The sequence below is a fragment of the Arachis hypogaea genome, chromosome 18 (genome assembly GCF_003086295.3).
Source record: "Arachis hypogaea cultivar Tifrunner chromosome 18, arahy.Tifrunner.gnm2.J5K5, whole genome shotgun sequence".
In the NCBI taxonomy this organism is placed as follows: domain Eukaryota; kingdom Viridiplantae; phylum Streptophyta; class Magnoliopsida; order Fabales; family Fabaceae; genus Arachis; species Arachis hypogaea.
The window spans coordinates 129,138,485-129,209,169 of NC_092053.1; the positions used below are offsets into that span (position 1 = coordinate 129,138,485).

Below are 70,685 nucleotides of genomic sequence, written 5' to 3' on the forward strand. Positions count from 1 at the left end.
CTAAAGGTGGGAGAGACAAAGAAAAAAATTTTTCAACAAAAAAAAAAAGAAAATATTCTTAAAAAAAACGAAAAGTCATGGTTCCCTAAGTTAAAACCGGAAACATTTGCAGTTTGAAGCACAAACTTATGCATGATGATGAATTGAATATTCTACATATGAAAACATCATTCTTCATTTATTTTTCCTCTTCTGCTTTCAGCTTTACACCAATATACCTCATACCAAAAGTAATTAAGTTAATTTCAAATCATATATCAGTTAGAAACACATCTAGATGTGATTATCCAAGCAGTCCGTTTCTAATCTTACACAGGTCTCTGTTATGAGTCAAAAGTTACAGAATCAAGCTCTAATAAAGCATTATGATTGTTGAGACCGCAATATAATTTAATTTCCATAACATACAACTTTTACCCAAACTATAGTAGCATCAAATCTTATAAAAAAAGATCACACGGTCGAGCCATGGCTTCCAAAAAAAATCACTTTAATATATGATTTGTACTTAAATATATTTAATATAAAGTATGTGATCAAAGATTCTAAAAGCATACAATGCCCCGGATGATTTATTTACCACTATAAATCTTCTTAAAAATCATTTGTATATAATAAAAGAATTCATCCAGTAAAAAACAATTTTTAATATACAATTCCTATCAATGTTTTGTGATTTTTTTTCTCTCATTTATTTTTTATTCTCATTTATCTCATCTTCATGTACCACATTCATATATAGAAATAAGGAAGAAAAAAATTATTTTAAAAGAAAAAGGAAAAGATTGGCTGAAATAAAATAAAGAGAAAGTTTTATGGGCCAACACTTTCATTAAAATCTAGCCAGTATTTAACTATTAAGAAAAGAGTATGTAATTTTATACTAATAGATGTAATCGCACATCATTAAAAATATTAATGATGACTAATTAATAACTACAAATTACAAAATGTACTGACTCCTAACACAACATTAACTTCTTAGATTTTATTTTTCATGTAAAAAAAAAGACACTTAAAACTCCATTTAAAATATATCCATATTAATTGATAGATAAATACTATATATTCAAATATATAAATTTTCGTCATGCATGAATATTATCTAGTTCGGTCCATGAATCTATTATTTAACTGATATGATCATCAATCTATACATACTCAAAAAATGTAATTCTTAGTGTGTAATTTATATCAATTCTCTTCTCCATTTTATTGTATATATATCATTATAAAATTATGCTAATAATTGTGTACTAAGTGATTATCAGATCAGAACACCAAATCACAGAATAAAAATATAACAAATAGCAAATCATTCATTAAAAGAATATGTGAGTGCAGAAACAATTTGTGTGCCAGGCAAGACTTACGTGCATGGCATATTGAAGAATATGTTAAATGAAACTCTTATATTCTCAGCTACGTACATGAGTATACCCTGCATAATTTCATACATTAAAATAACGTGAGATACTTCTTCATCATACATTGCTGTAAACAATGCCATATATATTATTTGTTAATCTTATAGTCATTTTCATATTCTGTTTCGATGAATTTCTTTCAATTTGTTCTTAGTAGCTTTGGTTACTACACAATCTCTTGTCATAGAAAATAGAGAATAACACACCTCTGACCTTTGAAATATAAAAACAAAATACATCATGTTCAATGTTTTATCCAAAAGATGTTTACCTAACCAATTCAGTTAAGGGTGTCACTTGATTGGCCTCACTCGAGGCTTATTGCTTTTTCTGACTCGCCTCATGCAATTTCTGAAACAATAGCATAGCACAAATAATATAATAATTAAAAATGAGATTATTAGTAGCATAACAACTACATCATCTCCAAGGATCAATGGCGCAAATTGAACCATAAACAGCTTAAGTAATATCATCTATGCTAAAAATAAAATCATTTAAATTGAGTACACATAAAGTTTAAAGCAGAGGAAGAAGAACCACACAAAAGACAAGAGAGAGCAATTGAAAACTTTCGACAATAGCACAAAGTTAGAATGAATACATCTCTTATTATATCTGCCTTTTTTTTTTGTATTTCTAAACTGCAATCGAGCAGCTACATCCAAGTTCATCATATCAAGGGCACACCAGAAAAATGCGATTGAACTCGTTAGTACACACTACACAGGCTAATAGAAAACCACTGTAAAATTCAAGTTCATGATCACTTCTCTAATATAATACTAATAATCAATTATTAGGCTGTGTTTGTTTTTAGAGACAGGACAGAACATGACACTGAAACGGAAACAATAGGATGAAGACACTAAAAATTATCTTTTGTGTATTGTGTTTGGATACGATGGACAAGACACTAATATAATGTCTAGTATTATGTTTGGATACACATGGACAAGACTAAAATATTATATGAAAGGACTAAAATAACCCTGTGATTCCAAATTTTCTACATCAATACAAATTAATTTAATAAAAAATGAGAGTACATAGGAGTACAGACGAAACTTGAAAAAAATATTTGAAGAGGCAAAAAATTTTAATAAAAAAATATATTAGTATTTATATTAAAATAAAATTTATAAATATAATTATTTTATTTTAAAATTTATTATTAATATGTAGGAATACATATGGTTAAGATTAACAAAAAAAATAAATTTGAGTTTGATTAATAAAAAATTTTGTTTAAGTTAATAAGCTAAATTAATTTTAAATAAAAAATTAATTTAAAAAAATCCATTTTTACATGAAAAAACAATTAGTTTTTGCATATAAAAATCTATTTTTATTTAAAAAAAAACTAATTTTTTTTATCTAAAAACTTATTTCTCTTTATAAAAAACTTATTTTTCTTTAAATTATATAAAATCAATTACAATTTATAAATTATTTTTTAGCATTTTAAAAGATCAATTTTACTTTTGCTAATATTTATCTTTCAAAGTTTCAAGATTAATTATTTTTGTTATTATTTTTATTACAAATTAAATAATATAATATAAGGTTAAAATGGTATTGAAGTAAAACGATAAAAAGAAAAGAATTATCTACCCCTAATAAAAAATTCTACAGAAAGGAGAGAGTACCTGTAAAAAAAAGAGATAGAAGAAAAACAGGAAGAAAAAGTATCTCTGAACAAAAATAAAAAGGGGGTAATAGTGGAAAAAAAAGGAAAACAAAATTTATAAAATTGTCCGTGTCCACTCTTCCAAATCCCGTGTCCATCATTGTCCTTCCTGAAAGAGTGGACACAAAAGTATAAAAAATTGTCTCGAGACAATATGTCCACTGTCCATGTCTCTACTTCCAAACACTTTTTAAATAAGTGTTGTCCATGTCTCCGTGTACTGCCCCCAAAAACAAATGCTACGTTAGTTAACAAAAAAAAAAATTTGTTTTGCACGTAATGACCTGTTTTTCAATTAGTTAACATAAAAATGTTTGTTTCACAGGCACATGAATCAGTCATACTGCTTTGGCAAACGCAGCTTCAGCCGGAGCACTTTGCCGGCAAATTTCACACCTTGAGCTTTGCAAGGGAAGTTGTTCCTTACAAAAGGAATTAAGTTTTTTCTTAAAAAAATATTTTAATAATATAATAGTTATTTTAGTTTTTTTTTTCCTTCTAGTTATTATATTTAGGGTTTATTATCACGTGCACCACGGTATCAAATTACTTTGCTGTTTATATTTAATTGATCGATTTAGAAAAGTTTTATCCTATCTTAATTTATGCAATTGTAAAACAAAACTATATCTAATATGCGGTCTTTGTTAGAAGTCCAAGGCAATCTAGTATAAGAGTTCTATTTAAAAGTTTGTTAGAAATCCTCATTTGTGCATTCAAACTCTCAATTCCTGTTTAAACAAATTACTGATTAGTGATCTAATTATAGACAACCCAAATCGGTTGATTTATGTGATTTTCAGATTTTGATCAAATATGGATTAGCAATTTGGATTCCATTGAATTGAAAAGCCTGCCAATTAAAAGGGCCCATCGAGATGCTAATGAAGTAATGATGAAACCTGAAAACCTACATATAAATAGCATAGAATAGATGGATAGATGGATCGATCTAGCAAGTTGCAACATAAACTCAAATTCAAAGTGAGCAGCTTGGGCTGACGATATGCGGATTGCGGAGAGGAAAGCATCGAGACGGCTGGAAATGGTCAGTTGTCCCACGGCAAGAACGCGGCTGTTAACAGACCTTCCGGAAGAGACAATAATCGAAATCTTGCTGAGGCTTCCGGCAAGGACGCTTGCTTCCCTAAGGAGCGTGTGCACTTCATGGAGAAACCTAATCTCCGCCCCCGACTTCACCTGCAACCACCTTCGTCGTTCATGCTTAATTGCTCCAAGTTTGACTACGCCACGAATTGCTTATTGCACTGGGGCCTACAGAAATGGCCTTAGATGCAGCAGAATCGGACTTCTCTCCGTACGCTCAATCTTGGATGATCCTTCCGAGCCTACTAAAAACGATTGCTTCACGGAACAACACTACTACGGAATCATTGGTTCTTGCAATGGATTGTTATGCTTGGCTGATGGAGATGCCTTCAAATACATGCATGCCATCTTGTGGAACCCCTGTACCGGATTCACATTCGAATCTCCGGAAATCAGCGGCGAAGTCCGCTTTTCTGGCTTTGGTTACGATCATCTCAGTGACAGTTACAAAATTTATGCAGTTACAAAGAAGCAAGGGCCATCTGGTTTTGAGTTTAGTACCAGAATTTATACATTTGGGCCAACTTCGACATGGAGAAAAATTGATGATACCCCAGTAGCCCTATTTGGTTTCCCAAGTGACAACTCTAGTCGGGCTGTTAAAAAGGAAGGGGAATTTTTTGGTAGTAGCAGATTATGCACTCTTAATTGGTGTGTTAATCATGTGGTTATTTATTTTGACTTGGCTAAAGAGACTTATGGTCATTTTCCTCTGCCTCCTCGTAGTGAAATAGGTTTTCCAAAGTGGTGCACTCACTTATGTGTCTTGAGAAACTGCCTTTCTGTTTGTTACCTGGATGGGAGAACACTCGAGTGGATTGTGTGGCAAATGAAAGAATACGGAGATGCTCAATCTTGGACTAAATTGGCAGTAATTCCGGTCCCTGAAAAAATCACTTATCCAGGTCGTTATTTTCAACCTCTTTACATCTCGGAAAGTGATGTTCTTTTGGTATTTTGTCCATCTTTCGGCATTGTTTTGTGTAACTTAAATGATGGGAGCATAGATTTTTCTGAGATTTACGGCTCCGGCGTGAGGAACAAACCTGTTTTTTCTGCATGTGTCAAGTATAGGATAACTTGTATCTACCATGAAAGCTTAGTTTCACCAAATGGTCTTCAAAGCAACTCATCCAAAATGCTGATGCACTTCATCAAATCCAAACCCAAGCCTGTTGACTCTTAAAGCCTGTTTGCCCCTTCTCTTGGTGAAGCCTTTCTAACACTACCAACTTGGTTATTAATGCTATCGAATTTATTTATCTCACTACTATGTGTATTTTCCAATTGCAATTTACTGCATTAAGATAATTTGTTTGTTCTTCTTCCTGTTCTTGTCAAATAATTCTTTTCGCACTTTAATTTGTGCCCTGATGAGAAATTGTACTCCGTTTAAGACAAAAAAAGCTGAATTAAAAAAAAAGGTTAGAAGGAATATTTGTTGTTGATATAAAAATCAGCTTTTTTTAGCTTTCCAATTTCTTCCTCAATAGTCAATATGTAGTGATTACCAATGTATAAAAAAATTTTATGACAAGGCTATTTAGAGAAAGTTTTCTTTGTTAAAATAATTAACGACTATTCATTAATGGAAAAAACAACTGACATGTGAGAAATGGAATCTTCAAGGTGCAAAAGTATCATGATGTTTTGAAGCATTATATATTGATTCGAATTCGATACCAAGATAACAATACTCATTAAATAGAGGTGAATGCTTATCATAATCTGTTTAAATACTGCATTTTAAGTTGTAGATGCTTATGTTATTATTAAATACTGGGTTGCAGTATAAAAATAATAATAATAAAAAAAAATAAGATTGCACTTGATTTCATTAAAGTTTGGACTATAAATATATGAAAGTTTAAGGATAGAAAGATGTTTTCAACGTCTGTTTTATAGTTTGATTCAACTTATCTTTTAATTTATGTTTTCATCCCTAATTTCCTATATGGAGTGAGGTGGTAATTCAAATTAAATCATAATCATAATCATAAGTTAAATCATAAAACTCGGTGGTTTGACTGCTGATGTGACATTTTCTCCTTTATCATTGAGTTTTTTAACCTTTGATTTCATGGTATTTTTAATTTTTTTTTAATTTTATTCTGTCCATATTTTCAATGCATGTTTTGCTAAAAATTGATGTTTTCAATTTTTTTGCTTTTATTTAACATATCCAAGCAGATCTAGTTTGTCAATACATGTGTTATTGAACAGTGTGGCTTTTATTTTATTCAACATATTTCCGTTCAATACATGTGTTATTGACCATTGTTGTTTTTAATTGATTTTAATGGTTTATTCGATGTAAATAAACGTAAATGAAATTCACGAATCACTCTCTATATCTGTTCTTAATTTCTTCTTCTGGCTCTCAAATCCCAAATTGGCTTTTGGGTCTTTCCGGTTCTCTATGGTTGCATGTCGTAGTTGAACAGTTCTTCTTTCTTTGGCCTGTCCGATGGTCTCCTCTTTTGTTTTGTCTCGTCTTATTCACCTCCCTACGCCGCATCTCTTGGTATGAGCCATGATTTTTGAACTTATTTTGTCGTGTGCTGAGTTTTTGTTTTCATTATTTTGTTTAGTTGTTTTTTATTTTGTTGATCTGTAATTTTCTCTGTATCATATATTTGTATTTTGTGTTTTCAATACCTGGTGATGTGTGTTTGATGATCCTGATTATGTTTTGATTTTTTTTCCCTTTTACCGTTCTCAATATTCTACCATAGCTATTTATTAGTTTCGATTTTTTTCCTTTTTATATTTTGGAATTTCTGAAGTGGATTCTATGAGTCTTGTCACGATAAATTTTAAAAGGTTAAACTTAACGCTGTTTGTATAGTTTTCTGAAGTGTTTGAGAATGTTTTAGATGGTTTCGGAACGTTCTAGAATGTCCTAGAAGGTCCCGAAATACCCTATAAGATTCTAAAAGACTCTGAAAGGTCATAAAATATTCAAACTGGGTGTGGTTGTATATAGAAGTATGAAGAGTAGTATGGAATAATCTAAAAGTATTTAGAGAAATGTGGTAGGATGGATATTTGCAATGAAAATTCTAGATTATCAATCTAGACCGTTGATTAGATTTAATTCTATCAATCCATTGAGGAGGTGGATAGCTATAAATATGGGTGAGAGTTAGAGTTTGGAAAAGTGAGTCATTTGTAACAAACACTTGAGCAATAAAGTGTTCTTTCCACCAAAACTTTCTTTCTCTTATGTTCTTAGCTTTCTTGCTAAATATTGAGGGTTAAGCTGACTTGGTCTTAACTCAAGAGGTTGAGTAAGTCTAAGTGCCGACACGATAGCGTTGGAGTGTGTCCAAGGCCATGACAATTTGGCATCAGAGTAAGGTTTGAGAGGGAGCACAAGTGGTTTATGGGTAGGGGCTTTTAGTGTAACCATAGAGCAACTTCTTAAAAGAGAAAGTTTCGATATTGGAGAATGTTCTATCCTCTATGGATGAGCGCTTCCAAAGGATAGAACACGACAAAGAGACCCTCGAGACTCACGTATTGGAAGAACTAGATATTTTCAAAGAAAGCATACTCCAAATCGAAGAAAAGCTTGAGAATTTCTTGAAACTATTTGAAGAAGTTCGAGTTTGGTTCGATGAGACAAAATCTCAACCAACCATTATAAGAGAGACGACGAAGATTAATCTCCCAAAGACAAAGGAGTTCAAGGGTGTGAGGGACGCTCGAGAGGTGGAGAACTTCCTATAACAAATGGAGAGGTACTTCGAAGGTCAATGGGTAGTCAAAGAAGCAATAAAGGTACGCATTACAGCTCTCTACCTTTCTGATAATGCTACTTTTTGGTGGAGAAAAAAATGTGAAGATGTGAAGAATGATACTTGCAACATAGTCACATGGAAAGATTCCAAAAGAAGTTGAAAAGACATTTCTTCCCTGAAAATGTGATCTATGAAGTAAGGAAGAAGTTGAGGGAGTTGAAGTACAAGAGTACGATTAACGACTACGTAAAGGAGTTCACTACTCTTACTCTTTAAATTCCCAACTCAATATTAGAGGATACATTGTTCATCTTCATTGATGGACTCTAAACTTGGATAAAGCAAAAATTACAAAGAAGGAATGTTAATGATGCCAATAAAGCCATTTTGGTTGCTGAATCGCTCACCAAGTATCATCGAGGAGACTTTAACCCAAGTCTTCTTCCAAACCTAGTTCTACTAAAGGTGGAGGAGACAAGGAGAAGAGTTTCTCTCAACTAAGAAAAAAGGGAAGTACTCTTCAAAAAAAGAGTACGAAGAAAAGAAGAAAGCTTAGCTTTCGTGCCCAAAAGAGGATGTTTCGTGTGCAATGAACCACAATAAATGAAGGACTGTCCCAAAATAGAGTCTTTGGCATCTATCGCCGAAGAAGAGAGATTGAATCACAAGTGACTGAATGTGTTGGATCTGTCAAACTCATGAATGATGTGAAGGGCAAAGAGGCAAAGTCCTGTAGAAAAGAAAGGTTTGATGCATGTCAAAGTCTTTAACAATAGAAAATCTGTTATGGCTATGATCGACACTGGTACTACACACAACTTCATCACGCCTGATAAAGTAAAGAGGTTTGAGTTGAAGATCACCAAAAGAAATGGTTGGTTCAAACCCGTGAATACCAAGGATGAATCTCTTAAGGGAGTAGCAAAAAGAGTTGAGATGACTCTTGGTTCTTGGAAGGGCCTTGTGCATTTCTCAGTAGGACCCATGGACGATTTCAAGATAGTTATCGGGATCGATTTGTAAAGGAAGGCAAATATAATACCTATGGCATACTATGACATAGTAATCGTCATGGAGAAAGGGTCTCCATGCATGTTCCCTACAGTCTCTAAAGTTAGAGGACCATCGATGTTCTCCATCATGCAACTCAAAAAAGGGTTCAAGAAGGGAGATTACATATTTGACTCTATTACAAGAGGAGTCAACATCTGAAAGAGAAGATGTTTCTCCCGAAACCAAGAAAATCTTTGAAGAAAATAAAGATGTGATGCCTCCCGAGTTGCCAAGACAACTACCACCTAGGAGGAAGGTGGATCACTAGATTGAATTGGAGTTAGGAGCGAAGCTGCTTGCCTCAGCACCTTATAGGATGGTGCCGCCAAAACTTGAGGAGTTGAAAAAGCAACTCAAGCATCTGCTAGATGCTGAATTCATCCGTCCATCAAAGACTGAATTGGCGGCCATTTTCATTGTTGAAGGAGACATTATACGCATCATCAAGAAAGGGTTACATTATGATCTATTAGTCAAGAAGTTGGTAGAGTTGGCTAAAGAAGGTAAGACCAAAATATTTTAGCTAGAAGACGATTTTTTCTTCACTAAAGGGAGAAGACTATACGCCCCTAAGTGGAAAAATCTAAGAAAAAAGTTTGTGAAAGAATGCCACAACACCAAGTGGGTTGGTCACCAAGGTCAGCGAAAGACCTTGGCACTCATTAAATCTTCCTATTATTAGCCTAAATAAGGGATGAAGTATAACATCCTACCTTTTAACGTCTCATGATCGCACTAAAAGTTCAGGCGTTACTTACCTCTATTCCTTTGTATTTAGTATTATATTTATTTAATATTGAGCCTTTGCGAAGTACAATCAGAATTTTAATTAAGAAATCGAAAAGCCTTTACTTTAAACTATATAATCACATAATATTAAATACATAGACTTATTCAAAATTTTTAAATATAAGTCCTACCCCTCTAAAAACCAAAACATTAATTATTGAGGAAAAAATCTAATAAGTATACCAAATTGATGTGTTAGATGTTCGAAAGTCTACTTTATCTAAGAAGCTTTAAACTTTTGGTTTAGTATGGCCATATGGTGCCCTCTATTTTACTTCTTTTAAGTCTTTAAATCCTATTTGCTATCACAAACTATGGATGTGTTATATTTTATTGTGGTATCATCATATCTTCTTTTGAAGTTGTACGACACTCAACTTTTATTATGTTTTAGGCATACATGGAAGTATGGAACTATTTAGCAATGAATAACTATCTCTGTATTACTGTTCAATTATCTTGTGTTAATTTTCAATTCTTAATTTAGTATGACTTTTTCTTGCATATAAGCATATGAATATCAAAAAGACAAACTCTCATTTCAATTCATTTGCACAAATGTTTAATCCATCATATTACCAATTTAAACAAATACAAATTACGAGTTTCAACTCAACATATATATTATTTAGAATTTGTCAATTACAACTCGAATTACCAAATCATTATGAAGAAAAATATATTTAATAACCTATTCTTGTTCACTCTTTTTCTGTACCCGCTATTTGTGGATTTTAATTCCAACTCAAATATTCTTTCTTCCAACTTCTTCAGTTTTTCCTCTTCCACATAATTTTTATTTTGAATTCTCGTTTGAACACCAAAACAAGCATCACTACCAGAATCTTTAAATACAGAAACAATATATTCATCAAGTCATGCATAAAAATTGCAGTGATCTATTCTAGTCTACAATAGTAATTACACAACATTAACATTGACTTTATTATCATTTAACAAAGATTTAAACACAAATTTCACAATACCATAAAATAAGAGCAATTGATACGGGTTTCGATCTGTTCTAGACATGAATAAAATCGCATGAACTCCACATTTACATATAAGGGCAACAAATCTTCTTCTATCGCGATTGGCAACACTCCAGTAGACCTAATGTTTCCACTCCAAATCTGGTCGTTGCCTCCATTTCCTTCAACTTGACCCTTGCTCATTTTTAGGATTTTGCAGACTAATCACTCACTCAAATAATGGCTCACAAAGAAGAACAAGATCTTAATGAAGAGAAACATCAGCAAACATTGTCATTTTTTTAAATCTTTTTGTATCTAACGGTACCTAACCATTCATACAATGCTTTGTGTCAGTCCTTAACAATTTCTGGGTTGCCAACGAAGTATTTAACAGACACATACATCATTAATTTAACAGCCATGTAAGCAGTTTCTAATGAAAGGGTTGTTTTGTTTCACGGAACTCAAGAACAGAGGTCAATTTGATATATTTATTGGAAAAGTATGAGGAGCTAATGGAATATTTATACAATGTGCACATGGAAGTTTAGAGAGTATTAGAGATATAATCATTAGTGTCACCTTTTTTCATCAGTTAAAGCTTTTGGGATGAGTGGTATCATGCATGGTATTAGAGCGTTAGATTTGCAAAGTCAAGAGTTCGAGCCTTGTTGAACCCCAAAATCAATTTAAGTTTTTGGGAAGATATTTATTATCGCTAGTACTCGGATGGTTATTCTAGATAGTATGAGAGATGTTCATTATTTATTTTATTAGAGGACGCTTTATCCGTCGAGATAATGGTAAAGGGTCAAGTTAGGTGTTTACTCCAAAAATAAAGTATAAAGATTTTAAATCAACTTCATAAAATTTTGGAATCGATTAACTTGATAGTAAGAAGAGATGACAAAATTGTGTTAAAATTTGAAAAAAAAATATTTATTTTTATTAACTCATTTGTATCAATTTTACAGATAAAAATCATGTCAAAAGATATAACAAGCTATAGCTTCATCAAAAAAATTTGGAGAAGATTAACTCTTCTACGAATTGAATTGATTATTTAGTTGGTCGGATTAATACTAAGAACTATTTGAGTAGATTGGTACTACTACTCAAAGTTATGTTATATGTTATCTGTAAGAAAGATGTTAAAATTATTCAATATTTGTTAGGTTTAATTATTCTGTTGGTCCTTATAGTTTCGCGAAATTTTCAATTAGGTTCTTATACTTTTTTTTCTTTTAATTGAGTCCTTACACCATTTTTTTTAAATTGGGTCCCTACACTTTTTTTTTTCCTTTTATTTAGGTCTCTATACCAATTCTTTTTTTTAGTTAGGTTCCTATAAAATTAAGGCAATTACTACTAAGAGGGACTTAATTGAAAAAAATTAATGCAGGGACCCAATTAAAAGGAAAAAAATATAGGGACTTAATTGAAAATTTCACGAAACTATAGGGACCAATAGAGTAATTAAACCTATTTGTTATTTGTGAATTTACTTGGGGGTTTTACTAGGTAGATTCCAAATTTTATCTACAGATGTAGAGGACATATGTCGACCGTCTAACAATGTACATTGCAACACATGTGGAATCTCAGTATGGCACGAATTTTGAAAAGTTTGGTGTAGGAGAGCGGGGTCTGAATCTCTATAGAGCATGCATAGGTTGGTTAGACCATCTCTAGTAGGAAACTCATTCCAATCCCTATTTATGTCCCACCTGTCATAAAATATAACTCCACATTAGTTTTTGCGTCATAAATAGTAAATAGAAACTCAAAGCATCTTTCTCTTTTCCATTAGAAGGAACTAACTTTAGTCCCTATTGTGGTCCTACTTAATTAATTAATTAAAATTAATATAGTTACTATTTTTTTACAATAATATTATTAAAATTTATAAATTTAAAAACAATTTATTATTAAAAAATATTAATATTAAAAAAAATTAATAACTTCATACATAACAATAATATGCAATATATAATTCAAGATTAAACTAATTTATAAAATTATATAAAAAAACATAATAAAAATCTATAGTTGACAAATATTATGAAATTGACATATGTGTTCAATCAAGTCTTTTTTTACGTAAACAAATTTAATTAATTCTAATTTAATATAACATTATAAATAATATTTAATATTAATTTAGTATAATTATTTATATTAATTATGATTTAAATAATTAATATAAATTATTAATTAAATAAAGATATAATTATTAATTATATTTAATTTATTAATATAAATCTTTAATTAAATAAAAATATAATTATTTAATATAATTTAATTATTAATTTAATATATATGTTATATATTTTAATTTATTTTTAATTATTTGCCATGTGTCAAAACTTGATTGGAATGCAAGAGCCCCTCTGAGAAGGGACTCCTCTTCTTGGTCCACGTGAAGGAATTGCACTCTTTTTCACTCCAACGCTTCAAAATTCTTCTGAGAGAAAAAACTCCAGTTTTATTCTACTAGCAGAAGATGGGTTGAAAATTTCTGTTCCTTCTTTTGAATTTGTTTTTCAGTGTTCTTGGATTGTCACTTTTTACATTAATAAAAAGTATTTTTGTTATTCAATTCTTAACTAAATGTAACAAATTTATTTACTTTATAACCACTCAATACATAAGTATTTTTCTAACTCTTCATTGTTTGCATAAGTATCATTGCTTTTCAAAACATTAATTTTAATGAATACATCTTAGAATTGGCTATAGAAATTCTCTCACAAAACATTGTATCTTATTCAACTTCATAAATTATGAAACAACAAATACAACTTAAAAATCTAAACAACACAATTAAGAAGATAAACATAAATAACAACCAAAACAAATATAATTAAAGAAAATTTCATACACACGCAAGTCGCTAATTTATTGACCTAAGATCTCAAATGCAAGTAATTCTCCTAACACAATCAACCCCATCAATTACAGTAACTCCACCGCAAACAACACTTTGAAATCAGTGTACTCGGATACCGATATAAAAAGGAAAAAAGAATAGTTAATTCATATATAAAGAAAAGATATCCAAAAAAATCCTAATAAATTACAAATGATCAGATATAGTTGATATAAGACCAAAGGAAAAGGACAAAATATTTACCTTAATTCTTTGGGAGAACTGCTTCTCCCAAACCACCTGTTAGAAATGCATGCATCAATTCCATAAGTAATATACTAAAAATTCTTAATTAGAACACAAACTCCACTATTTACTAATAAAGTTACAACTGAAATTGTAGGTTACTCAAATAAAAGGAAACATTTGAATTTAGAACTTCAGCAAGTAAAATGTTAACAGCATGTCTAAGTCCAACCAACTCACAACAACCCAATTCAAGAAAACTACAACACTATATCTTTAACACAAAGAAACTAAATCACACATTGTAACTAAACATTCTAGGCAAATCACATTAGCAACAACTGAATCTGATCCTAAATATTCATAGATGATGATGCCTCCTCATTATCATTCCAAGTTTTATCTATACTCCTAGAAAAGGCATCTTCAAGTTTTTACTTTGTAGATCTTGGTACATCACGGTATGGGATGCCAATCTCTTGTTGCAAACAATTTCATTCACCACACGAACAGATTTGTGCTAAGAAATAAGACAACAAAAATGAAATTTGTTTAATTTACTGAAATTTAATAAAAGACGAAATACTTAAGCAATAAAGAACCAGTTCTACAAAAACACGATATCAAGGAATAATGGTCGGAAATACAACATAGAGATGAAAACTTACAGCAGGTAATACTGAACCAAAAATATGTGAAACAGGGTCTTCAATAGAAGCCATATTTGAGGCCAAAACAATAGCACACTAATTATACATGTTTTGATAGAGAAAACAATATCATTGTTAAGCATAATACTAAAAAAGTGAACAAACACTTATTAAAAAATATCTTGGAAGTCAATAGAGAAAACTAAACTAACCGCATTCAAAGCACAATTCTCAACACGTTCAATCAGCTTTAACATAAACTCGTGTAGAAACTTTAAAAACATTATACGCAGGGCATATTGTGTCACTCTCAACGGGCTGAGGATCAACCATGAATACCAATTTTTTCCTATCAATTTGTACAAAAAATCAGATGCATCCAAGTGAAATTCTTCATTCTAACAATAGAAGAATAGAGAAGTCAGTATCTGAATATACAGAGAAAAAAAAAAGAATAGAATATCAAACCCAAGAAATCAAAGACACAGAAAGAGAACAAATTAAAGAGTAGTAACAATACACATGACGTATCTTTAAGATACAAATTAAGGAAATCATCAATTGATATCACACCAGAGAGAATTTTACAGAATTTTTTACTTTTAATCACAACATTTTTTTTACATTAAATGAATAAAGATATATCATTTAACAGGTAGAAATATAAGAGATAAGGAGTTCCAGTCTAGAGAACATGGTGGAAAAAAAAAAAGCAGAACATCAACATTATTAATTTATTGAATTAAATCCCCAATAAAAAATACAACATCAATAATTCAAAGATTAGAAACTAACTTATCATCATAAATGAAATTAAAATAAATGTCTTGTTTTCTAATAAAGTTAAGAATGTGACCTGTAAGACATAAAAGTTTTTAAAAATAAAAATATCACTAACAAAAAAAACACACACACACACAACCAACTCCTAAATACATTACCAATTCCAAGAAAAACAACTCACTCATCAGTTTTAGATTACAAATAGTAAACAACTAAATGTTAAACATATCCAACTAAAATTCAAGTGGAGTATAATAACACAGATAAGAATAAACTCCTCACTAATTTTATTTCAATATTAGTTGAAAAAAATACAGATTCTCAATATTACTTATAGCACCATATGAAATAAATGAGTTGTTATCAAAACCCATATCTGAATAGTTCACAATTTTTAGATAAATTATACGCATCAATGTAACAAATAGATAATAAATTAATCTCGTTCAGAAGTAACTCGTAAAGAAGCTAACCAAGATAAAGGAGTCATCATCTCTTAAAACCAAGATAATAAATTAATCTCGTTCAGAAGTAACTCGAGTTGTTCTTCTTCTTTCTCTGCTGCTAAATAGAAGTAAGAGATAAATAGAAATTAAAACCAAAAGAAGCAAAATTGTCTCAACACAACTCCTCATTCTAATGTATTATATTAACATAACCACCCATAAAAAAAGCAAAAACTTTAGCATATAAAATATTAGAACCACTAAATATATATCAGAAACCAATCTTTAACTTCAAAAAAAGCTAAAAGTTTTTTCTCTTTCTACAATCAACCGGTTCTTCTCATTTCACTCGTTCTAAAATATGCATTATCTCAAAAAAAAAAAACATTACTAAACCACAAAAAAAAGAACAAATTAAATATAATTTATATAAATATAAGCAAGAAGAAAAATAAGTCCGGCAAGCTTCAGCTCTATATGAGGAAATTCAAATTATTATCCTTATTAGCTTCTCTAATAAGCACCCAACCCCAATCTGGTTTAACAAAATACTATCTTAATTAGGAATATGAAAGCTAATCAAATTTAATTAAGCATAAAGCAGAGTTTGTTACACACAGAAAGCATATATATAAGAGGAAATAGGAAATGTAAAAGCATATATACTCCTACTACTGCATGTGGACAGTAGTACTCTTAATGTGAAACAGATGAAAACACATAATCGGTGGCGTTCTGAATTAAGTAATTTCCACACAGAAATTAAAATTTCACTAATTAATCAAGATCCATATTATGTATAGTTATGAGCAGTGAAATTAAGTAAATGTGATATTGGGTCAGAGAGAGGGAGAATGAAGAGGTTCGAACCAAGGATCGCTTCCCTAACTGCGATGCAATCTCAGATCAAAATCCAGCTGGATACTCAATTAATCTCTTATCAATTTCCCTCTTATCAAACAAATCCTAATAGACTATTTTGTCTTGCAATCTATATATCCATATGGAAGGTTGTAATTCTGTACCTGTGGGGTAAGTACTGAAGGCAACTCCATGTAGCATATGAACCCATTGAGACTCCAATGACATAGAACTGTGGCCCTAACTCCAACTGATCAGCAAGTTCTTGAATGTCAAGTGCTTCACTTTTGAGCGAGCGTTTGGGATTTGGATCACTTTCTCCATACCCAGCTCGGTCATATTGCAGCAGATATATGCCTAGTTCATCTATTAGTTCCTGTATATATGTATATATATATATACACGTTGAGTAACCTTATTCAGCATATGAATATCTTAATTGTATAGTACTACTATTCTGTTTAAGTTGACAGGGAATGAGTAATTGTACTTGGGGTGCGAGAAAGTTCATCTCTTTGGAGCTTCCAAAACCATGGACAATGATGATCTTGTACTTTGCCACGTCCTTAGAAACCCCTCTCTCAAGATAAGCCAGGTGCCTCCCATCTCTGAGTTTAATTCTTGGTGAAATCATAGCAAAATCATCTTGGTTTGGAGAAACAACCTTAGTCCCCTGAAACAAAAACCCAACAACATATATAATATTGAAACCATTAAGAATGAACAAATCTTATCAGTGTTTACCTGATAGAAACCTCTGCAGAGTTGTTTTGTCTGAGATTGTGATGGTTTCTTATCACTGAACAATAGTTTAAGGTGATGTCCGAATCTTTTCATCTGTTCTTGATGACTTAGTAGATCCAAGCCTATGCTTTTTATTTCTGTGTGCACATCAAATATGAATGGAATGAAAACTGAATTTGGTTCATTTGGTTTGTTTAAATCAGAGAAAATCGAACAAAAAGCAATCGGATCGTGGAATTCATGAATTGTTGCGATATGATGAAGGAAAAGGAACAAAAAGTAGACCTTTTCACGTTACTAAAAGTAGTCTGATGTGTTAAATTTTTAATTAAATGTAACAGATTTTTTTACTCTATCACTCTTAAAATATTGTTGCGTTGAATTGAGACTACGAAAGTCACAATCACACAAGCTCAACTACTATTTCTTATATTCTTTTTCAACCTTAACCATTGTGTGCGACAACAAAAGTAAATTTCAGATATAAGTTCAGTGTATAAATTTTCATGAAAATAGGTTAAAAAATTTTAATGAATTGTTACTTAAAAAAGGCACCCAGGCGAATTTGAAACTCAATTCGGTTGTGACAAAAAAAACAAACAGAAATCGCGAAAATAAAAAATAAGGTAACAGGTAATGACTTCTCAAGATACAAAATGAGGTCGGCAGCAGTTGGAATTGAAACAATATTCTAATAGTTTTTAATACACCAATGAACTTTCCCATATCAGAAAAAAAATATTGCAAAACCATACAAAAGCTTTTAGCATATTTAAACTCAAGATTAAAAATCCAAAGAATACACCCAAACTTATAACAAAGAACAAAAAGAACCTTGAAATCTTTAAATGAGAAAATATCAAAAACTGAAATTTGAAAGCATGTCATTTCACTAATTAGGCAGTATCCAATTCAAGTGACTAATCGAAGCCACTAAGTTTTTGTTAAACTGATTTGAACACACAAATACTACACCTTTATGTTATTGCAATTATTCTAGCATTTTCAGCCCGAAATAAAATCTACAAACAACAAAGAAAAACCGAGAACACAGAGTCAAACACAATTTCAGAATTTTCACACCCAGAAGAAAGGGTCCAAATCATTAACCAAAACTAAGAACAAATTATACATAAATTTGAGACCTTTTTATGAGTAAAAATTTATTTGAGAAACTTTAAAGCGTGTCATTTCCAGCACCTTAAATCAGTTAGAAAATTGAAGATATTTTGGAATTTTCACATACAAATAAAAGCCCCAAAGAACACAGTAAGATAAGGAAATATCAACACTCACACTCCACACATGTGTAGTAGTAAACTCAATTTATGTTTCTAGTCAACATCATATAAAATTTTTACTTAAAAGAAAAGTTCAAAAAGCATCTAAACCAGCATGATTAAATCTGTGCATTGAACATTTATTATCCAATTCAAATGGCTAATTAAAGTGACTAAAATTTTGCTATACAAACTTATTCAACAAAACTATCAAAATAGCTATAATAACTAACTTTTTTATCCATTATCAGAAGCCAAAGAAAAGCATGTTCTTCATTCTCCTCCCTATGATCAATTAAACTCCACATTTTGATGATTCTGAGTGCTTTCTTCCAACATTCCTTCCAGCGGATGGGATTAGAGAGGAGCTTTTCTGAATCAGTTTGACACTAAGCATAGTTGATTTGTTTCATCTATCACACAAGCAGCAATACAGACAAAACCACCCAATTTTCAGAAGGAAATCAGAAGGGAATGGATAAACAGGACCAAAAACAATTACTGTTACTGGAACGCAACATCTTATATCAAAACAAAAAACCCAATTTTCAAAACAGAATCAGAAAAGAACGCCCAAACAGGGACAAAAACAATTCCTGTTAATTGAAAAGAAACTTGAGTATCAAAGTAAACAAATATCAAAGAATCTGAAATAAGTTATAACCACTACATACCCACATCACAGGAAATTCGGACTGAACAGTGAAACACGCCACATGATGGAAGGGGACAGAGAAAGGACAAGGCCGCCATTAAAATTCCCACCTAACTTGTTGTTTCCCAAGATAAGAGAGACGCAGAGTGACATAAACCCTGGGCTGATTTCCTCTTGAGAACTACCACCGATCTTTAAATGAATCTGACAAATCAGACAAAAAAAATTTGTTCCCAGGATCCTTTTCCATGAACCCTAATCGCACAGGCAGCTATATCAAAGAGAGAGATCAAGAAATCGGTGATAGGCATAATATTGAATAAAAAGATGGAAGAAGACACGATTCGAATTCGAGGGATAGGGAGCCATTACCAATCGACAACGAAGACGCCTGAAAATATGATGATTGGACCTTTGTAGCTGCAACCGCCGTTGCCGAGGAAGTGGGATGCGATTCCTCAATTGCCTTGAAGCAAGCCGCCGGGCTAACGCTCTTCGTGAGCGTGTGAAGCCCGCAACAGAGATCTCAGTCTCTCAGCATCGCCGGAATCTCTCCGCTTAGCTCGATCGGTTAGGGTTTTCAGATAGAGGTTGACAAAAACGATGTTGAAGATACGGCGTTCGAGAGCGCGAGATATGCCTTACAGAAATGAGCATTTAGGAGACAGGGAGAGCGATAAACAGAGTGTTAATGGCCAGAGATTATCCGGAGCAAGAGAAGTGAGTTGGCTATCTATGAGAAAAAGAAGAGGAAGGTTGGATTTAGGGTTTCAAAAGAAAAAGAGAGAGGACGGCACAGGTTGAAGCGAAAGAGAGATAAAGAGGGAAAAGATAAGGGGAGAGAAGAATGTAACGTATTTACCTTACTCACCGTTTCAATTTTTTTATTCCAAGTTATTGAGAAACTGACGCGTGGCTTCAGGAGCCACGACAATTATACAAGTAGTAGATTAGAGTTGCTCTTAGGATCATTAATGGAATTAGTAGGTTTGTTTAATGTTTAGGGTTAGTTTATTAAATAAGTATTATATTAATCTTTTAAAAAATATTAAAATATTTTATTATTGGTAACTATTAGTACTTTTCGTATAATAATACACACTTGAAAAAAAATAAAATTGTGTTAACAAATTTTAAAATAATATATTTGTCATATATTTTAACCCGAAAAAAGGTTAAATCTATTGATAATAATAATAATAATGAGTGTCAATGATGTAAGCAAAAATAAATAATCAATATAAAATTAGTTAAACTATTAAATTTATATTTTTTTTAGTATTAATATGAAACTTAGAGTTCGAAAAAAAAAAACAGATATAAATTATATCGAATAAGATAGTTAATTTTTCATCATCATTTAAAATGCTATCTAATTCCAAAGAGATAAGTCTCAAATTAAAACACAAAACCATTCTCTAAGAGCAAGTTCTTTTTGGTCGAAAATCAAATTAACCCTATTCTTGGGGAGGGGGGGGGGTTGAACAATCTTTTTTTTTGAATTTTTATTCTAACATTTACCTAACACAACATTGACTTTTTATACTTTATTTTTCATGTAAAAAAAAAACACTTAAAACTCCATTTAAAATATATCCATATTAATTGATAGATAAATACTATATATTCAAATATATAAATTTTCGTCATGCATGAATATTATCTAGTTCGGTCTATGAATCAATTATTTAACTGATATGATCATCAATCTATACATACTCAAAAAATGTGATTCTTAGTGTGTAATTTATATCAATTCTCTTCTTCCTTTCATTGTATATATATCATTATAAAATTATGCTAATAATTGTGTCCTAAGTGATTATCAGATCAGAACACCAAGTCACAGAATAAAAAAATAACAAATATCAAATCATTCATTAAAAGAATATGTGAGTGCAGAAACAATTTGTGTGCCAAGCAAGACTTACGTGCTTGGCATATTGAAGAATATGTTAAATGAAACTCTTAAATTCTCAGCTACATGAGTATATCCTGCATAATTCCATACATTAAAATAAGGTGAGATACTTTTTCATCATACATTGCTGTAAACAATGCCATATATATTATTTATTAATTTTATAGTCATTTTTATACTCTGTCGATGATTTTCTTTCAATTTGCTCTTAGTAGCTTTGGCTCTTGTCATAGAAAATAGAGAATAACACACCTCTGATCTTTGAAATATAAAAACAAACCTCATCGTGTTCAATATTTTATCCAAAAAATGTTTACCTAATCAATTCAGCTGAGGGTGCCACTTGATTAGCTTCACTCGACGCTTATTGCTTTTTCTGACTCGCCTCATGCAATTTCTGAAAGAAAAAGTCTAGGGGCCAGCAACTATTTTAAATTCTGGCCAGCATGTAACCAGCAAAAAAAAGTGAGTTATTAGATGAAATTTTACAAAATGAAAATGTCTCGTGCCTAGGGACGAGCTAAAAACAGAAAAGTCTCCTCTGAGTTCAGCCAGTGTTAGCAAGCAAAAAGGGGGCTAAGATTCAACCCCCTTCTCTTAGCCACTGAAACCATCAACCATTATAAGGGAGACGACGAAGATTAATCTCCCAAAGACAAAGGAGTTCAAGGGTGTGAGGGACGCTCGAGAGGTGGAGAACTTCCTATAACAAATGGAGAGGTACTTCGAAGGTCAAGGGGTAGTCAAAGAAGCAATAAAGGTACGCATTGCAGCTCTCTACCTTTCTGATAATGCTACTTTTTGGTGGAGAAAAAAATGTGAAGATGTGAAGAATGATACTTGCAACATAGTCACATGGAAAGATTCCAAAAGAAGTTGAAAAGACATTTCTTCCCTGAAAATGTGATCTATGAAGTAAGGAAGAAGTTGAGGGAGTTGAAGCACAAGAGTACGATTAACGACTACGTAAAGGAGTTCACTACTCTTACTCTTTAAATTCCTAACTCAATATTAGAGGATACATTGTTCATCTTCATTGATGGACTCTAAACTTGGGTAAAGCAAAAATTACAAAGAAGGAATGTTAATGATGTCAATAAAGCCATTTTGGTTGCTGAATCGCTCACCAAGTATCATCGAGGAGACTTTAACCCAAGTCTTCTTCCAAACCTAGTTCTACTAAAGGTGGAGGAGACAAGGAGAAGAGTTTCTCTCAACTAAGAAAAAAGGGAAGTACTCTTCAAAAAAAGAGTACGAAGAAAAGAAGAAAGCTTAGCTTTCGTGCCCAAAAGAGGATGTTTCGTGTGCAATGAACCACAATAAATGAAGGACTGTCCCAAAATAGAGTCTTTGGCATCTATCGCCGAAGAAGAGAGATTGAATCACAAGTGACTGAATGTGTTGGATCTGTCAAACTCATGAATGCTGTGAAGGGCAAAGAGGCAAAGTCCTGTAGAAAAGAAAGGTTTGATGCATGTCAAAGTCTTTAACAATAGAAAATCTGTTATGGCTATGATCGATACTGGTACTACACACAACTTCATCACGCCTGATAAAGTAAAGAGGTTTGAGTTGAAGATCACCAAAAGAAATGGTTGGTTCAAACCCGTGAATACCAAGGATGAATCTCTTAAGGGAGTAGCAAAAAGAGTTGAGATGACTCTTGGTTCTAGAAAGGGCCTTGTGCATTTCTCAGTAGGACCCATGGATGATTTCAAGATAGTTATCGGGATCGATTTTTAAAGGAAGGCAAATATAATACCTATGGCATACTATGACATAGTATGTGTCATGGAGAAAGGGTCTCCATGCATGTTCCCTACAGTCTCTAAAGTTAGAGGACCATCGATGTTCTCCATCATGCAACTCAAAAAAGGATTCAAGAAGGGAGAGATTACATATTTGACTCTATTACAAGAGGAGTCAACATCTGAAAGAGAAGATGTTTCTCCCGAAACCAAGAAAATCTTTGAAGAAAATAAAGATGTGATGCCTCCCGAGTTGCCAAGATAACTACCACCTAGGAAGAAGGTGGATCACTAGATTGAATTGGAGTTAGGAGCGAAGCTGCTTGCCTCAGCACCTTATAGGATGGTGCCGCCAAAACTTGAGGAGTTGAAAAAGCAACTCAAGAATCTGCTAGATGCTGGATTCGTCCGTCCATCAAAGACTGAATTGGCGGCCATTTTCATTGTTGAAGGAGACATTATACGCATCATCAAGAAAGGGTTACATTATGATCTATTAGTCAAGAAGTTGGTAGAGTTGGCTAAAGAAGGTAAGACCAAAATATTTTAGCTAGAAGACGATTTTTTCTTCTCCAAAGGAAGAAGACTATACGCCCCTAAGTGGAAAAATCTAAGAAGAAAGTTTGTGAGAGAATGCCACAACACCAAGTAGGTTGGTCACCAAGGTCAACGAAGGATCTTGGCACTCATTAAATCTCCCTATTATTAATCTAAATGAGGGATGAAGTATAACGCCCTAACTTTTAACGTCTCATGATCGTACTAAAAGTTCAGACATTACTTTCCTCTACTCCTTTGTATTTAGTATTATATTATTTAATATTGAGCCTTTACGAAATACAATCGGATTTTTAATTAAGAAATCGAAAAGCCTTTACTTTAAACTACATAATCACATAATATTAAATACATAGACTTATTCAAAATTTTTTAAATATAAGTACTACCCCTCTAAAAACCAAAACATTAATTATTGAGGGAAAAATCTAATAACTATACCAAATTGATGTGTTAGATGTTCGAAAGTCTACTTTATCTAAGAAGCTTTAGACTTTTGTTTTAGTATGGCCATATGGTGCCCTCTATTTACTTCTTTTAAGTCTTTAAATCCTATTTGCTATCACAAATTATGGATGTGTTATATTTTATTGTGGTATCATCATATCTTCTTTTGAAGTTGTACGACACTCAACTTTTATGTTTTAGGCATACATGATGGAACTACTTAGCAATGAATAACTATCTCTGTGTTACTGTTCAATTATCTTGTGTTAATTTTCAATTCTTAATTTAGTATGACTTTTTCTTTCATATAAGCATATGAATATCAAAAAGACAAAATCTCATTTCAATTCATTTGCACAAATGTTTAATCCATCATATTGCCAATTTAAACAAATACAAATTACGAGTTTCAACTCAACATATATACTATTCAGAATTTGTCAATTACAACTCGAATTACCAAGTCATTATGAAGAAAAATATATTTAATAACCTATTCTTGTTCACTCTTTTTCTATACCTACTATTTTTGGATTTTAATTCCAACTCAAATATTCTTTCTTCCAACTTCTTCAATTTTCCCTCTGCCACATAATTTTGATTTTGAATTCTCCTTTGAACACCAAAACGAGCATCACTACCAGAATCTTTAAATACAGAGACAATATATTCATCAAGTCATGCATAAAAATTGCAGTGATCTTTTTCAGTCTACAATAACAATTACACAATATTAACATTGACTTTATTATCATTTAACAAAAATTTAAACACAAATTTCACAATACTATAAAATATGAGCAACGAAAGAGTAACTGATATGGGTTTTGATCTGTTTTAGACATGAAAAGAATCGCATGAACTCCACATTTACATATAGGGGCAACAAATAACAAATCTTCTTAAATCGCAATTGACAACACTCCAGTAGACCTAATGTTTCCACTCCAACTCTGGTCGTTGCCTCCATTTTCTTCAATTTGAGCCTTGCTCATTTTTAAGATTTTGCAGACTAATCACTCACTCTAATAATGGCTCACAAAGAAGAACAAGATCTTATTGAAGAGAAACATCAGCAAACATTATCATTTTTTTTAATCTTTTGTACCTAACGGTACCTAACCATTCATACAATGCTTTGTGTCAGTTCCTAACAATTTTTGGGTTGCCAACGAAGCATTTAATAGACACATCATCAATTTAACGAGCTACGTAAGCAGTTTCTAATGAAAGGGTTGCTTTGTTTTACGGAGCTAAGGGAAAAGAGTCGATTTGATCTATTCATTTTGAGATAATGGTAAAGGGTTAGGCTGGACGTTTATTCCAAAAATAAAGTATAGAGATTTTAAATCAACTTCATGGAATTTTAGAATCGATTAACTTGATAGTAGGAAGAGATGACAAAATTGTGTTAAAATTTTTAAAAAATATATTTATTTTTATTAACTCATTTGTATAAATTTTGCAGATAAAAACTATGTCAGAAGATATAATAAATTATAGTTTTATTAAAAATTATATCAGAAGATATAACAAATGTTCTAGAATGTCTTAGATGGTCCTGGAATATCCTAGAAGATTTTAGAAGATTCTGGAAGGTTATAGAGTATTCTAGAAGAGTGTGGATGTATATAGAAGTGTGAAGAATAGTATAGAATAATCTAGAAGTATTTAAAGAAATGTGGTAGGATAGATATTTGTAGTGAAGGTTCTAGATGATCAATCTGGACCATTGATTAAATTTAATTCTAACCATCCATGGAGGAGGTGGATGGCTATAAATAGGGTGAGCGTTAGAATTTAGGTGAATATGTCATTTGTAACAAACACGTTAGTAATAAAATATTCTTTCCACCAAAGCTTTCTTTCTCTTGTATTCTTAGCCATAGTTCTGAAAATTGAACCAGACCGACTGGTTCAACTGAAAACTGGTCACTAGACCGATTCGGTTATCCTCATAAATCGTCTGGCAAAAAATCAGTTGAATCAACGGTTAATCGGTGAATCATCAAAACCGGTCAATTTTTTAAAGAGTTTTCGGTTCGTAGACCCCTTCCAAACGGCAATGTTTTACATTCCTAAAAAAATAAAAAAAATGGAAACCCTAAATCACCAACGCACCCAAGCCATATTGCTCTCCTCTCTGAAACTGAAGTGAAAGTTTGAAATTGAAAGAACAAAGAACCCTAGCCTTCTAGCCCCGCAGCCACCACATCCCCGCAGCCACGCTTCGTTGTCATCGCCGAACCCATCTCCGCTGGGTAGAAGCATCGCGTGCAGAAGCTCCGTTGCAGGAACTGTGTCGCCATCGTAGGAAGCTCCGTCACCATCCTAGGAAGCTGTGTCACCGTCGTAGGAAGCTCCCTAGCCGTCGTGTGGAAGGTCTATGGGCTTTGTCATCTCTCTCTCTCTCTCACCAGTGTCGTTGTCTCCTCTGTTATCACCGTCATTCCCCTTCCTACTTGCTGTCGGTAAGCACAGTGACTTGGATTTTGATAATACTGTGTTCGCCAGTGTCGCAGCCTCCTCATCGTCTCCTCTGTATTTGCTGGTTTTACTGTTGTTAATAATTAAATTGCTGATTTAGGATTTGTCATTCTGAGTTATTAATTTTGTTAATTTTTGCTTATTTTGTTAAATTTCCTAGAAAGAATTTGTTATTGCTGAGTTGTCGATGTTTATGAAACTAGAGTTGATTATAGTGATTTTCAGATTCTGAATTGCTATTTTTGTTGATTTTGGAGTCTGATTGTCTAACAGAACTTTTGTTGCTGTCACATTCCTTTTTTTTATTTTGTTGATTGTAACGATTGTGAGTTGCTTTTTTTGTTTTTTAATTTTGTTTTTGTTGATTATAATGATTCTGAGTTATTTTTTTTATTAGAATGATTTTGGAATGATATGTTAATTTTTTTGGATTAATTCTGAGTTGTTGTTGATTATGATTTCAATTTGTGATGAAAAATGTCTTTGTTTAGTTGAAAACTCTCTTATCAAGTTATTTCTTTTAGTCTTAGAAAGCATGAAGCTAAGAGCATCTCAGCTCCATTGATAAAATATTATAGGTTGAATTTATATATTTGAAATTATATATACTTTTTAATAATTTTATTTAATATTTAATTAAACCGGTTAAATTTTGGTCGAATCAGCAAACTAGTAAACCAATAACCTTACGGGTTTATTGATCGGTTCAGTTCTCGCAACCTTGTTCTTAGCTTTCTTGCTAAATATTGAGGGTTAAATTGACTTCGTCTTAACTCAAGAGGTTGAGTAAGTCTGAGTGCCAATACGGTAGTGTTGAAGTGTGTCCAAGGCTGTGACAATTTGACATCAGAGCAAGATTCGAGAGGGAGCACAAGTGGTTTGTGCATATGGCTTCTAGTGTAACCATAGAGCATATTGAGTCTCAAAGGGGAAGGGATACTATTTCTTTTCAATGGGGAAGCAAGAAGGTGCGCTCTTCAAATGAGTCTAGAGGTAAGAACTCTCTAACTTCTTAGAAGAGAGAGTTTCGATGTTGGAGAATATTCTATCCTCTATGGATGAGTGCTTCCAAAGGATAGAACATGACAAGGAGACCCTCGAGGCTCACGTATTGGAAGAACTAGATGCTTTGAAAAAATGAATGCTCCAAATCGAAGAGAAGTTTGAGAATTCCTTGAAATTATTTGAGCAAGTTCGACTTTGGTTCTAGGAAGCAAAATCTCGACCAACCATTATAAGAGAGATGACAAAGATTGATCTCTCAAAGTCAAAGGAGTTCAAGGGCATGAGAGACGCTCGAGAGCTGGAGAACTTTCTATGGAAAATGGAAAGGTACTTTGAAGGCTAAGGGGTAGTCGAATAAGCAATAAAGGTACGCACTGCACCTTTTTGATAATGCTACTTGTGGTGGAGGAGAAAGTGCGTAGATATGGACAAGGGTACCTACAACATAGCCACAAGAGAAGATTTCAAAAGGGAGTTCAAAAGACAATTCTTCCCTGAAAATGTGGCCTATGAAGCAAGGAAGAAGTTGAGGGAGTTGAAGCACAAGAATACGATTAGCAAATACGTAAAGGAGTTCACTGCTCTCACGTGTCAAATCCCCAACTTAGCATAAGGGAATGCATTGTTCTTCTTCATTGATGGACTCTAACCTTGGGCAAAGCAAGAACTACAAAGAAGGAATGTTAAGGATGTCGATGACGCCATTGTGGTGGCTGAATCACTCACCAAGTATCATCGAGGAGACTCTAAACCCAAGTCTTCTTCCAAGCCTAATTCTACTAAAGGTGTGAGAGATAAGGAGAAAATTTTCTCAACCAAAAAAGAACAGAAGTACTCTTTTAAAAAAAGAGCATAAAGAAAAGAAGAAAGCTTTCGTACTCAAAGGAGGATGTTTCCTGTGCAAGCGACTACACCAAATAAATGACTATCCCAAGTTAGAGACTTTGGCATCTATCGCCGAATAACGAGAGGCTCAATCACAAGTGACTGAATGTGTTGGATCTATCCAACTCATGAATGCTGGGAAGGGCAAAGAGGCAAGCCCTATAGAAAAAGAAAGGCTTGATGCAGGTCAAAGCCTTTATCAATGAAAAACCCGTTATGGCTATGATCGACACTAGTGCTACACACAACTTCATCACGCCTGATGAAGCAAAGAGGCTTGGATTGAAGATCACCGAAAAGAATGGTTGGTTCAAACCCATGAATACCAAAGGTGAACCTATTAAGAGAGTAGCAAAAGGGGTTGAGATGACTCTTGGTTCTTGGATTGGCTTTGTGGATTTCTCAGTAGAACCCATGGATGATTTTAACATAGTCATCGGACTCGATTTGCAAAGGAAGGCAAATATAATACTGATAGCATACTATGACATAGTATGCGTCATGGATAAAGGGTCTCCATGCATGATCCCTATTCTCTCTAAAGTTGGAGGACCACCAATGTTCTCCACTGTGCAACTCAAGAAAGGGTTCAAGATGAGAGAGATTACATATTTGGCTCCATTACAAGAGAAGTCAGCATCTGAAAGAGAAGACGTTCCTTCCGAAATCAAGAAAATCTTTGAAGAAAATAAGGATGTGATGCCTCTCGAGTTGCCAAGACAACTACCACCTAAGAGGAAGGTGGATCACAAGATTGAATTGGAGTTAGGAGCGAAGCCTCCTGCCTCAGCACCTTATATGATGATGCCACCAAAGCTTGAGGAGTTGAAAAAGCAACTCAAGGATCTGCTAGATGCTGGATTCATCCTTCTACCGAAGACTGAATTGGCATCCATTTCCATGGTTGAAGGAGACATTATAGCTTCATCAAGAAAGGGTTACATTATCATCCATTAGCCAAGAAATTGGTGGAGTTGGCTAGAGAAGATAAGACTAAAATATTTGGTTAGAAAACGACTTTCTTTACACCAAAGAGAGAAGACTATACGCCCTAAAGTAGAAAAATTTAAGAAGAAAGTTTGTGAGAGAATGCCACGACACCAAATGGACTGGTCACCAAGGTCAGCGAAGGGTCTTAACACTCATTGAATCTTCCTATTATTAAACTCAAATGAGGGATGAAGTGGGGAGTTATGTGAAGACTTGTGTTATGTGCCAACAAGATAAGATTGAAAATAAAGTACCAAGTGAGTTGTTGGAACCTCTGCCTCTATTAGAGTGACAGTTACAGAATTTATGCAAATATAAGGAAGCAAGGTCCATCTAATTTTGAGTTTAGTACCAGAATTTATACATTTGGGCAAACTTCGTCATGGAGAAAAATTGATGATATCCCAGTAGCTCTATTTGGTGTCCCAAGTGACAACCCTGGTTTGGCTATTAATATGGAAGGGGAATTTTTTGGTAGTAGCAGATTATGCACTATTAATTGGAGTGTTATTCATGTGATTTTTTATTTTTACTTGGGTAAAGAGACATATGGTTATTTTCCTCTGCTTGATAGTAAAGTAGAATTAGATCCTTATTTTCCAAGGCGGTGCACTCACTTATGTATTTTGAGAAACCGACTTTCTGTTTGTTACAAGCATAGGAGAAAATGTGAGTGGATTGTGTGGCAGATGAAGGAATACAGAGATGCTCAATCTTCGACTAAATTGGCAGTGATTCCAATCATTAAAAATTCACTTATTCAAATCCATGTCATTGTTTACAACCTCTTTACATCTCGAAAAGTGATGTTCTTTTGGCATTTTGTCCATTTTTTGACATAGTTTTGTGTAACTTAAATGATGGGAGCGTAGATTTTCCTGTGATTGACGGCTCCAGCATGGGAAATCATCCTGTTTTTTCTCAATGTGTCGGGTATAGGATAGTTTGTATCTACCATGAAAGTTTAGTTTCACCAAATGGTCTTCAACGCAACTTATCCAAAATGCTGCTGCGCTTCATCAAACCCAAGCCCGAACCTATTGACTCTTAAAGTCTGTTTGTGCCTTCTCTTGGTGAAGCCTTTCTAACACTACCAACTTGGTTATTAATGTTATTGAATTTATTTATCTCAGTACTATGTTTATTTCTCAACTACAATTTACTTCTTTAAGATAATTTATTTGTTCTTCTTTATGTTCTTGTCAAATAATTCATAAGAAATTGTATTTGCTCTTGGTATCATTATTTCTTCTTGCAAATCATTGATTAGGCATGCCTAGGATGGATATGTAGAAATGAGCATCATTTACGGGGAAAAAAATATTTAGTATTCAGTTGCACCTTGATGATTTTCGATAACAAATCTAAACTATCTTCGCTGTACTGCTTGTGGTGATCGATTAAGTAATTTAATTAATGTCCGAAATAATATTTGTTGTTAAGACAATGATATCAAAGCAGTAGAACGATATATGGTCAGTTCCCTATCACTCGTGAATGCAATAGCTATCTTTGGTGTAGTCACGCTTCCTCTCTCAAGTCTCAAGTGCTATCATCACTAGAAGCATATCTGAAATCTCTCCAGAACCAAATCACTTCACTATTTAAATTTTATTTATTCATACTGAATTGAAATACTACTATTATCGAAAATTCTTTTTAAATATTATAATAATTAACATGTTTGTGGAAAATAGATTTTTTATATATTTTTTAATTGTTTTATTAATTATGATTTTTTATTATTTAATATTTTTTCTGATATGTTTTTAATTGATCTCACTTAAAAATATATAATGAGATATCGCACTTAAAAAAATAATTGACAAAAAAAAGTGAGATAATCTATTTTTTGTATTTGTGGAGGTTGCTAGAATAAGAGTAACGTCCGCTTAAATAACATGGGACATTATCATCGAAGGTTTTTTATGGTTTAGAAAATGTAGTTGAATTTATGGCCTTCTTTAAAACTTGATTAATAAAGTCTTAAACTAAAATTTATAACTTAGCTTCTGTTTAGTTTGCAAGATGGAATATGCAAGAAACAATTTCGTTTTGTCTTTTAAAAATGGTGAAAAAAAGAATCAGAAAAGGGAAGAGAAAGATAATACAGCCATATATCCTGCCATATATCCTGGTTCAGTTGTTCAGTGTAATGCAACCTACATCCAGTCTCCACCACAATATTGGTAGAATTTTTACTATCTTTCTAAGTATTACATATACCAATTCCCAAGGACTCAACATAATCCTATCAAGGACACACCAAGTTTCAACATAAACTTGACTTGGTTATGTAACTTCCTAAACTCAACACACTAAATGTAAAATGTTTACCCAACTTGACAATGGATACCTCTTAGGTACATAATACAAAACAGAAATACAACAAAAAAATCTGAAATCAATCTTGGCTTTTCTCTCCAAGCATCTCTCTTAGCATTTTTTCTCAATGCGTCACTTTCATGCCTTTTACCATTGAATGAAAACAAAGAAAGATACAACATTAAAACAGAATATTCAACAGTAAACTATGAAGGAGATGATGATTCACAGCCTTAACGCTATAAAATGAACCTGATTTAGTACTCTCTGATGAAGCTCTCCATCTTAGCGGAATGTTTCTTTGATGTAGAAACACTGTCCAAAACATTGAACTCTCATAGGGAAGCTCTCAATGAAACTCAAAACTTTGGTTCTCTGTCCTTATCTTCAAACTGAAAATTGATTTTTCTTTTGTATGAGATCTGTTTTCAACACCTAGGACTTACTTCACAAAGTCAACTTCTTGAATTTAGAGTTAGTTGAGGTCGTTCTTCAACACCTAGGTCTTTCTTCTTCTTTCTTTCATCAGTCCCAAAAATCAAGAATTTTTATTCAGAGACAAGTAATGCAGCTTCTTTGAAAACAGATCCTCAATGGACTTGATAAATCTAAGTCTTTAATCTTGTGCTTTGCCTTCAAGAAATAATATTATCCATTGATTTACAGCAGAGAAAAGTTGCCTCCATTTTTTTTCATATTTCCCAAAATGGTAGTAAAGAGAGAAAAAGATATCATCAAGTGATTTTTTTGCATGTAAATAGAAACAAATTATCTTTTTCTTCTGATTGTATTTTGATAAGACATTTGCTTTTCTTTCTTCTGATTTTGTGCCTAATGAGAGGTAGAGCAATTTTTTCTTCTTATATTTTTGATGATAGAATGAGAAAGTGAGTTTTTCTTTCTTCTCTGGATATTACACTGGATATTACACGAAGCAACATAGCATTCCAATTTAGGGTTGCCCCCTTTGTTCTGAGGGTCATCCTATGGTGCTGAAAACAAATTTTTTCTGTCGGTGCTGAAATTGAGTGGCATGGTGAAGGAGGGGACGCGTGGTACTGCTGCCTCCAAAGTACCGACAATTTCTGCGCAAAGGTTGATAGTGATGTATGCTGAAAAATGGGGTTAGAGGATAATAATCTTTTGTTAATGATATCAGTTATGTTATTGAACCTATTTTTGAAGACCCAATATATATTTGATCTGATTGTTTTTTGTTATGGAAATGGAACAAAAATAATGTAAACGTCACCGTTTTTCACTCACCGCACCTGCATTCCCTGATCTTACTCAATCGCGCAAGCCCTAGGTCCTCATCGATCTCCTCTCCGTCTCTCACACACACAGTCCAGGGAGGAGGGCTGCATCTCAAGTCTCAATCTCATCGAGCTCAATCTGAAGCCATCGCCTGGTGCCGCCGCCGTCGCCGTTCCTTCCGACAGCCACCGCCACATACTCGCTCACTTCGCCTTCATCGCGCAGTAGTCGTCGTAGCATTCGAAGCATCCGTCGCGCAACCTACGAAGCCTCCATTGCGTAGCAGGCATTGCAACCTTCGAAGTCACCTTCCGTGGAAGTCACTCACCATCGCAAATTCCTGGAGCCAGCTTGGAGAATCGAGCAGCCCTTTCCGTCGCGAAGTCATTCGTGGAAATTGCAACCACCGCCACCACTCCTTGCTGTCGCGCCTTGTGTTCCCGCCGGCCCCAGCCCTGTTCGACCCTTCCACCCTAGCCGCTGGCTCTGTCACAGCCAAGTCTGCATTCTTCCAGGTCTTCCACTAACCTTAGATATAAATGTAATTTGTTGTAGTAATAATTGTTGAAGCATGATTAATTTTTGGTGTTAAACGTTGCTATTGGTTATTTGAAGCATGAATCCGAGCACGGGCTGTGATAGCTGCAGATAGTTTGACTGCAGAGTTGTTTGGTGGATCCCAGAAATCAGTATTTCTCTCTCCGGTATTGCTGTGGTAGACAACGATGTGGTAGTCTTTGCTAATCTGTTCAATATAGATAAATTCAATATATTTAAACAAATATTGTTCAATAGCGTTGATTAATTCTTTGGTGCTGGTTGTAGATTAATTCTTTGCTGCTGATTGCTTAAAGCATTATTAACTATTAAGTGATGAATTGTTGAAACTGATTTCTTGAAGCATGATTAAATGATTAATATTTTGGTTCTGACTGCTTGAAGCATTGTTGAATGATTAATTATTGAATCTGATTGCTTGAAGCATGATTAAATGTTATAATAGTGCCTTAATATATATATATATATATATATATATATATATATATATATATATATATATATATATATATATATATATATATATAGCTAGGTTCTTGTTTTGTACTTAGCAGAAGCTGAGTTTGTTCTATCAGAAAAATGCATGTCTGGTGACCAAAGATGGGGTATCTATAAAAGTGAAAAAACATGCCTTTCATACAACAAGTTGGTTTTTGCATCTGAAACTATATATATTAATGTAGTAAGATATATCTTTTAAGTGATGAATTTTTTTGTGCTGATTGCTTGAAGCATTGGCCTAATTCTTATAGTTTATTGTTGAAACCTTAATAATTGATTAGTTGTTGGGAGCTAAAAGTTGCTGTTTAGGCATTGATTAGTTGTTGGATTGTATTGTAATTGGATTTTGCTTTAGAGTCATGCTCAGCATTCTTAGTTTGGCATTTGCACTCATGGTTGGCCTTTTCCATGTCTTTTCGGAGCATCTGAATTTCATTACTCACTGCTTCTTTAGTCGTCATTTCTAAGAGGTTCATATTTTACACTGTTTTAACCTATTAAAAAAAATAAAACTCAGTTTCTCGAAATTAATAAAGAGAAAAAAATTTTCAATTTCCGAAAGACATTACCCTCTCTTTTAGTAAGTGGGACATTTTGCCCATGCTCTCCCTAAATACAATTTTGTGGAAAATTTCTCCCCAAAAATTTTCATTTTTCCTTTTGGACCGAGAAATAAAATTAAAATTTTGTGGATAATAATAATAATAACAACTTGTTGGTTAATGGCTGATGAAACAAAGAGGGGTAAAAAGAAGGTAGAAACAACGACACGTGCTGGGAGCTGGTGGTTTTTTGTATAGCCAAAGATCTGGGGGGCAGTCCAAGGTTGACGGTTCCGGTGAAAACGTGAGAAGCTGCAAGGGAGTTCGCACCCTGAGAAGCACATTAGGCAGTAATCGGTAGGTATATAGGAGAGAAAATGATAGTTTGGTATGTATTTTTAAATTATTTTAATTTTCTGGGGTAACATGGTGATATTTACTCTTTTTTGGGGTGGTGAAAATCCACTAAAAGGCTAAAGGGTGAAGTTTGTTTCGAATTTGATACATGTATAAATGAAGTTGTTAGCAGAGGTGAATCGGAGCTTATGAAAGAGTATATTCTGCTGAATTTGTTGAGCTGTGTTGTTCATATTTGTGCAAGATAGTTTAATAATAAATGACGAAAGTCTAAAATTGTTAAACGTAGTTGTTTCTGGCTTTGTTTTTTGTTATAGTGATCGTGCTGATTTTAGTAATAATTACGCATGCATGATTTAGATGGTTAATTGTTCGTTGGGGAATGTTGTATACGAAGTTAGTTTGGGTAGATAAGTCTGGTTAGTAGGATTGAAATTATGAAAATTTAGCTTCTGCAAAGCAGTTTTTAATTATGGGAGTTGATAACCGAAGATATATTCTGTTTGTTTGTTTTCTTTATTTTTTTTTTAATTTTCTTTAATTTCCAGTCATTGGAAACTTCACTTTTCCTCTCTCTCACAATGGAGAGGTCAAGCTTCCATCACTCTCTAGCATGTTCACCTAACTTGTTTAATTTAATCTAATCATGTATAAACTTTAATGTAATCCCGTAATTTAAATTAGTGTTGCTACACAAGTGAATGCATAGGGACTTAATTACAAAATTAAAGCAGTGTAGAGACTTAATTGAAAGAAAAAAAAGTATAGGAGTCTAATTAAAAATTCGATGAAATTATAGGGACTAATAAAGTAATTAAACCTTTAAAAAATAACAACCTAAGCAAATAACTTAAAATTAAAAAATAATAACCTAAATAAATAATAAATTATAATTTAAAAGAATAAAATGCAAATAACTTAAAATTTAAAAAGTAACAAACTAAGCAAATAACTTAAAATGATAAAAAGAGTTTGTTGTCAATAAGTTTGCTAAGAAAAAAATCGATGAAATAAATAAATTTATCAATGAATTTATTTTTTCTAAAACAATAAACTTACCAACCATATTATAAGAGTGTCAACATTGAGAGTGTCAAAATTGAGAGTGTTAAAACTCACAAAACTAAATCCATATTATAAGATACTTGACGATTCCGAAAGTCTGTGCATATCGGTACGTTAGTTTAAATCCATATTAGTTATTATGTGAACTTAGTTTCTTCGAAAATTATAATTTATTTGTTTTTTCTTTAAATAAAGGAGTAATAATTATATAATAAGAATAAAATATAACTATAATTTAAAATTAAAAAAATACCAATCTAACTAAATAATTTATAAATAATTTTTTTAAATTAGTTCAATAATATTAAAAACTAAATATCTAATAACCTAAAAAAGCGTATTTAAAAATTCAAAAAGTAACAATCTAAGAAAATAATAATTTATAATTTATAAATAAAATTTTAAAGATTTCTAATGACGACACCTAAGCAAATAATTTTTAAACTTAATGTATGAACGTCATGTTAACATAATAAAAACTCCCTATTTGTATTACTATAAAGATAAAAGATTTGATTTTTTTATGTATATTACAAAGAATAATTATTTCCAAAACAAAAAAAATAATTATTTACGAATGAACATAATTAATTATACGATAAAGATAATACCAGTACATTTATTTTTATCAAATTGAATCCTATTAAATTATTAATTTAAATTCAATCTATTTAATTTTTAATTTTAATAACATTTCCTACATTGTTTTGTGTGAAAATTTCTTTATCAAACTAAATTCATATTTTTAATTTACATTCAGTTATTTTTTCCTCAAGCCTAACTTTCATGTGAAACAAATAAATTATCACATTTTCATCGCCAAAACTAGCAACAATCAGCTGGAGACCAACCAGATAACAAAAATATTGGAGATCCAGTAAAAAAAAGCCCACAACCTTAATTAACAACATTAATCATTAATCAATTTCATTTGACATTTCAATCAATACGTAACACAGATTTTGACAGTTTGCAGATTTTGTCCTCCTCCTTCAAGACACACAGCACACGCGCTCGTTTATCATTTGCTCACGTACGTTCAGCAGGTGAGGGAAAAAAATTGCTTCCTCACCGTAGCATTGGCCTTGTTCTGATTGGTATTGAACTGGGTAATACATTCAATTCTATTTTGGCAGCCTTGGACCAAGAAGCTATGTGTAACACCCTACCACACTAAGTTTTACGCTTAAGCCGTAAAACAGAGGTGGTGTGGTATTACGACCTCTAAAATAAAATGAGTACATACAATAGTAGAAGAATTGTAATATGCTAGGAGCATTGAAGAATAGAGGAAACAAAAATCGCGAAATAAAAGCGCAACGCTCAAGGAACGAGTTAACCTGCGCGCTAAGGAAACCATAACAATTAAACATATGATAACAGAAGTAGGAATAGAATGCCAAAGATACAAAATAACAAGCTCCTAACTCAGCCTACGAAGTCAAGACTGGCTGGAGAATATTTACATATATATATATACATACATATCCAAAACCCAAAAGTACATATACACAATCCTGCCTCTCCATAAACCTCTAAGAGGATAAAAAATGACAAATTATGCGGAGAGAAAGCTAAGTACATATATACATCACTGTACAACAAAATAACCCAGTAACCACTTTACTTCAAGGGTCCAGCGCCTAACGAGATGCCTCTCGACCTGCATCTGAAAAACAACAACATAGTATGGAATGAGAACCGAAGGTTCTCAGTATGGTAAAGGTGCCACACACATAATATATAAGGTCCTGGGAATGCCAGAAGCAATCTTAGAACGCCGACACTCAGATTATAGAGCTTAAAGTGTTAAACAGGAGCCATAAAAGGTGGTTTTCTAAAAATATTTAAAACCTAATTTAACTTAACCTTAAATCTAAGCGCCATACTATCATTCCTCCATACCTCCAACTCCATCATGCATTTTCACAAACAAATAGACGGATAAAGGCAAACACAAGAAGGTTACAATTACTGCAGATAACAAATTCACATATAGCATGGAAAGTACATATAGGCACACCCAATTAAAGCACAAGCAAGTAGTTCAAGTAATATGCATATGATGCATGCCTGTCCTATGGCTGATGAGGCTCATCTGTCGGTTATCCAGCCAACCCGACAAGTCTGAATTGTCCTTAGACAGTCCCCCGACGTGCATCCCCAAGAGTCTATGCAAAGCTTTTTCTCAAATAATCAATATTGCTCAATGGGGGTAACATTCCCGGGAATTTATATACTGCCCAGTCACATTTTCGTCGTAGGGTCAACAGAGTATCAAGTTTTCAACCTGGTACACGTGGTGGCAAGCCACGACACTTAATCCAGGGAACCTCGTATCTCAGATCATTCAAATTCATAAGCCATATAAATAATTCAATTATAATTCATCAACATCCACATCATTTTCAATCACATCTCATTCATCATCATACATCAATCATATTCAATCCTTATCCTTCATTATCACACCTCCCATTCCTTCCATCAATAGTTCCAATTCAAAACATAATTCATTCATTTCTAAATGAATCAAACTTAAAACATGCTCATTTTCTTAATAACTCAAAATCAAACTCTATAACCTTTGAATCTAAATCTTTTCAAATAATCATATAAACAAAATCTCTAATTTTTATAAAATTTCGGCAGCATCTCCTCTAAAACTCGGACTTTGCCACCCTTTTCGGGTCCAAACCTGCATTCTTTCCAATTCAACATACCCTTCCTCATCATCATAACAATCACCGCAATAAATCTACCTCAGATCAATAATTATACTCATACAATATTCAAATCCAACAACCAAAATTCAACTAAAAATCATAGTTCACAAATCCTAGGCTTTTAACACAAAATACCTCATTTTTCATTCAAAATTTCCATTCCAATTATTTTCAAACCTATTACCACCAATCCAAACTGCCAACAATAATCCTCAACAAGCTCCATATCTTTTCATCAGTCATCATTCAACCAAACCAAAATATAGCCATATAATCAACAATTCAATCACATATCCTTTCAAAGATCTAACTAGCAACCAATATCATCTTACAAACAAATTACCAAACCAAACCAAGCATATTCATCAACCCATTACTAAACATTAAATATACACCTGCATTCCAACTTATCCTATGGTCATCTAGCCTAAGTTTTCACAGAACATTATATATTAAATGCAACAAACCTAAACCATACCTTAGCCGATTCCCAAGTATTATTCCAAGACAATTTTCCTAAAAGAACACAGCCCTCAAAACCTCAACTAATCCGCTTCCTCCAAGTTTCAGTATTCACATTTTCAAGCTCCAATTATTTATTCACAACCTAATACACATTAATAACACATATATATATCTAATTTAATACTCAAAGCTCAAATCCAATGAAATTAAAATAGAATTATCGTATCATCACCTTACCCAAGCCTCACATAAGCAAGAGTAAACGTTTTTCTCAAGCTAATTGGATCCTAAAACATCAAAGAGTAAAGAAATTAAATATCTCCACTTAATTTTCCGAAAATTGGAAAAAAAGAAAGCTGAAGTGAAATAGAAGGTTACCTATGAAATTGTTCTGATAGAAATGTAGAGCTCGATGCAGTAAATGCGTTGCCGCAAACGGTGCTACGATCGGAGCTCGGATGGAGAAGTTACGGCGTTCGGAGTTCACCGTAAGGGTTTCGGTAAGTTTCATTCCTTTCTCCCCTATGCGTGCTTCAGTTTCATTCCTGGTGAAATGAAGGGGAAGAAAGGCTTGGGTTCACTTAAAAGGGCTGGTCTGGTTGGACCGACAGCCCGGTTTGGATCTGGTTCAACTGGTTCGGCCCGTTCGGTCCAATCTTGGACCGTTTTCTTCGAAATTAGTGTCAAAATTCTCGTTTCGATGAGCTCTACCCTAATTTGATATAATATTCGCATTTCTAATTCTCCTTATTAAAAACTAATTTATTGACTAATTATTTACTAATTTATCGGGGTTTACATCCTACCCACCTAACAAAGAATTTCGCCCTCAAAATTCAAATTCAGTTACCTGAAAAGAGATATGGGTAGTCCTTTCACATATCTGATTCAAGTTCTCAAGTATGTTTCTCGATACCAGCTCGACTCCAAGCTATTTTTACCAATGATACTTTCTTCCCACGTAATCGTTTAACACTGGTGTCGTCAGTTCTCACCGGAGTTATTGGAAGTGTTAGATCTTCTCTTATTTGGATTGGTTATGGTTCCAGGATATGACTTGCATCAGGAGTATGCTTTCGAAGCTGTAACACATGAAACACGTCGTGTAAATTCGAAAGATATGACGGTAAGGCAACTCTATAAGCCACTGGCCCAACTCTCTTCAGTATCTCAAACGGTCCAATATAACGAGGATTCAGTTTCTTAGTCTTAATAGCTCTTCCCACTCTAGTGGTTGGTGTAACTTTCAGAAAAACATGCTCCCCTTCCTCAAATTCCAAAGGCTTTCGCCACTAATCAGCATAACTCTTCTGGCGGCTCTGGGCTATAAGCATTCGACTACGAATCTTCTTTATCTGTTCAGTAGTTTCAGCTATCATCTCAGGCCCTAACAAACTTCTTTCTCCAGTTTCATGCCAACATAGTGGAGACTAACATTTTCTGCCATACAGAGCCTCATATGGAGCCATTTCGATGCTCGCATGATAGCTATTATTATAAGCAAACTCTATTAATGGCATATACCGATCCCAGCTCGCAGGCTGGTCCAAAACACAAGCCCTTAGCATATCCTCCAAGGTCTGAATAGTTCTCTCTGGCTGACCATCTGTCTGAGGGTGATACGCAGTACTCAAGCTTAATTGAGTCCCAAATGCACGCTGAAAAGCTCCCCAGAATCTTGATGTAAAGCGAGGATCCCTGTCAGATATAATGGTAAAAGGCACGCCATGCAACCTGACAATCTCTTTAATATACATCCGAGCTAATTCTTCCGTTGTACAACTTATTCGGATAGGAAGAAAGTGATCTGATTTTGTCAGTCGATCCACAACTACCCAAATAACGTCACAACCAGATCGGGTTCTAGGCAAACCTATCACAAAATCCATTACGATACTCTCCCATTTCCATTGTGGAATCTCCAAAGGCTGAAGGGTCCCTGATGGTCTCTAATGCTCAATCTTAACTTTCTGACACGTTAAACATTTAAATACGTGCAATGCCACATCATTCTTCATTCCTGGCCATCAGAACATCGCTTTCAGATCTTGATACATTTTGGTACTCCCTGGGTGAATTGAAAACCCACTCTTATGAGCTTCCTTCAAGATACTCTGTCACAGGTTTCCAACATCTGGCACAATAATTCGGTTCTTGAATCTCCACAAACCATCTTGATCTTCTACCACTCTCCACTATTTTCCATGTCCAACTGCTGGTAATATCTTTCATAACACTTTACTGTCTCGATGAGCCTTCAGAAGTTCTGATTTAAAATCACTTGAAATCTGCAACTGACTCAAACACAAAATTCCAGATTTTTCTCTAATTCCCAAATTAAAACCTTGAAATGCCTTTAGTAACTCTTCTTCCCATAGCATCATCCAAGCTGCATATAAAGACTTCCGACTCAAGGCGTCCGCCACAACGTTCGCTTTTCCTGGATGATAATTCAATTCAAAATCATAATCTTTCAGAAACTCCATCCACCTCCTCTGACGCATATTCAACTCTCTCTGCTCAAAAGGATACTTCAAACACTTATGGTCTGAGAAAACATAAAACTTAACGCCATAGAGGTAATGCCTCCAAATCTTTAAAGCAAACACAATAGCAGCAAGTTCCAAATCATGTGTCGGGTAGTTCATCTCATGCAGCCTTAACTGCCGTGAGGCGTATGCTACGACATTCTAGTACTGCATCAGAACGTACCCCAAACCTTTCAGAGATGCATCACAGTACACTTCAAACGGTTTGCTTGGCTCAGGCAACACTAACACAGGTGCAGTAGTCAATCTGTGCTTCAATTCTTGAAACTCTCCTCACACTCCGGAGTCCAGATAAAAGGCGTATCCTTCCTAGTCAACTTAGCTAAAGGTAAAGCAAGCTGTGAAAATCCCTTAATGAATCTGTGATAATACCCCGCCAAACCTAAGAAACTCCTTATCTCTGTCACTGAAGTTAATCGCTCCCAATTCATTACTGCTTCCACCTTAGCAGGATCCACAGCTATTCCCTACTTACTCACCACGTGACCGAGAAACTTCACTTCACTCTTCCAGAACTCACATTTAGATAACTTAGCATATAACTTCCTGTCTCTCAGAATTTACAGCACAGTTCGCAAGTGATTAGCATGTTCCTCCTCAGACTTAGAATAAACAAGAATATCATCAATGAAGACAATAACATACTTATCCAGATACGGTCGGAAAATCCTATTCATATAATCCATAAATACTGTCGGGGCATTAGTTAACCCAAAAGACATCATTGTATACTCATAATGACCATAACGCATCCTGAAAGCAGTTTTCGGAATATCCTCATCTCTAACCCTTATTTGATGATACCCGGATCGCAGATCAATCTTAGAAAACACATCGACACCCTGTAACTGATCCATTAGATCATCAATTCTAGGTAACAGATATTTATTCTTCACAGTGATCTTATTCAATTGCCGATAATCAGCACACAAGCGCATACTTCCGTCCTTCTTCTTTACCAGTAACACTGGCGCTCTCCACGGAGAAACACTTGGTCGGATAAAATGCTTACCCAACAGATCTTCCTGCTGAGCTTTCAGTTCAGCCATTTCTAAAGGTGACATCCTGTAAGGAGTAATCGAAATCGGACCGGCTCCAGGCACCAACTCAATTGCAAATTCAACCTCCCAATTAGGTGGAAATTCATTAATATCATCCGGAAACACATCTGGAAATTCACTTACAACTGGCATCTGCTCTAAACTCTGATCATCACCTGACACTCCCGCAGCTAATAACATAATACCTTGACATTCAGTCCCAGAACAGTTTACTATCATAGAGTTCAAATAGTAACTATTCACCACAACCGGCGCTTCTGACCTTTCCGGCATAAACTGTACTGACTTCTCAGAACAATCAAGAAAAATAGGATTCTTAAATAACCAATCTCCCGACTATCATAGCGCCCACCTGCCTGCAGGATACATCGTGTCCCCTGTCACCAATACTGAGCCTTACCTTGCAGTTGATAAGTTCCAAAATCAACCCATTGCTCCTCAGGAACCTGCAACGCCCTTTTCATAGCCTTGATCCAATTATCTACATCAGTGGGATTTGAGGTTCCCCTAAAAGTCGGAGGGCGAACTTTCAAAAATTTAGCAAGTGTCATAGGACTGTCCTCATCATTATTATTCCCGTGATTACCTTGATTTATCTTATTACCCAGTGCCTCGGCTGTTACCTGCATAGTTGCAGCCATATCTCCCTAGAGTAGCCATAAAGTCTACTAAAATATTCCCTATCGGGCTAGGAATAATGGTGCCTATCCTACCTCTACCTCGCCCGCGACCGCGTCCGCGAGTCGACATCTGGTCCTTATACACACTAAACAAGTGATATTAAGTTGATCAGTCTCAATATCGCAGGTCTAATGCTTTAAGTTCCAAATGCATGCTCACAAACGTTTATGCCATATATATCAATCAGATATCCTAATAGCACATAAACACAAACACAGAGAATGCACAGAAGCACAATCAGTCCGTTTCTCAGGCTCTATAGGAATGAACTGCTCTGATACCATAATGTAACACCCTACCACACTAAGCTTTACGTTTAAGCCGTAAAATAGAGGTGGTGTGGTATTACGACCTCTAAAATAAAATGAGTACATATAATAGCAGAAGAATTGTAATATGCTAGGAGCCTTGAAGAATAGAGGAAACAAAAATCGCGAAATAAAAGCGCAACGCTCAAGGAACGAGTTAACCTGCGCGCTAAGGAAACCATAACTGTTAAACATATGATAACAGAAGTAGGAATAGAATGCCAAAGATACAAAATAACAAGCTCCTAACTCAGCCTACGAAGTCAAGACTGGCTAGAGAATATTTACATATATATACATACATATCCAAAACCCAAAAGTACATATACACAATCCTGCCTCTCCATAAACCTCTAAGAGGATCAAAAAGAACAAATTATGCGGAGAGAAAGCTAAGTACATATATATACATCACTGTACAACAAAATAACCCAGTAACCACTTCGCTTCAAGGGTCCAGCGCCTAACGAGATGCCTCTCGACCTGCATCTGAAAAACAACAACATAGTATGGAATGAAAACCGGAGGTTCTCAGTATGGTAAAGGTGCCACACACATAATATATAAGGTCCTGGAAATGCCAGAGGCAATCCTAGAATGCCGACACTCAGATTATAGAGCTTAAAGTGTTAAACAGGAGCCATAAAAGGTGGTTTTCTAAAAATATTTAAAACCTAATTTAACTTAACCTTAAATCTAAGCCCCATACTATCATTCCTCCATACCTCCAACTCTATCATGCATTTTCACAGACAAATAGACGGATAAAGGTAAACACAAGAAGGTTACAATTACTGCAGATAACACATTCACATTTAGCATGGCAAGTACATATAGGCACACCTAATTAAAGCACAAGCAAGTAGTTCAAGTAATATGCATATGATGCATGCCTGTCCTATGGCTGATGAGGCTCATCTGTCGGTTATCCAGCCAACTCGACAAGTCTGAATTGTCCTTAGACTGTCCCCCGACGTGCATCCCCAAGAGTCTATGCATAGCTTTTTCTCAAATAATCAATATTGCTCAATGGGGGTAAAATTCCCGGGAATTTATATAGTGCCCGGTCACACTTACGTTGTAGGGTCAACAGAGTATCGAGTTTTCAACCTGGTACACGTAGTGGCAAGCCACGGCACTTAATCCAGGGAACCTCGTATCTCAGATCATTCAAATTCATAAGCCATATAAATAATTCAATTATAATTCATCAACATCCACATCATTTTTAATCACATCTCATTCATCATTATACATCAATCATATTCAATCCTTATCCTTCATTATCACACCTCCCATTCCGTCCATCAATAGTTCCAATTCAAAACATAATTCATTCTTTTCTAAATGAATCAAACTTAAAACATGCTCATTTTCTTAATAACTCAAAATCAAACCCTATAACCTTTGAATCTAAATCTTTTCAAATAATCATATAAACAAAATCTCTAATTTTTATAAAATTTCGACAGCATCTCCTCTAAAACTCGGACTTTGCCACCCTTTTCGGGTCCAAACCTGCATTCTTTCCAATTCAACATACCCTTCCTCATCATCATAACAATCACCGCAATAAATCTACCTCAGATCAACAATTATACTCATACAATATTCAAATCCAACAACCAAAATTCAACTAAAAACCATAGTTCACAAATCCTAGGCTTTTAACACAAAATACCTCATTTTTCATTCAAAATTTTCATTCCAATTATTTTCAAACCTATTACCACCAATCTAAATTGCCAACAATAATCCTCAACAAGCTCCATATCTTTTTATCAATCATCATTCAACCAAACCAAAATATAGCCATATAATCAATAATTCAATCACATATCCTTTCAAAGATCCAACTAGCAACCAATATAATCTTACCAAACCAAACCAAGCATATTCATCAACCCATTACTAAACATTAAATATACACCTGCATTCTAACTTATCCTATGGTCATCTAACCTAAGTTTTCACAAAACATTATATATTAAATGCAAGAAACCTAAACCATACCTTAGCCGATTCCCAAGTATTATTCCAAGACAATTTTCCTAAAAGAACACAGCCCTCAAAACCTCAACTAATCCACTTCCTCCAAGTTCCAGTATTCACAATTTCAAGCTCCAATTATTTATTCACAACCTAATACACATTTATAACACACACATATATATATATCCAATTTAATACTCAAAACTCAAATCCAATAAAATTAAAATAGAATTATCATATCATCACCTTACCCAAGCTTCACATAAGTAAGAGTGAACGTTTTCCTCAAACTAATTGGATCCTAAAACATCAAAGAGTAAAGAAATTCAATATCTCCATTTAATTTTTCAAAAATTGAAGAAAAAGAAAGCTGAAGTGAAATAGAAGGTTACCTATGAAATTGTTCTAATAGAAATGTAGAGCTCGACACGATGAACGCGTGGCCACAAACGGTGATGCGATCGGAGCTCGGATAGAGAAGTTACGGCGTTCAGAGTTCACCGTAAGGGTTTCGGTAAAGTTTCATTCCTTTCTCCCCTATGCGTGCTTCAGTTTCGTTCCTGGTGAAATGAAGGGGAAGAAAGGCTTGGGTTCAAAGAGTAGAAATAATATATTATAGGAGAAAAAAGGTATTATAAAATGAAAGATAAATTTATAAAAAAAATGAGATTTTGTTTTAGCATACATTACTTTTTACGGTGAATAAGTAGTTATAAAATACAGGAATAGGTAAAATAAAAAAGAAAGGAATAAATTTGTGCTTTTTTTAATAAATTAAAAAAATTTCACAACGTTAAATTTATTAAACAATAAAATTAATGGTGAAAATATAACTATTAGACAATAAAATTGCAAGGAAAAATTAATAGAAATATTAGATTTGATATTAAAATAAAAATATAAACAATGAATAAAAATCTAAAATTTAAAATTAAAATATTTTTTATCAAGGAATGAAATGAAGAAAAATTTTGGTAAACAACAAATCAACATTAATGTGACAATAAAATTGAATCAAATAACATATATATAAACTAATTAAATTAAATAATTAATATAATAAATTAATTATAAATATTTGGCTTAATAAAATAAGTTAAATAAATAAAAAATATATGCTATGTAATATTATAACACTTTTAAAAAGTATTAATCAAAATACATAAGACGAAAAAATTAATGCAAATTAAAAAAATATTTATTTATTCCAACGAAATCAAATAATTAATATAATTGATTAGTTATAGTTAATTTGTTCAAATAAAATATTAAACATTTGATATTTATCTCAATCAAATTAAATAAATAATTAATTATACCACTTTTAAAAAATCAATAATCAACATATATAAGATGAAAAAATGGATGCAAATTAAAATAAAATTAATTTATTTATTCTACTGAAATCAAATAATTAACGTAATTAATTAGTCATAATTAATATGGTTCAAAAAATATTAAATAATTTAATATTCATCTCAATCAAATTAATAAATATATTTAAATAAAATAAATAAAAAAATACATTCAAGAGCATGCAACTTAAACATTTGTTAATAATTTGAAATTGAGATTGTTTTAGGTGATATTAAAAGATTAATTAAATACATAAAATATAAAATTATAATATAAAATTTAAATTATAAAATTGTCTAATTTAATAAAAATTTTATAAAATTAGTTGATTTATTTAAAATTATAATATTAAAAGATTCTAAAAATTAAATCAAGAATCAAACCAAAATTTTCAATCAATTCTTACTATAAATTTGTTCTCTTTTAATGTTTGTCTAATTATATTTTTATTTTCTATTAAGTATTAAGTATATGGGTATTATAAAATTTGACATATAGATATATTTGATTTGGTCTTATTTTCGTGTATTGCACGAGTATAGAAACTTGTGATTTTGATCAATGTATTATTTAGTTTAGATTTGACATATATATATATATATATATATATATATATATATATATATATATATATATATAGTATACAAATGGGAAGCTCATATGCTGACATGGCACTCATACGTTGAGTCTGAGAGTTTATTTGCTTAGGTGTCGTCACTAGAAATTTTTAGAATTATATTTATAAATTATAAATAATTATTTGCTTAGGTTGTTATTTTCAAATTCAAAATTATTTGTTTGGGTTGTTTCACTTAGATTGTTACTTTTTAAATTTTAAATTATTTTACTGAGGTTGTTATTTTTTAAATTTTAAATTATTTTACTTTATCTACAAATTTAATTCAAATTTAAATTAAAGTCAATTAAATTTAAAAAAATTTAGTCATGAATTAACTATAAAAATATAAGTTATGAGACACATATAACACCACAATTCAAAGTACATTGATCGCTTTCTTTACATATATCCAAAATCTAAAATTACTCTACTTATTCTAATGGCTGGTATTCACAAAATTGCAGAGACCAATCCTACAATTAATAATTTGTGTGTACGTATACAAGTGATACGGTTATGGACACTACCAAGTTAAAAAAATTCTCAATTGCTATACTCAATTGAGATGGTTTGGCTCGATGAAAACGTGAGTTTCTTACTAATTTTTTTATATTATTTTAAATTTATATTATTTATATATTTAAATTTGTTTGTTTATCCCATTTAATTGTTCTTTAATTTTTTTTATCAATTATAGGGAGGAATAATACACACTCCTCAATTAAGAGAGCTTGCTGTGTCTCGATTCGTGAATTTGCTAAGAGAAGGAATATCTTACCAAATAAGATATTTTGGTGTTGGAAAAGAGTTGTGTAGAGATACTTGATCCACTTCTATTGGTAAGTTCCAACCAATATTTATTTCTAAAAACATTAGTGATGATATTTTTAATGGTATTTTTAATATTTTTTATTATTAATATATTATATGATACCCTGCATTGAAAGGAGATCTATCGGATACATTTACAATTTTTCTCAACCTAATTGATAAGACATTTCTCTTCATCGTTGAAGTTTAAATATCTGATAATCCACATTTTTCACCTTTTTATAAAGTTAAGAAGATGACTGATAATGTAGATCTCATAAATAAATTAAAAAAGGCTCACCCTATTCAAATTGTGAGTACAGTATAAGTATATTTTTTATTAAAAAATAATTTATTTTTTGCTTCCTTAGTCATTAGTAGTATCTAATTTATAAATAATAATTAATAACTAATTATAATTTTAGGATGTTGACTATACTGGTAGTTTGCTTCCAACTTCAAAAGCATTCTCAATCATTAAAGGGGAGGAAGTAGAAGGTGCTAAGGTATTTGTTCAAAAAATGAATTTTTTATTTGTTTGTTTTCTCAAAGTTAGAGTTTAATTTTATTTAAAAAATATTATTGAGATAAAATTAAAGGTGGGAGGAATGTCTTTAATTTAATATAGTATTTTGTACAGAATTTGTTGCTTGAATTCTCCAATAAAATTGTGGACAATGGTGAATCTGAAGTGTTGGAAAATGCTATTACACCACCCAAACGACTATCTTTGGAGTCGAAAGATTCGGAGGTGGAAGGAGAAACTCTAACTTACAAGAAGATCAAGATTGAGAATGAAAATTGAGAATTTAGATGTACATGTTTTAGAATTCCTTTTTAGAGTCTATCTAATAGAATAATGCCAAACATATGTTAAATTAGTTGAAACATTATTTTTTCTTGAGTTGTTATTTTTTTTTTTTTGTTCTTTTTTATTTTTATGTTTGGAATTTAGAATTTTTTTAAATATAAATTGAAGTTATTTAGTTATTACTTATGGTTTTATTTTTCAATTCGATTCATACCGTGATATTTTGTTAATTTCTGATTTAGTCTTTAATGTCATAACTCATAAAGTTATAAATTTCTCATATGAATTATTGTTGATACAATTAAGTTAGTTATTAATTTTTAATGTGTACTTATTTTTTTAAAAAAATCTAATTCTAATTTTGAATTAAAGTATTATGTTTAAAATTTTAAATTTAAATTCAAAATATACTTTTTTTTTTTAATTTTTAACTAAGCAAATGGGTTTAAGAATATTTTTTAAAAATTTATATAATTTATAAGAAAATATGCTAATTACAAAAGATTATATTAAAGTAAATAGAATTACCAATCTTATTAAAATGTAAGGTTATTTATACTATTAAAAAAATTTAATTTAACATTCCTTTATAGTTAATTCTATCTCTAATATTGTTCCAACAAAATTAAATTAATTTAATATTCTAAAAAAATTTAAATATTTTTTCTAAATTTATGTAATTTATAAGGTTATTAATTTTTAGATTGTATTTAATTTTATTTATTTTTATTGATAAATAGTAGGATTGATACTATTTATGAAGAAACTAAAAAAAATTATTTTTAAATTAACATATTCCTATATTTTTAATGAACAACGAGCATTTAATTAGGAAATTTTATTTAAAAATTTAAAATTTGCACTAGCTAATTAGGAAATTCTATTTAAAAATTTGAAATTTGAAATTCTAATACTAATTCCTAATTAAATGACTTCTTAACCGTTTCGATTTTTAAATTTAAATTTTTTTATTTGTCACATTTATAAATTTTCTCTTTACTCAATTTACATTGTTATATTTTAGATTATCTCTACATAATAGAAGTAATTTCATCTTTTTTTCTTTAAATATTTTTTCTAAATTTACGTAATTTATAAGGTTATTAATTTTTAGATTGTATTTAATTTTATTTAGTTTTATTGACAAATAATAGGATTGATATTATTTATGACGACACTAAAAAAAGTAGGATTCAAAAATTTAATTAAATCATGAAATATTAAGTTAGTTTTATATTTATAATATGAAATATTGTTGATATAATTTAGTTATTAATTTTAATATGTAATTATTTAAAATAACCTAATTATAATTTCTAATGGCTAATTTAAACACTTTGTTTAGACTTTTCAATTTAAAAAATATTTTTTTAATTCTTAAATAAGCAAATGTTTTTAAAAATATCTTTTTTATTTACATAATTTATAATAAGCAAATTTGCTAACTACAAAATATTAGATTAAATTGAATGAAATTCTTTATTTTTTTTAAATGTGAGATTATTTATACTATTTTAAAAAAATTAATATATATTTTTCTATACCTAATTTTTTTTCTATCGTACCTAAAAAATTGAACTAATTTAGTAGTTCAAAAAAAATGGAGAAATTTTTTGCTGGTGTGACACTAATACATTGAGTTTGAAAATTATTTACTTAGGTATCGTTATTAGAAATTTTTAAAACTTTATTTATAAATTATAAGTTATTTGTTTAGGTGGTTATCTTTTAAATTTTAAGTTATTTGCTGAAGTTGTTTTACTTAAATTGTTATTTTTTAAAATTTAAGTTATTTACTTAGGTTGTTAGTTTTAAATTTTTAAATACGCTTTCTTAAATTGTTATTTTTAGATATTTATATAATTTATAAGGTTATTAATTTTAAAATTATAATTAATTTTTTATTTTTATTGACAAATAATAGGATAGATACAATTTATGATAAAATTATAACAATTATCTTAAATTTCCCTCTTTTACTTTACAGCAGGTAATAATTTTAGTAAATTATTAAATATCACCCCCTTAAATAGTTAGTCTAGTTCTGCCCCTGTGACTGTGAGATTAAACTTATATTTATTTGAAAAAAGAAACTTTTGTGAAAAAATATATATTATTTTTCGTAAAATATATTTACGTAACTAAATAAATGAGAATGAAAAAAAAAAATTAAAGCTGCCATTAAAGTTAAACTAACCATTTAGTTATTTATTTATTGAGTAGAGATGCAGAGGAGTGAGGAGGTTGAATTCAAACAAGATAGTTGGTGAAATGGTTGGAAAAAAATAGAGAGAAAATGAAAACTACATGGATATAAATATATAACAAAATATAATGATTGATTTAGAATTTTTGATGGTATAGGAACAGAGAAGAAGGAGCAAATGTGCGTGGTAGGTCATGGGTATTTTGGCCAAATAAAATTCCATAAAATACAATATTTTTTATATATTATTTAGCTATTGACGAGTAATAAATTATTAGTTTATATTGTCTTCGTAATATTTTACTAAATTTGTTTATAAAAAAATTACAGAAAATCCGAGTGATAGTTCCAATGGTGTGCATTTTGAATCGGTGTTGTCGGACATTACAAATAGCAGCATCAATACAGGTTGATTGTTGGATGAATTTTTTTGAAACTTGCTTATGTGAATATACATTCACTTTATGTATTTTGATTTTTCTACCATTTATTCAATTATAAACTTTAACAGAAAATTTGTTCAAAACTAATGTCTCGAATTATCTTATTAGATAATAATCCAACACCATATCGACTAAGGTCTCTAACTACTAATCCACACTCTGTAGGTGAAAAAGAACAATGTGCCAATATTAATAGTATTAGTAATTCGGGTATCACACGTGGAGCATATGATAGCTCATGTCATCAGACAAGTCAACAACAGTTTCAACAAACATCAAACAATATCGACCAGTTACAAAGCCAGCGTATGTTAATATGCTTTTATTATTTAAAGACCAAACATTTAATTTTTCAATTGGTCTATTAAAAACAATCTTTGGTATATGCTATATAATTATTATAGATTCATTGGAGCACACAAATCGAATTAGATTGGCCTTTAGTGATGAGATTAACCTTTCATTTGTCTGGAGAGCAAAATATCATCCTTAAAGACGATGATGATCTTGAGAAAATCATGGAAAAAGAGGAAGAAAAATGTACTATGTTCTTAGCATGGATGGAGGTCAATAAAAAATTTGAATCAGGTCAAATTTTGACATATACTGAATTTTCAAATCAATTTGTTTATGATAGAGAAGCAAGGGAATGACATCCTCTATCGGGTACAGGTGATATTTATTATATGAGAATTTTGTTAGCTGTTCAGAGAGGTTGCAGAACGTATGAGTCTATTAGGACAATCAATGGAATTACATATTCTAGCTTCCAAAATGCTTGCTATTCTATGGGACTACTGTGCGATGATAGGGAATTCATTACAACTATTAATGAGGTAGCTGAACTTGCATCTGGTCATCAATTGAGAAAATTATTTACGATGCTACTGATATCTAATAGCATTAGCAACCCAGAGCGTGTTTGGAATTCAACTTGGACATTATTAGCTGATGGAATACTATATGATAGGAGAAAAGCTTTGAAAAATTAAGAAATTTTACTATGTCTTTTTTTATATCAAGATTGTATTCTCTTATTATTTGTATTTTTATTAATAATATTAATAGTTTTATTTTGGAATTACTTATTAAGTATTTCATAAAACCACCATGTGCTTTTACTAGGACTAAACATGACTGATGACGAATTGAAAAACTTCTGCCTTATTAAGATTGAGAAGATATTCAACAGCAATGCGAGATCTTTAAGAGACTATTAATCAATGTCATATCCTAAGATGTCTGATATTCGCCTTTTACGAATAAGCTAATAGAGGAGGAGTTAACATATGACACAAATGAGTTGACTCATACAAACTTATATACGGAACAAAAGATGACTCATGAGCAAATGTTAGTATTCGATGAGATACTCAATGCTGTTATTATAGACTCTGGTGGTTTTTACTTCCTTTAAGGGCATGGTAGGTGTGGTAAGACTGAAGACATTTATTTGGAATGGACTTTCTTCTGCTATTCGGTCTAGAGGAGAGATTGTTTTAAATGTCGCATCTAGTGAAATTGCGTCTTTACCCCCTACCTGGTGGCAGAATGGCTCATTCTAGATTTTCAATACCCATTACAATTACTGATGAATCTACTTGGCATGGCAGTTTGAAGGTTGAGCTGCTCATCCAAAGTAGCTTAATAATTTGGGATGAAGCTCCAATGCTCAATAAAATGTACTTTGAAGTACTTGATCGGACGCTCAGGAATTTTATGTCAGTTACCGATCAGCATAAGACACATCAACCATTTGGTGGTAAGGTTGTTGTTCTAGGAGATGATTTCAGATAGATACTTCTGGTGATTCCGAAAGGGAGTAAACACGATATATTGACATCAGCTATTAACTCATCCCATCTGTGGTCGTTTTGTAAGGTTCTGAAACTGCATACGAATATGAGGCTTCTAATGTCTTCTTCAGATCAAGATGAAGGTGAAATGAAGAAATTTGCTAATTGGATACTTGATGTTGGAAATGAAAATATTGGTTCTGTTGTTGGTGATGAATCAGAAATTAAAATTTCAGATGATCTATTGATTACAATTACTAATGACACTCTCTTTCATTTGGTAGACTTTGCATATCCAAATTTGTTGCAAAACATGTCAGATTACAGGTATTTTCAAAGTAGGACAATTCCTGCACCCACACTTGAGAGTGTCGAGAAGGTAAACGATTTTGTCTTGACAATCTTTCCAGGCATGGAAAAGGAGTATTTGAGTTCTGACACAACATGTCAAGCTGATGAGAATGAAGATGTACAACAAGAGTGGTTCACACCAGAGTTTCTAAATGACATCAAATGTTCGGGACTACCCAATCACAAGTTGAACTTGAAACCAGGAGTCACTGTAATGCTACTGCGAAACATAGACCAAACTTCAGGTTTATGCAACGGGACAAGATTAATAGTTAACGAACTTGGCAGCAACGTAATTGGAGTGACGGTAGTGACCGGTACAAATATTGGAGATAAGGTGTACATTCCAATAATGAACTTGATCCCTTCAAATTCAGGGTTGTCATTTAAGTTTCAACGGAGACAATTTCCATTAATAGTATGCTTTGCAATGACCATTAACAAGAGTCAGGGTCAATCATTATTACATGTAGGACTTTACTTGCCAAAATCAGTGTTCACCCATGGACAACTTTATGTTGCTTTGTCAAGAGTTAAGAGTCGCAGTGGTCTCAGGGTTTTAATTCTAGACGAAGACGGCAATTTAAAGTCATCAACAATAAATGTCGTGTTCAAAGAAGTTTTTAATAATATTTAGGTAAGAATAATATTATTTTCATTTTAATAGCATGTTATTATTTACACTTTTGTATAAATATTTACTATAGATATAACAAATTTATCTATAATTCTGTTTTCAGATTTGAGATGAAATGTGTAACAAGGAGCACAACATCATATGCCAATTACTTTTCTAATGAAGTTAGTAAGATACTAGGTTGTTGATAAATTTTTATTAGCCTTTTGATATAAAATTTAGTGTAAAATTGACATGTTATTATTACAGTTATATATGTTCTTATTTTTTTCATTTCTCCCTCCTTATGGTTCAAGAATATTATAGATTTTGAACTCTTCTATTTGCTTTTTACTTTGAATAAAGATAAAACAGCATATTCAGTACATTTATTATTTAATGACGATAATCGTGTTATACTAAACTCAAAAAATTTATAATTATAAAATATTATTTTTAATTTAACATATCAAATTTAAATATAAGCTCGTACATCGTACGTGTTTAATATTAGTTATAATATAAAATTTAAATTATAAAATTGTCTAATTTAATAAAAATTTTATAAAATTAGTTGATTTATTTAAAATTATAATATTAAAAGATTCTAAAAATTAAATCAAGAATCAAACCAAAATTTTCAATCAATTCTTACTATAAATTTGTTCTCTTTTAATGTTTGTCTAATTATATTTTTATTTTCTATTAAGTATTAAGTATATGGGTATTATAAAATTTGACAATAGATATATTTGATTTGGTCTTATTTTCGTGTATTGCACGAGTATAGAAACTTGTGATTTTGATCAATGTATTATTATTTAGTTTAGATTGGATTAGATTATTGGATGGGCCGTTTATGAATTTTATCTTATATTATTGAAGCCGGGCCAAAGATCCATGGAGATGCTAACCATGATACTGAAACATGTAACCTAAATATAAATAGAATGAGAAGGTAAAATCAAATTGAAACAGCAGCTAGCTATGCCGCCGACTGACCATAATGATGCGGAGAGGGAGGCGGCAAGAACGCGGCAGCTGGCAGATCTTTCGGAAGAGATGATGATGGAAATCTTGCTGAGGCTTCCGGCAAGGACGCTTGCTTCCTTAAGGAGCGTGTGCACTTCATGGAGAAACCTAATTTCCTCCCCTCCTTTCACCTGTAACCACTTTCGTCGTTCATGCTTACTTGATCCAACTTTGTCTGCGCCACGAATTGCTTATTGCACTTGGGCCTACAGAAATGACGTCAGATGTGGCAGTATCGGACTTGTCTCCGTACACTCAATCTTGGACAATCCTTCGGAGCCTACTCAAGTCGATTGCTTCACGGAACATTTCTACTACAAAATGGTTGGTTCTTGCAATGGATTGTTATGCTTGGTTGATGAACATGCCTTCAAATACATGCATGCCATCTTGTGGAACCCCTGTACCGGATTCACATTCGAATCTCCTGAAATCAGCGGCAAAGCCCGCTTTCGTGGCTTTGGTTACGATTATCTCAGTGACAGTTACAAAATTTATGCAGCTTTAAAGAAGCAAGGGCCATCTGGTTTTGAGTCTAGTACCAGAATTTATACATTTGGGCCAACTTCGTCATGGAGAAAAATTGATGATATCCCAGTAGCCCTATTGGGTGTCCCAAGTGACAACCCTAGTTGTGATGTTTATAGGGAAGGAGAATTTTTTGGTAGTAGCAGATTATGCACTATTAATTGGATTGTTAATCACGTGGTTCTTTATTTTGACTTGGCTAAAGAGACGTAAATAGATTTAGATAATTATTTTCCAAGGCTGTGCACTCACTTATGTGTCTTGAGAAACTGTCTTTCTATTTGTTACGAGCATAGGAGAAGAACACACGAGTGGATTGTGTGGCAGATGAAGGAATATGGAGATGCTCGATCTTGGACTAAATTGGCAGTGATTCCAGTCACTTATTTAAATCCATATAGTTGTTTACAACCTCTTTACATATCGGAAAGTGATGTTCTTTTGGCATTTTGTCTATTTTCTCGCATACTTTTGTGTAACTTAAATGATAGGAGCATAGAATTTCCTAAGATTGACGGCTTCGGTATGTGGGACGATCCTTCTTTTTATCGATGTATCGGGTTTAGGATGGCTTGTATCTACCATGAAAGCTTAGTTTCACCAAATGGTCTTCAAAGCAACTCCTCCAAAATGCTGCTGCGCCTCATCAAACCCAAACCCAAGCCTATTGACTCTTAAAGCTTGTTTGCGCCTTCGCTTTGTGAAGCTTTAATTTTCTAGTACTACCAACTTTGTTATTAATGTTATTGAATTTATTTATCTCAGTACTATATATGTTTATTTTTCAATTGCAATTTATTGCTTTAAGATAATTTGTTTGTTCTTCTTTCTGTTCTTGTCAAATAATTCTTTTTGCACTTTAATTTATGTACTGGTGAGAAATTATACTCGGTTTAAGACAAAAAAGCTGAATTAAAAAAAAGTTTGAAGGAATATTTTTTGTTGATGTAACAATCAGCTTTTTTTAGCTTTCTAATTTCTTCTTCAATATAATATAGTGATTATCCCACCCCATTCTTTTTAAACTCATTATAAGTAATGTATAAAAAAAATTTATAGCAAGGCTATTTAGTATTTAGAGAAAGGTCTTTTTGTTAAAATAATTAATGACTATTCATTCATGAAAAACAACGACATGTAAGAAATGGAATCTTCAAAGTGTAAAAGTATCATGAGGTTTTGAAGCATTGTAGAGAGGCTATTGATTCGAATCCGGTACCAAGGTGTAACAATACTCATTATATAGAGGTGAACGCGGATCATAATATGTTCAAATACTCAATTTCAAATTGTAGGTGCTTATATTATTGTTAAATTCTGGGTTACTGTATAAAAATAATAAAAAAAAGATAAGATTGCATTTGATTTCATTAAAGCTTGGACTATAAATATATGGAAGTTTAAGGATAAAAAGATGTTTTCAATGTCTCTTTTATAGTTTGATTCAACCTGTCTTTTAATTTATGTTTTCATTCCTAGTTTTCTATGTGGAGTGAGATGGTAATTCAAATTAAATCATAATCATCATAATCATAAGTTAAATCTTAAAACTCGATGGTTTGATTGCTGATGTGACATCCCCTCCTTTATTCTTGAGTTTTTCAAACCTTTTATTCCCTAATATTATCAATTTTTTTTATTTTATTCTATCCATATTTTCAATGCACATTTTGCTAAAAATTGATGTTTTCAATTTTTCTGCTTTTATTCAACATATCAAAGCAGATCTAGTTTGTTAATACATGTGTTACTGAACAGTGTTACTTTTATTTTATTTAACATATTCCCAGTCAATACATGTGTTATTGACCATTGTTATTTTCAATTGATTTAATGGTTTGTTTGATGTAAATAAATATAAATGAAATTCACAAATCACCCTCTGTATCTATTCTTGATTTCTTCTATTTTGCCTCTCAAATCCCAAATTAGTTTTTGCGTCTTTCTGGTTCTCTATGGTTGCATGTCGTGGTTGAACGGTTCCTCTTTTTCTGGCCTGTCCAATGGCCCCTCTTTTGTTATGTCTCGTCTTTTTCGCCTTCCTATGCCGCATCTCTTGGTATGTGCCATGGTTTTTGAACTTATTTTGTCGTGTGAGTTTTTGTTTTCATTATTTTGTTTAGTTGTTTTCTGTTTTGTTAATCTGTCATTTTCTCTATATCACATATTTGTATTTAATGTTTTCAATACCTGTGATGTGTGTTTGATGATGGTGATTATGTTTTGTTTTTTTTTTTTCTTTTATTGGTCTCCATATTCTATCATAGCTATTCATTTGTTTCGATTTTTGTCCTTTTTATATTTTGGAATTTCTATTCTGAAGTGGAGTGTACGAGTCTTGTCACGGTAAATTTTAAAAGTTTAAACTTAACGGTATTTGTATAGTTTTTTGGAGTGTTTGAGAATGGTTTAAATGATTCCAGAACGTTCTAAGATATCCTAGAAGGTTTCGAAATACCCTAAAAGATTCTAGAAGATCCTGAAAGGTCATAGAGTATTCTAGAAAAATGTAGATATATATAGAAGTATGAAGAGTAGTATGGAATAATCTAAAAGTATTTAGAGAAATTTGCTAGGATGAATATTTGCAGTGAAGGTTCTGGATAATCAATCTAGATCGTTGATTAGATTTAATTATAACTATCCATTGAGGAGGTGGATAGCTATAAATAGGAGTGAGAGTTAGAGTTTGAGTGAATGAGTCATTTGTAACAAAGTACTTGAGTAATAAAGTATTCTTTCCATCAAAACTTTCTATCTCTTGTATTCTCTTGTGTTTTTAGCTTTCTTGCTAAATATTGAGGGTTAAGCTGACTTGGTCTTAGCTCAAGAGGTTGAGTAAGTCTGAGTGTCGGTACAGTAGTGTTAGAGTGTGTCTAAGGCCGTGAGGATTTGACATCAGAGCAAGGTTTGAGAGGAAGTACAAGTGGTTTAATTTGTGGGTATGGCTTTTAGTGTAACCATGAAGCATGTTGAGTCTCAAAGGGGAAGGGATACTATTCATTCTCAATGGGAAAGCAAGAAGGTGCGCTCTTTAAGTGAGTCTAGAGGTAAAAACTCTAACTTCTTCTTAGAAGAGAAAGTTTCGATGTTAGAGAATGTTCTATCCTCTATGGATGAGCGCTTCCAAAGGATAGAACACGACAAGGAGACCCTCAAGACTCATGTATTGAAAGAACTAGATGTTTTCAAAGAAAGCATACTCCAAATCGAAGAGAAGTTTGATAAATCCTTGAAGCTATTCAAGGAAGTTCGAATTTAGTTCGAGGAGACAAAATTTCGACCAATCATCTATAAGGGAGACGACAAAGATTGATCTCCCAAAGGCAAAGGAGCTCAAAGGCATGAGGGACGTTCGAGAGGTGGAGAACTTCCTATGACAAATGGAGAGGTACTTCAAAAACCAAGGAGTGATCGAAGAAGTAATAAAGGCACGCACTGCCACTCTCTACCTTTCTGATAATGCTACTTTTTTGTGGAGAAAAAAATGCATAGATATAAAAAAGGTATTTGCAACATAGCCACATGGGAAGATTTCAAAAGGGAGTTGAAAAGACAATTCTTCCCTAAAAATGTGGTCTATGAAGCAAGGAAGAAATTGAAGGAGTTAAAGTCACAAGAGTACGATTAGCGACTACATAAAGGAATTTACTACTCTCACGCTTCAAATCCCTAACTTAGCATCAGAGTATACATTGTTCTTCTTCATTTATGGACTCTAACTTTGAGCAAAGCAAGAGCTACAAAAAAGGAATGTTAAGGATGTCGATAAAACCATTGTAGTGGCTGAATAGCTTACCGAGTATCATCAAAAAGACTCTAAACCCAAGTTTTCTTCCAGCTTATGTTTACTAAAGGTGAGAGAAACAAAAAAAGAGTTTTTCAACAAAAAAAAATTCTTCAAAATAAAAAAATACAAAAAGTCATTAACCATATATGGTCCCTAAATTAAAACTGGAAGCATTTGCAGTTTGAAGCACAAACTTATGCATGATGATGAATTGAATATTCTACATATAAAAACATCATTCATTTATTTTTCCTTCTTCTGCTTTCAGCTTTACACCAATATACCTCATACCAAAAGTAATTAAGTTAACTTCAAATCATATATAAGTTAGAAACACATTTAGATGGGATTATTCAAGCAGTCCTTTTCTAATCTTACACAGGTTTCTGTTATGAGTCAAAAGTCACAGAATCAAGCTCTAACAAAGCATTATGATTGTTGAGACTGTAATATAATTTAATTTCCATAACATACAACCTTTACCCAAACTATAGTAGTATCAAATCTTATAAAAAAAGATCACACGGTCGAGTCATGGCTTCCAAAAGAAATTGCTTTAATATATGATTTATACTTAAATATATTTAATATAAAATATGTGTTCAAAGATCTTAAGGGTGTTTGTGGTTCAAAGATTAAATTTTATTACTAGAAATGTCATTCTTAGGAATATAATGCCTAGGAATAAGATTACTTGGAATATAAGATACCTATGTTTGGTTATAAAATTTAATATTTTGGAATGTTATGTGATAATCCTAAGAATGAATAAATTTTTGTTTGGTTGAGTTTAAATTTCTTGATCATATTATGTAATATGTCAAAATTATCCTTACTCATTCAAATTAAAATATTAATGACTAAAAATTAAATATAAAACTAATTAAATATTATTATTTTTTTATCTTGGAATGTTTTTTTTTTAACTTTGAACCACACATAGGATTTTCATATTCCCTTCTTAAAATTTCTGAGAATGTTCTATAAATTCTCCAACCATACACACCCTAAAAACATACAATGACCCGGATGATTTATTTACCACTATAAATCTCCTTAAAAATCATTTGTATGTAATAAAAGAATTCATCCAGTAAGAAACAATTTTTAATATACAATTCCTATCAATGTTTTGCATTTTCTTTTTCTCTCATTTATTTTTTATTCTGATTTATCTCATCTTCATGTACCACATTCATATATAGAAATAAGGAAGAAAAAAATTATTTTTTTAAAAAAAAGGAAAAGATTGGCCAAAATAAAATAAAGGGAAAGTTTTATGGCCAACACCTTTATTAAAATTTAGACAACATTCAACTATCAAGAAAAGAGTGTATAATCTTACACTATTAGATATAATCTCACATTATTAAAAATATTAATGATGACTAATTAATAACTATAAATTATAAAATATACCGACCCCTAACACAACATTAACTTCTTATACTTTATTTTTCATGTAAAAAGAAAGACACTTAAAACTCTATTTAAAATATATCCATATTAATTGATAGATAAATACTATATATCCAAATATATAAATTTTCGTCATGCATGAATATTATTTAGTTTGGTCCATGAATCTATTATTTAACTAATATGATCATCAATCTATACATACTCAAAAAATGTAATTTTTAGTGTGTAATTTATACCAATTCTCTTCTTCCCTTCATTATATATATATATCATTATAAAATTATACTAATAATTGTGTACTAAGTGATTATCAGACCAGAACACCAAATTACAGAATAAAAATATAACAAATAGCAAATCATTCATTAAAAGAATATGTGAGTGCAGAAACAATTTGTGTGCCAGGCAAGACTTATGTGCATGGCATATTGAATAATATGCTAAATGAAACTCTTAAATTCTCAGCTATATGAGTATACCCTGCATAATTCCATACATTAAAAGAACGTGAGATACTTCTTCATCATACAGTGCTGTAAACAATGTCATATATATTATGGGGAGTTCTTTGGTGGAATTAGTTTTGGTCATAAATTTATCATGCCATGTATTAGTATTTTATTTGTATGACCAAAATAATTTTTTCTCTCTTGTAATTTTTTATGATTACTTTTATCAAAATAATTTCTTATATTATTTTTATAATTATAAAAAAATAATTTCAAAAAAATAAAACCAAAATAATTTTTTAATTATATTTATAATTATTATTTTATTATTATTTTTATTTTTCAACATAATTTTTTATAATTATTTTTACTAAAATAAGTTTTTATAATTATTTTTATTTTTTAATTATTTTTTATTATTATTATTTTTAATAATTTCCAAAAATAACACTAAAATTATTTTTTAATTATTTTTATTTTAAAAAATAATTTTTTATAATTATTTTATTACTTTTATTGCCAAAATAATTTTTTTGTAATTATTTTTTTTTGTAATTTTAAAAAACTAAAACCAAAATATATTCTCTCTTATAATTTGTTATGATTATTTTTAAAGTAACACCAAGAGAGAGAATATTATTTTAATGTTAGTTTTTTAAAATTACAAAACAAAATATTATAAAAAATTATTTTGGTAAAAATAATAATAAAAATAATTATAAACAATTATTTTTTAAAAATAAAAATAAAAATAATTAAAAAATAATTTTGGTGTTATTTTTAGAAATTATTAAAAATAATAATAATACAAAATAATTAAAAAATAAAAATAACCATAAAAACTTATTTTATTAGTGAAATAATTATAAAAAATTATTTTTTAAAAATAAAATAATAAAATAATAATTATAAATATAATTAAAAAAATTTATTTTAGTTTTTTTTAAATTATTCTTTATAATTATAAAAAATTATTTTAATAAAAATAATCATAAAAAATTATAAGAAAAATAGAATTATTTTAGTTATAGATTTATCATTGCATGTGTTAGTATTTTACTTGTAGGTCAAACTTATGTCATTTTTAGTTACCAAAACTAATGTCACCATAGAACTTGTTAATCTTATAGTCATTTTCATACTTAGTCATTTTCATACTCTGTCGATGAATTTCTTTCAATTTGCTCTTAGTAGCTTTAGTTACTACATAATCTCGTCGTAGAAAATAGAGAATAACACACCTCTGACCTTTAATTTGAAATATAAAAACAAAATACATCATGTTCAATATTTTATCCAAAAGATATTTACCTAACCAATTCAGCTGAGGGTGCCACTTGATTGGCCTCACTCGAGGCTTATTGCTTTTTCTGACTCGCCTCATGCAATTTCTGAAACAATAGCATAGCACAAATAATATAATAATTAAAAAAAGATTACTAGTAGCACAACAATTACATCATCTCCAAGGATCATCAATGGCGCACAAATTGAACAATAAACAGCTTAAGTAATATCATCTATGCTAAAAATAAAATCATGTAAATTGAGTACACATAAAAGTTTAAAATAGAGGGAGAAGAACCACACAAAAAACAAGAGAGAGTGTAAGGCCCACATCGGTTGGAAAGGGGAACGAAGCATGCCTTATAAGGGTGTGCATACCTCTCCCTAGCATGACGCGTTTTGACGAGTGAGTGTGGGGGGCTTTGGCTATCATCCCTATCGTCAAAGGCAAAACCGTGAGGCCTTGTGTGTCAAAGCGGACAATATCGTGCTAGCGGGTGGTCTGGACTGTTACAGATGGTATCAGAGTTTGACGAGTGAGTGTGGGGGCAAATACATTTGCATCCTAAAAGTACTATATGGGTTCGAACCTCTCTTAGAGAGTATGTAATGTGTGTGTGAGCAGGGTGTGTGTTTATTGGCCAAAAAAAAAATAAAAACAAGTGTTAGGATCCTACTTTATGCATCCAGCTTTGATGATAAAAGAAAAAAGTTATCTATACCTACCTACCATCTCACATATTTCCTTTCTTAGATTTGACTCCTACCAACTTATAGGAAAATGCTAATTTGACAACTACAAATTAAGCAACAATTAATAACTAGGAGAGGAAAAATCATGATTGTTCTTACCATTGTCCCTTAAAATTCAGTAATAGCACAAAATTAGAATGAATACATTTTTTATTATTTCTGCTTTTTTTTTTTTTGTACTTCTAAACTGCAATCGAGCAGCTATATCCAAGTTCATCATATCAAGGGCACACTAAAAGGATGCGATTGAACTCATTAGTACACAGCCTAATGGAAAACCAATGTAAAATTCAAGTTCATGATCTCTTTTCTAATATAATACTAATAATCAATTATTAGTTAACAAAAAAATATTTGTTTTACACATAGTGACCCGTTTTTCAATTAGTTAACATAAAAATGTTTGTTTCACAGGCACATGAATTATTCATACTGCTTTGGCACACGCAACTTCAGCCGGAGCACTTTGTCAACAAATTTCACCTTGAGCTTTGTAAGGGAAGTTGTTCCTTACAAAAGGAATCAAAGTTAAGTTTTTTCTTAAAAAAATATTTTAATAATATAATAGTTATTTTAGTTTTTTTTTTCTTCTAGTTATTATATTTAGGGTTTATTATCACGTGCACCACGGTATCAAATTACTTTGCTGTTTATATTTAATTGATCGATTTAGAAAAGTTTTATCCTATCTTAATTTATGCAATTGTAAAACAAAACTATATCTAATATGCCGTCTTTGTTAGAAGTCCAAGGCAATCTAGTATAAGAGTTCTATTTAAAAGTTGGTTACATGCACAAATGAGGATTTCTGCATTCAAACTCTCAATTTCTGTTTAAACAAATTACTGATTAGTGATCTAATTTAGGTAGGGGTGTGTATGGGCCAGGTGAAACCGGGTTTGATGTGACCCAGACCTGGCCCGAAATATATACTGAGCCTATTTGTTAGACCTGAACCCGACCCTAGACCCGATGAAATCTATACACTTTCGGGCCACGATTATACCGGGTAAAAACCGGGTGAAAACCGGGCCGTTAACATTATATTACCTTGATACCTTCTTGTAAGTTAGCATGTAAAAATATCCAAATTTCCAAGACTCCAACCATTATTTGACATGATAAATTCACTTAGAAAAATATAATAAGAACTAACTCTTCTCTAAAATTAAAGTATAACCATAATCAATACTAATATTGCCTAATAACACCAAATATTTAAATAAATACAAATAACACAAGATTATGCATTAGTCTAAAGTCTTATGCATTTTAAACATAAAACATTAACTTATAGTCTTATATATAATGACTAATAACACAAAATATTAAGGTTTACAATACTTAAATTTCACATAATAATAGCCATTATCCATCACTAATAACACAAAATATTAATTATGTATGATGACCGGGTCACCGGGCCGATTTCGGGTGACCCGAGCTATGGCTCGGACCCGACCCGAAATAATGACCGGGTCTACTTTTGAGACCCATACCCGACCCTAGACCCGATGAAATCACATCAAATTAGCCCCTAAAGTGTTCGGGACCGGGCCGGGCCGGGCCATGCACACCCCTAAATTTAGGGGTGGCAACGAGGCGGGTAGGGGCAGATTTTTGCTCTACCCGATCCCGCCCCACCCTACAAAAAATCCGCATGAAACCCGCCCCGCCCTACCCGTGGACAGTAAAATGTTAAACCCTAACTCGCCCCTGCGGGTACCCGCTCCGCCCCTACCCACCCCTATAATTATTAAATCCAACAAATAAAATAAAATTTTAAAAATTATATAACCACTATTTACATACATAGCATAAATTAAAGTAAAAATTTATATATGATATAATATTATTAATTATTTTACTAATTATTTTATATATGTTACATATATTATATATACCGGGGTGGGTAGGAGCGGGTTTAGCCTAAGCCCGACTCCGCCCAACCCCGACCCCGCCCAAGAACCCGCCCCGTTAAAACCCTCTTCGATGCGGGGGCGGGTAATTACCCGCCTCGAGCGGGTAGGAGTGGGGTGAGTACCCGCGGATTCGGATAGTATTGCCACCCCTAATCTAATTATAGACAACCCAAATCGGTTGATTTATGTGATTTTCAGATTTTGATCAAATATGGATTAGCAATTTGGATTCCATTGAATTGAAAAAGCCTGCCAAAAGGGCCCATCGAGATGCTAATGAAGTAATGATGAAACCTAAAAACCTACATATAAATAGCATAGAATAGATGGATAGATGGATCGATCTAGCAAGTTGCAACATAAACTCAAATTCAAACTGAGCAGCTTGGGCCGACGATATGCGGATTGCGGAGAGGAAAGCACCGAGACGCCTGGAACTGGTCAGTTGTCCCACGGCAAGAACGCGGCTCTTAACAGACCTTCCGGAAGAGACAATAATCGAAATCTTGCTGAGGCTTCCGGCAAGGACGCTTACTTCCTTAAGGAGCGTGTGCACTTCATGGAGAAACCTAATCTCCGCCCCCGACTTCACCTGCAACCACCTTCGTCGTTCATGCTTACTTGATCCAACTTTGACTACGCCACGAATTGCTCATTGCACTGGGGCCTACAGAAATGGCCTCAGATGCGGCAGTATCGGACTTCTCTCCGTACACTCAATCTTGGACAATCCTTCCAAATCTAATCAAGTCCATTGCTTCACGGAGCAACACTACTACGGAATCATTGGTTCTTGCAATGGATTGTTATGCTTGGCTCATGGAGATGCCTTCAAATACATGCATGCCATCTTGTGGAACCCCTGTACCGGATTCACATTCGGATCTCCGGAAATCAGCGGCGAAGTCCGCTTTTGTGGCTTTGGTTACGATTATCTCAGTGACAGTTACAAAATTTATGCAGCTACAAAGAAGCAAGGGCCATCTGGTTTTGAGTTAAGTGCCAGAATTTATACATTTGGGCCAACTTCGTCATGGAGAAAAATTGATGATACCCCAGTAGCCCTATTTGGTTTCCCAAGTGACAACTCTTTGGCTGTTAAGAGGGAAGGGGAATTTTTTGGTAGTAGCAGATTATGCACTCTTAATTGGTGTGTTAATCATGTGGTTCTTTATTTTGACTTGGCTAAAGAGACTTATGGTCATTTTCCTTTGCCTCCTGGTAATGAAATAGATTTTCCAAAGTGGTGCACTCACTTATGTGTCTTGAGAAACTGCCTTTCTTTTTGTTACGAGGATAGGATAACACTCAAGTGGATTGTGTGGCAGATGAAAGAATACGGAAATGCTCAATCTTGGACTAAATTGGCAGCGATTTCGGTCTATGGAAAAATCACTTACCCATATAATTATTTACAATCTCTTTACATCTCGGAAAGTGATGTTCTTTTGGTATTTTGTCCATCTTTCGGCATTGTTTTGTGTAACTTAAATGATGAGAGCGTAGATTTTCCTGAGATTGACGGCTCTGGCATGAGGAACTATCCTGTTTTTTCTGGATATGTCAATTATAAGATAATTTGTATCTACCATGAAAGCTTAGTTTCACCAAATGGTCTTCAAAGCAACTCAAAGCTTAGCATCATCAAATCCAAACCCAATCCTGTTGACTCTTAAAGCCTGTTTGCGCCTTCTCTTGGTGAAGCCTTTCTAACACTACCAACTTGGTTATTAATGTTATCGATTTTATTTATCTCACTACTATGTGTATTTTTCAATTGCAATTTACTGCATTAAGATAATTTGTTTGTTCTTCTTCCTGTTCTTGTCAAATAATTCTTTTCGCACTTTAATTTGTGCCCTGATGAAAAATTGTACTCCGTTTAAGACAAAAAAAGCTGAATTAAAAAAAAAGGTTAGAAGGAATATTTGTTGTTGATATAACAATCAGCTTTTTTTATCTTTCTAATTTCTTCCTCAATATATAGTGACTACCCCCCTCCCCCCTCCCCCTCCCCCTCCCCCTCCCCCTCCCCCTCTTTTTAAACTCATTATAAGCAATGTATACAAAAATTGGACACATGTTGTAGATGTGTGGTGTCAGGGAGCAGATTTTTTTTGTCCGTGAATTTGTACTCTAATGAATTGGACAACTTCCAATCCTAGGTACACAATACACCAACACATTCCTCAAACTTTTACCATATTTTTTCACAATTGCAATCACTAGGGTTTGAAGCCTAAACCTTTGAGATGGGAAGGGAGAAATATATCATATAAGTTAAGGCTCATTGGACTTTTTTGACTTGCTTATAAAATTGTATGGCAAGGGTCAATTTGTGTTGAAGTTGGAGGAAGTGCTTATTTGAAGTTGGAGGAAGTGCTTATTTGACTTGCTTCTTAGAACATTGTTCATATTTCATATTTTCATTTCGAAGGAAAAAAAAACATTATTTAAATGTGTTAATAATGGTAACATACTGACATGTACATAAGTTTTTTTCTTTTTTCCATTTCAACTTGGTATTTTTCAAATGTAATCTTTTTTTAACTTATTTTTAAATAAATTAAAAAATAATTGCAACAAAACATACATAATTTAATGCTTCATGTATTATCTTTTCGATATTTATATTCAAAAATTCTAAAAATCTTGTTTGTCTAAAACTAAATTCAACATTTAGAGTAACAACCCAAACAAATTTCAAATTACAAAAACATCATAAACAAATCTTAAATAAACTAAACTCTAAACTCAAACAAATTCCAAATTACAAACACAACATCAAAATTGACCTTAAATAAATCTAAATTCTAGATTCTAAACCTTAAATCATAAACTCTATATCTTAAATTTAATAAACTCAAAATTCTAAACCTTAAATACTAAACACTAAATACTAAATTCTAAGTCATGTACTATAAACGCTAAATCTTAAAATCCTAAATAGAAACAATTTACTATAGAGTGTGATACAATTTATTCTCTAAAATAAATCCAAATAACTTGTGAGAGTAGATGTCCCATTTTTAATAAACCATTGGATTCATTAAATAAAAATAAAAAAAATGCTACAAAAAAATATTAATAAATTTCAATAAATATATATAAAACATATCAATATACAAATAAATAAGTATTTTTTAATATACAATATTTTACAATGACAAGTGTAACTTTTTTTTTTAAATAAATAAAGATAAATCATATTATTACATAAGAATATATATTTTTTTTATTGAGATCAATTATAATATAAATTTTTTTTTTATAATATTAGAAATTTCATATTAAGATATAATTTTTAGTTACACATATAAATTATAAAATATAAAATTATTTTATTTTATTTTATTTTATAATACTTTTGACAAATAATTAGATTGTTTCATTCTTATATTGAGAAAGGTAAAGAGAGTTGATCACACAAAAATTATTTTAATATATTATTTTATCTAATATTTTTAATATATTCTCTGTAATATTCTTGACTTCGTCTCAATTATTATATCCCTATTAAATATGTTCTCGTCAAATATCGCTAACTATTAATGCAGCAATCTCAGATGTTGTGGATAAATTATGTCTTTGCATTAGTATTTCTTTTGACTATTAACCATAATAACTTAGTATCACTATATCTATTATATTATTTTATGTAAAATTAAAATATGCTCTCTTAATTTAATATCATATTATATATTTGTTCTCGATATTGCTCAAAATTAAATTGGGATTATATCTAAAGTCTTAACACTGCAAACGGAATAGAATTAATATTTAATATTTTAATAATTAAATACCTAAACTAAGTTAATTAAATAACAATAATTAATACTATATATATATATATATATATATATATATATATATATTTGCTCTTGATATTGTCCAAAATTTGAATTGAGATCATGTTCAAAGTCTTAATACTGTAATCGGGATATAATTAATACTTAAAATTTTAATAATTAAATACTTAAAATAAGTTAATTAATTAACAATAATTAATACCTAAAATATTAAAAAAGAATTTTTAATAAATGTGAGAAATTTAAATAAAAGAATTGATAAATAACAATAAATGTTATTATTATATCAAAAAAAAAAATACTTTTATTTGGAAGGAAAAAAGAATAGATTAATAGTCAAATTCATCCCTAAAAGATCACCCATTCTTTAAAGAGAACTACTCAAATGAAGATGTCAAAATGCTTTGTATAAAAGTGTAATTTATTTATTTGGCCACACTTTTAAATAAACGCAATACTTTTATAACATATCAAAATCTAATCCTACAATTCATCATCCAAGGGTAAAAAAAAATTTCACATGAAGACAATTATAAAATCTTCATTGGAGTACCCACCTTCTTTAAATTAGTCCTCAAATGATTTTTTAGTCATATTAGTCATTGAAAGATAAAACGTAAGTCAAATTGCTCCTTCCGTTAGTTAGATGATGACGTGGTAGGTTAATGCCACGTGTCATAAGATGATTGGTTGACGTGTCAAGTCAGTGACACCTAGCATGTCATGTGTCACTTGAAATGTAAAAAAATTATTTATAATCAAAATAGCCCCTGAAAGTTCGGAATACGAATTCTGATTTACAGATTCAGATTCAACATTCACATCTCATCCTCCATAGTTCAGGGTTCACAGTTCAGCGTACATTGTTACGATGTCCCAAGTTCCAGAATTAATCTTACCATGTACTATCCCAAAAAGGAATATCCAAATCAACTAA

The 70,685-nt window shown here is 31.9% G+C and overlaps 4 protein-coding genes and 1 long non-coding RNA gene across 6 annotated transcripts; 3 read left to right on the top strand and 2 right to left on the bottom strand.

Annotated features, from left to right (window-relative positions):
• The first annotated feature begins 4,123 nt into the window (after nucleotides 1-4,123).
• On the top strand, nucleotides 4,124-5,413 carry LOC112770530 (F-box/kelch-repeat protein At3g23880-like). Its single transcript, XM_025814873.1, has one exon. It carries the CDS (start codon nucleotides 4,124-4,126, stop codon nucleotides 5,411-5,413), a length of 1,290 nt encoding a protein of 429 aa, XP_025670658.1.
• Nucleotides 5,414-16,732: 11,319 nt separating this feature from the next.
• On the bottom strand, nucleotides 16,733-17,585 carry LOC112771691 (uncharacterized). Its single transcript, XM_072225874.1, has 3 exons — nucleotides 17,386-17,585; nucleotides 17,132-17,314; nucleotides 16,733-17,017 (listed from the first exon to the last, which is right to left on the bottom strand). Exons 1-3 carry the CDS (start codon nucleotides 17,476-17,478, stop codon nucleotides 16,772-16,774), a joined length of 522 nt encoding a protein of 173 aa, XP_072081975.1. The 5' UTR covers nucleotides 17,479-17,585; the 3' UTR covers nucleotides 16,733-16,771.
• Nucleotides 17,586-43,985: 26,400 nt separating this feature from the next.
• LOC140181669 (uncharacterized) lies at nucleotides 43,986-46,336 on the bottom strand. 2 transcript variants are annotated; one of them, XR_011876710.1, is made up of 4 exons: nucleotides 46,141-46,336; nucleotides 46,000-46,049; nucleotides 45,770-45,898; nucleotides 43,986-44,245 (listed from the first exon to the last, which is right to left on the bottom strand). It is a non-coding gene; the product is annotated as an uncharacterized lncRNA (long non-coding RNA). The 2 variants fall into 2 exon arrangements; XR_011876709.1 differs by having other exon boundaries at nucleotides 45,995-46,049.
• A 1,389-nt stretch (nucleotides 46,337-47,725) lies between these two features.
• Nucleotides 47,726-57,080, top strand: LOC112770531 (F-box/kelch-repeat protein At3g23880-like; the record flags this gene model as incomplete). The annotated part of the gene is made up of 4 exons (XM_072225108.1): nucleotides 47,726-47,743; nucleotides 55,361-55,378; nucleotides 55,474-55,480; nucleotides 55,715-57,080. Coding segments are annotated over 4 exons (858 nt in total), but the record flags the coding sequence as incomplete, so codon positions are not given.
• Nucleotides 57,081-66,337: 9,257 nt separating this feature from the next.
• Nucleotides 66,338-67,615, top strand: LOC112770532 (F-box/kelch-repeat protein At3g23880). The gene has a single exon (XM_025814876.1). The coding sequence runs from the start codon at nucleotides 66,338-66,340 to the stop codon at nucleotides 67,613-67,615; it is 1,278 nt and encodes a 425-aa protein (XP_025670661.1).
• Nucleotides 67,616-70,685: the final 3,070 nt, after the last annotated feature.

Excerpts from the sequence above, each read along its gene's own strand:
- LOC112770530 (XM_025814873.1), top strand. The coding sequence starts at position 4,124 with ATGCGGATTGCGGAGAGGAAAGCATCGAGACGGCTGGAAATGGTCAGT.
- LOC112771691 (XM_072225874.1), bottom strand. The coding sequence starts at position 17,478 with ATGAAAAGATTCGGACATCACCTTAAACTATTGTTCAGTGATAAGAAA. Across the intron at positions 17,315-17,385 it reads TCTGCAGAGGTTTCTATCAG|GGGACTAAGGTTGTTTCTCC; the intron begins GTAAACACTGAT and ends TTTTTGTTTCAG. Across the intron at positions 17,018-17,131 it reads TGAACTTTCTCGCACCCCAA|GAACTAATAGATGAACTAGG; the intron begins GTACAATTACTC and ends ACATATATACAG.
- LOC112770532 (XM_025814876.1), top strand. The coding sequence starts at position 66,338 with ATGCGGATTGCGGAGAGGAAAGCACCGAGACGCCTGGAACTGGTCAGT.